The sequence below is a fragment of the Gossypium raimondii genome, chromosome 11 (assembly GCF_025698545.1).
Source record: "Gossypium raimondii isolate GPD5lz chromosome 11, ASM2569854v1, whole genome shotgun sequence".
In the NCBI taxonomy this organism is placed as follows: domain Eukaryota; kingdom Viridiplantae; phylum Streptophyta; class Magnoliopsida; order Malvales; family Malvaceae; genus Gossypium; species Gossypium raimondii.
The window spans coordinates 1,160,932-1,228,364 of record NC_068575.1 but is presented as its reverse complement, the minus strand read 5'-3'; the positions used below and the strand labels follow the sequence as shown (position 1 = coordinate 1,228,364).

Here is a 67,433-nt window from a genome sequence, read left to right as displayed (position 1 = left end):
AGAGAAAACCTTGCTGTTACTGCAAGCATAAGTGCTGTAGCATGTTTACAAGCTGGATGCACTTCAACCAAAAATATCATAGCAGTTGGCCAATTTTCAACACTCCTCCTTGAACTCCATGCTGCAAATACCAGTCATTCATCAAGTTTTTGAACTTGGCAGTCCTTAGATGCTTTGTTTCAAGCTGGCTCTACTCAAGCAATTCATTTTCAACCTTGGCTTCATTCTCAACCAAATCTGACTTACACACTTGACTATCCCAGTCTTTGTGCCAAAAATTTATTCATCAAATGGAGTATTCTCCTCCTTCACAGCCTTAGTTGACAACACATCTTGCCTTGTTCCTTTGTTCACTACAATCTTATTTTTTATTGCACAAACAGTTCGTGAGTATAGTTTGCTTGCCTTCATTCTGCCATTTTGGCTTGCACCCATTCGAGCTTGCATTTAGACCGTCTGCCACTTTGGTTTGCACCCATTCAGGTTTGCATTTAGACTGTCCGCCACTTCAGCTTGCAATTCGACAGGCTCACACTTTGACAGGTTCGCACTTTGCTTACTGTCTTCAACAGGCTAGCAGCTATACAGGGCTCACACCTTTTGATGAGCTCATAGCTCGCACTTCTCGCTTAGCTTGCACCTTTGACATCTTTGCTGAGCTTGCAGCTTGCACATGGGAAAGCTCACATACTTTCCTTGAAACTCCTCCTTCAGCTTATTCAAGCTTACTTGGGAGTCTCAGAGGGTTGAGCTGATGCTGTCTTTTCTACAAGCAACCTTCAAAGATGACAGGCTTTAATAGCTTCTTGTCTTTCTTAACAAGTAGCAAAAGCAAAAATAAGCCCTCAAAGACTTGGGCTCATGATACCATTTGTTGGAACATTGGCAGCAGCAAAAGAAGAGAACAGAGAGAACAGAACAATAAAATTAGATACAAGAAAAATTTTACTTACTTACAAATATGCAGCAAAGGGAGCTTATGGCTGATAGCTTATTCAACTCACTCATTCAACCAGAAAAACAATATATTTATAGTCAAATACATCACCAAATACTACCTACTACCACTAAGTAGCCTAGTAACTTGATAAACATTGCTTGTACACATAAACAAGCCACCCAAACTAGTCATTCAACACCTAATATTGCATCAAGTTGTCATCAACTTGTTCATTTTTACTAGTTTGAATACAATGAAACTAAAGAGAAAACCTTGCTCTTACAGCAAGCATAAGTGCTGCAGCATGTTTACAAGCTGCATGCACTTCAACCAAAAATATCACAGCAGAATGGTTGGCCAATTTTCAACACAACCTATCTTCTTATCATCAATTAAACTTATTCCAAAAAACACCTGACTAGGTAAACAAATATCGGACCCATTTGCTTCTAAGGAATATCCCGTATCTCCTTTGTCGGTAATCAACATCCTGTAATATATAGGAGCAAGGCGACAATGCGTTTAAATCATGAAAGTGGAAAATGGTAGTAACTCATTAAAATTCTCTATGCCATCTTACTTCATCAGGATCAGGTACTTCGAGAGTTGTTCCATGTAGAGCTTTAATTGCTATCAGGGTTTCATTCTACCAAAACCAAGGTCTCTTGAAGATTAGCATCAAATGCAGAATATCATTGCAGAAGTGTTAATTTAGGGGCATGAAATAAACGAACCTGAAAACAAGGTATACCCTTGATGTCCTCTTCAATCAGAAAAAGCAACCTGAAACCGTGTGAAGTAATGTAAACGTATAATTTTTTTGCAAACAATTAGCAGTTAAACTTCAATTAATTGGATCACAGTGCAAGGCAGACAAGAAAATCGTACTTTTGATTGTTGTCATTCTCACTCAAATCCCTCAACCTTTCCTGCATTTCTTTGCAATATTTTAGAAGCATTAGCATTCCCAAACAGGTTCAAGATAGTAACAGTTGCTACTTTAATAAGAGAATAAGCCATGCACAACTGTATTCGATCATCTAATCTCCTCTCTTCCATGGAAAGGTTCTCAAGCATTAAAGAATAGAAATTAAGCTCATAGGTATGAGAAATAAGCAGCACAAATCAATCAATTGGGAGTGATTGAAAATTCTCTTGAAAGTCATTACCAAAAAATAAAGAAACAGAAAACACCCTAATGAACCATATCAAGAAAATTTGTTGGCTGGATGTCAATGAAATAAAAATTGACATTACTTTCACGTACCTGTATTACAGAGACATCGCCATCTGTTTCTTCTGTCTTTGAAGCACCAACACCCCTAGTAAATTTGATTAATCCTCAAATAAGTCTCACATTTTTCAAAGGTTAACCAGAATGACAAACCAAATTAAGACATCAAATTCTTGAAAAATGATTAACATCATCAGTAATTACTTCCACTGTATTCTGTTTTTGAACTTCTTTTTGATAAGACCAATGTCCTCTAAGACATTTGTTATATCATATATCCTCCTCTTCTGCACCTGTTACAACATTTACAGGAAATAAAAGACAAATAAAGAACCCTTTAAGTAACATGAAAAAATACTGAACAAACACCCAATGATACATAAGCTCACTAGTATGTCATTACTTCCAATGTTTCTGCAGCCTTATTGTTAAAGCTTTGGCCTACATTGCAACAAAAGACCAGCAGTAGGATTCAGCTTGACTCCAGCAGCAACACTGTTCTGAAGTGAAGAATTGAAGCTGGTCCGATTGCAGCAACACATTTTGATTGTTTTGTTCCTATGTAACCTTGTCTTGTTCTTTTGTAATTTGATAGCAAAGTCAGTAAGTTATGTTGAATGATTTTTATTGATGTAATAGCTGGTATGCCAGCTTGCTTTTGTATACAGGTTAAGCTAGTTTTTCATGTATGTGTTAAGTGGGAGCAGTTAACTATTAGGTAACTGTCCAGTTACTTGTGTAACTCATATATTTTTGAAATTTGAATGAAAATTATTCAAGTTGTCAGTTATTCTTGCTTAGTTCCTTGTTTAGCTTTCTTGCTTCAATTTGTTTACTATTTTTTTGCTTAGAAAGCCAACAAATGGTATCAAGAGTCCGTTGTCTTTGAGGGCCTTGGTTGTGCACTGTCACTAAGTAAGCTGTGCTCGAAACAAAGAAGCACAAGCTTTTTTTTTTTGTTTGTTTTTTGGTTGCTGTAAAGATGAGTTTTACACCACCTCCTCCACCTATCTTTGCTGGTAAAAATTATAACATTTGGGTAGTGAAAATGAGAACATATCTGCAAGCATATGATCTGTGGAATGTTGTTTTTGACACTGAGCCACCGCCATTGAGAGCCTACCAGATCATAGCCTAGATTAGGCAACATAGTGAAGATTGTGCCAAGAAGTACAAGGCTATATGTGTGTAGGGGCATTTCTAAATAATTCTCTTAGCGATAAAGTGACACATAAAATGCCACGTAAGGAAATTTTTAGATGATGTGAATTTCGTGACATATGAATATTATGTGGCTTGTTTTGATTGGGTTAAGTGAAAAATAGGGTAGATTAAGGTGTAGGTTACGATATTGTCGGCTTGAAAACAAATTTAAAAAATTAATTTTAGTTTGATTTGATTCAAAATTTGAATCATTTATGTAAATACATACAATTCACCAGTTATTATAATATACATAAGTTTCATAAAATTTTATTATAATGTATTGCCATTATATCATTTCAAAACAGAGGGTCTGACTCGTTTCTCTAATTATCTTAGCCCATAAATTGAAAATGGGCTTTTAAATGAAACAAAAAAAAATCGATTAATCAATTAAATTGAAGTAAATAGAATTGATTTAATCGGGATATATGGTTCAGTCGGTGTTTTGATTTACTTGATGAAGGTGTATATACATTCTATCATTTGATTTCAGGATAAAAAGGGACCATTGCGAGGAGGACACCACCCCCACCAAGTTTTCTTAAGTTTGATATCGATGGTGCAGCGCGGGGGCATTAGAAGTATAGGTGAGCTCTTAAAAGACGATAAAGGGAGGAACATATAATCCAACATAATTCATAATTTATAATTTTCCTTTCATTTGAAAAATTGAACTCAATAATATTTTCTTTTGTTTTGTGGTCTTTGAAGATTTATCTTTTTCAAGTTTATAGTTGTATCTTCCAATAATATTGATCCTTAATGTCAGCTTTTTCTCTAAATGTGGAATATGTTTTCAGTTGATGACATTTTCATCAACCTGAGATTTGAAGGGGCTGGCGAATCTACTTGGATTGGGGATATCCGAGAATTTAAATAGAAGTGTTGATGACATTTTCATAACATGTGAGGTTTGTTGAACCGATTGTTGCTGAGTTGTTCGCCATTAAGGAAGCAGTGCTGATGCGTTGAGCTAGCAAATGCTTTAATTTCCTCAAATTAATTATTGAGTTGGATTCACTATTAGGTATTATCGTTACTAAATGTAAATGTTGTATTACAGTTACTAAAATTTTATTGTAACGACAAAAATTGTTGCGGAGTCGTTGTATATACTTTGATTGTCTAAAGTATATTGTAAAATTTTTTGTCATTTTCAAATATAATATTTTTTTATACCTCAATAACAATATTTCAATTACAAAATTTATTACGTAACAATAATACGTTGGTCGTAAAAATAGAATTAATAATAATGCACATTTAGATACTAAAATCTTTGATTGCAAAATTGCTTACGTAACAATCTATTAAACGCGCGCACATATTAACACTAATGGGGATGTGAAGTTGTTGCCATTACAGATGATGATGCCTAATGTTTGACCCTTTGTTAAGCTTGCACTGGAAAAGCATAACAATGGGTTTGTGGTTAGCCATCATTTACGCACATGATATAAAGTTGGTTGGTCTAAAATAGATAAATTTTTATATATTTTACATCCGCATTTATAGTTTCCGGGTTTGTTGTTGCTTTTGAAAGAGTCCTAATTCAGGGATGACAATTGAAGATAGGCTCATGATATTGCCCTTGAAAATTTGTTAATTTACTTTACTTGGAGCTTATGTAACGCTTGGTCCATCCTGGTGCTTATATATAAATGATTTATTTCATGGGTGACATGATACACAAAACATGTTAGCCAACAAAATATATATAAATATAAATAAATATTTATATAAAAAATAAAATATAACTAGAATAATTTATATTTAAATTGCCAAATACGTAAACCAATCAAATACGTAAACGTTGAGGCTTGTTAAACATAGTTTCCTTAAAATAAATTCAGCCGCTCCTATGGTACTGGGAAAAGCATTGGTCAAATGTCTCCCAAGATACAACAACACAATGATCATAGCAGTAGTGCCTCTGCAACGATTAACGAACAAACGTTAAATTTTTCTATTGCCGGAATGTTGGAAAATATGGAGAGGAAAAGAAGAATTTTGAGAGTAAAATAAATTCGATTTAAGAGAATATCGGTGTGAAAAAATTCTTCAGAATTCATAGCCTTTTATAGGCATTTAGTATGGCGGAATTTTGGAAATATCTACAAAATCTATCATTAAAGGAGCCAACAAATCAATTTGATTAAAAATTAAATTAAATTGATTAGAATCAAATAAAATAAGATAAATGTCTGCTAAGAAAAAATAATATTATATTAAGTTATTTTGAGCCCAGTCAGTCTAAACATTTCACATTGCTCATGTCATGCTAGTGCACCCCAACCCCAACAGATTTAGACCTACACTCCCTGCGTGCGAGACAAATATTTCCAAATAGCTTACTTTGAGCATTAATTTCTCATTCATCACTCAACCATTTTGAGCATATGATATACCATTGTAAAGGTCTCATGGAGTAAAACATGAAACAATAATTTTATGAGTAAACTCTCCACCTTTACCTATTGAGAATATGCTTCAAAATTTCCATAAAATACAATTTTTCCAACATGACATTGATTTCAAGGAGCACATATGTTTATAGTGAGGAACTATTATTGAGTGTCATTGTTATACACAGTTGATTTTCAATTCCATAGATAACATGAATTGGGAGAGAGTTTACTTCATTGTACAAATGTGATGACACACCAAATGTTTGAGGGGTTGAACATAAATCATTTATTTGTACTGCAAAGTAGACAGTGAATTTATCTTTAGATAAGGTCACGTAAACATAAGACAAGTTCCAAATTACGTAAGTATCTTAGACAAAGTCAAACGCTAGTAAAAAAATGCACTTACATTACATAATCGAGGTCTGACTTTTGATGCACTAGGTGTCTCCGTTGCCAACAAACATTATCGAAGATACAATTTTCTTTTAATAAGTTCTAACAAATAGTAAAATACTCATTGAAGTAAAAAGAGATAATGTATATTTGATAAAAAAAAATTAGAAATCAAATTCTATTAACATTATACATGCTTCAAAAAAAAAAATACTGATTTGAGCTTCACTCTCTGTTCTGTTTTCCTCCGCTTCAATCTCTATTTGCAGCTAAACATAATAAATAAACAAGAAACTAACATATTGATGTAGTTCTGATCAAGGTTTTTAAATCTAGATCGGTGGTCGAATCAATCATATCAATTGATTTTTTATCTAATTTGTTTGTCCAATTTAATTTAATTTAATTTAGGGTTTTATATATATGAAACTTTTATATTAAAGTAACAGAAGTTTAGAATTTTTATAGATTTTTTTATATTATATATATATATTAATTTATTTAAAATGTTGTCAAACTTAACTAATCATAGTTAGACACGTTTCATGTATTAGTAGAAATTGTTAGCACCGATCTTAATGGTCTTATTTGTTCACCTTTGAACAGTACGTGGTCTCAATTAATTTGTTTTCATTAGAGAGGGAGTAATTTGCCCACTTGGAAAAAAGTGCATGGACTTTAAGGGGCATTTACACAAAAAGAAGTTTGCATTGGTTGGTAGAGGCTAATGATAGCCATGAAATTTGTTTACATCTATGGGTTCTATTCATTTCCTTCAGTTTTGGCTATTCTCAAATTGGGGTTTTTAATTTAAAAAATATATGAACTTTTCTATAAAGTAAATATTTTTATAATTTTATCATCTCACTTCTAATTTTAATGATAATAATAATATTCATAGTAATATAGAAATGAAAATATAATTATAGTCATAAAATATAGACACCATTGTAACTGTCACCAAGAACTTAAATTAGCAAAGCTGAAGCACATGATGACTGTGATTCCAATGCTCAATCGAAAAGTGCTATGCTCATTAACAAGAAACAGATACTGAGACTTTTATTTAATTATTTCTTAATGAGACTCCACATGTGTCTATACATTCACACCTGCGTTTCATCTTCTTCCACTCTTTTCCTCTTGCAATAGCCAAACACTTTTTTGCCTTCATTTCTGTTTGAACCATCAATGGCCGAAGCAATTGCTTTCAACATCGCCGCAGAGCTCATTATTAAGTTGAGCTCTCCTGCTCTCTCTCAGGTTGCACTGTGGTGGAATCTCAAACCTGACCTTGACGACCTCAAAAGCATCGTCTCCACAATCAAAGCTGTGCTTCTTGACGCAGAAGAGAAATCGGTGACCGACAATCTCATCAAAGTTTGGCTTGAAGAACTGAAAGATGTACTTTATGATGCCGACGACTTGCTCGATGATTTCTCTACTGAAGCTTTGCGGAAAGATCTACTGGGTGGGAACAAGCTGACGAAAGAGGTACGCCTTTTCTTTTCAAGCTCAAACCAGTTTGCTTACGGGCTCAAAATGGCTCGGAAAATTAAGGCCATTAAAGCGAGATTAGCTTCAATTGAAAGGGAGGCCAACACTTTTTACTTCATTCCGCGTGATCGCCCCGCGGAAACCTCTTTCATGACTAAAAAGAGGCAGGAAACACATTCTTTTGAGCGTGAAGATGAAATAATAGGGAGGGATGATGATAAAGCAGCTCTTCTAAAACTCGTTTTAGAGTTTCAAAGTGAAGAGAATGTTTATATCATTCCAATTGTGGGGTTTGGAGGCTTAGGGAAGACTGCTTTGGTCCTACTTGTCTATAACGATGAAATGGTAAAAAGTCATTTTGAGTTGACGATGTTTGTGTGTGTTTCAAATGTTTTTGATGTGAAACTTATTGTAGCAAACATTATCAAATCTGTGACTCATCAAGCACCTGATCAAAATCTTGAAATGGATCAATTGCAAAAACAACTTCGAGATAAAATTGATGGGAAAAAATATTTGCTTATTTTGGATGACATTTGGAATGAAGACCCAGAACAGTGGTCTAGGCTAAAGAAGTTATTGATGGGTGGGGCTAAAGGGAGTAGGATAATAGAAACTACTCGATCTCTAAAAGTAGCGAAGATTACCAATAAATGTCAATCCCATGTCTTGAAACTAAAAGGCTTGTCTGATGATGATGCTTGGTCATTGTTCAAAAAGATAGCATTTGAGCAGAGATATGTAGACTCAACAAATTCAACCTTTGTGGAAGAAGGGAAACAAATTTCGAAAAGGTGTGGTGGGGTTCCCTTAGTCATAAAGACAATAGCTAGTACGTTGTCTTTGAAAGAAACAGAAAATGAGTGGCATTCTTTCAAAGAATATGAACTTGCTAAAATATCACAAATCGAAGGAGATATTCTACATACACTTAAGTTGAGTTATGATCATCTCCCGTCCCATTTGAAGCATTGCTTTACTTATTGCCGATTGTATCCAAAAGATTATGAAATTAATGTACAAATGCTTATTCAATTTTGGATAGCACAAGGTTTCGTAAAGCAATCAAATCCAAAGCAATCACTTGAAGAGGTTGGGTTTGGGTTTTTAAGGAATTAGCTGAAAAATGTTTCTTTCAAGAAGTAACAGGAAGAAACTCTCTGCAAGAAATGACATGTAAAATGCATGATTTAATGCATGATCTAGCTGAATCAGTAGGAGGGACAGAGAGCAGTATTGTAGATTCAAATTTAAGTGTAGGTGAGATTGGTGAAAAATGTCGCCATATATCAATTAGTGACGATTCATTAATTCCTTTATTTAAAGGAAAGAAGTTGCGAACTTTGTTACGATTTTCAAACAAGAACCGTCAAAATAAGAGGGACGGAATTTTCGATTTTATAATTTCAAATTATAGATGCTTGCGTGTCTTAAAATTGGATGATTTTGGTTTTAGTACAATTCCACTCTCCATTCATAAGTTGAAACATTTGAGGTACCTTGATCTTTCTGACAATGAAGATCTTAAGATTCTCCCAAAGAGTATTTGCAAGATACAAAATTTGCAAGTGCTGAAACTTGACTGGTGTGATGGGCTTGAAAAATTGCCAAATAAGATTGAAAAATTGGTGAAGCTTACCCATCTTGCGTGTCGTGGTTGTAATGGCTTAACTCATATGCCACGTGGAATAGGAAAGCTGAGTTCTCTTGAAACGTTAAGCATGTTTGTAGTGGATAAAAATGGTTCCCATGGCAGTGCAGATCTAAGTGAATTGAATGGGCTTAACAACTTAAGTGGAGAGCTAACAATAAGAAATTTGGGATTCGTACAAAATGCAAAAGAGAAGTTTAAGGCTGCTAATTTGAAAGAGAAGCAACATTTGAGATTGTTGGTTTTAGTATGGAATGGTGATTACGATGATGACAAGTCACTTGAAGACCTCCAGCCTCATCCTAATCTCAAGGAGCTCCGTATTGTAGGATGGAGGGGTGATTCCAAGTATCCTAGTTGGCTTTCTTTGCTCACAAATCTTGTCGCGATTAGAATATTGTGGGGTAATTTCAAGCATCTCCCTTCTTTTGCTCAATTGCCTTGTCTTAAACATCTGTATATTTATGGTTGTATTGAGCTGGAGTACATGGATGATAACAGCCCAAAAGGAAGTCAAGGAAACACAGAACCATTCTCCCCGTCGCTTAAGGTTCTCTTTCTCTTGCACTGCCCCAATATGAAGAGTTGGTGGAGGACAATAAGAAGCAATTGGTGACGATTCCAACGAGGACGGCACAACAGTTACAGGAACATCAACCATGGCATTTCCTTGTCTTTCCTATTTATGGATTGAAGATTGCCCTTTGACTTCAATGCCGTTGTATCCTTCACTTGATCATAAGCTAAAGTTGGTGAATACCAGTTCAAGGCCGTTAAAGCAGACCATGAAGATGAACATGAATGCTAAGACCCCTTCAAGTTCAACCTCTTCTCTTCCTCTCTCCAAATTGAAATCTTTCCATGTAGACAACATTGAGGGATTGGATACTCACACGCTAGATGGGTGCTTGCAACATCTAATAAATCTGCAAGATCTTTCTCTCATTAATTTACCCAATTTAACATCGCTTCCGGATGAGATGCGTTGCCTAACCAATTTGCAACGGTTAAATATATATAGAGTTCCTCAGTTGGAGGAAAGGTGTGAGAAGGACATTGGTGCCGATTGGTATAAGATTGCTCACATCCCTTCTGGTTGGTCTTTTCATTAATTTCCTTATTGAAATACTACTACTAGTCCAAATTCTTTAATTATCATTTTTCATAATATTTTTGCTAATTTGTGCAGTAACCCATTGGCCTGTATGTTTATTCTGAAAGGCATTTGACAACTTTAAGAAATTAGATGCAGAAAAAGAGGAGGTAATTACTTAATTGCTTTACATTTATAAATCATAATAATCTCACAATTTCAAATGACCTAATATAACCCCATAATTAAGCTTCTTCTCTTTCAGCATGAGTTCAATGGAAGAGCCAAAAAACAGGACATGCATTCTTCATCAGCTGATCTGTCCATGGCATTGTAACCTACGCTCTCTATCACTGGCAAAAATTCCCCAGTGTCGGCATCTTCCGGAGTGGGTTCAACATCTAACAAATCTGCAATTTCTTTATCTCTCTGATTTGCCCAATTTAAGATCGCTTCCAAGATGCCTTGCCTAACCAATTTGGAAATGTTAGATATAGGAAGAGTTCCTCAGTTGGAAGAAAGATGTCGGAAGGACATTGGCGCTGATTGGCATAAGATTGCTCACATCGCCAACATTAAAATATCTGGTTGTTATCAGGTTGGTCTGTCCTTGTTTTTTATTTATTCTTATGACCCTTTTTTTTTTCAAGAAATTTCTATTTCTTTTTCCATCTTTCATAATATTTTGCTAATTTGTGCAGTAAGCCACCGGAGAGTAGTTTGGGGAGAGTAGTTTGTTGAAGATTGACACGAATTTTGTAGATTTATCCTGAATTTCATTGTTGACGAGTCCCTCTGATGATCTAATCCTAATTTTTGTTAGATTTTGGCTCTCTTCTTCGGCAGAGCATATCATATATTACACGAAGCAGAGTTTATTTCATTGTACAAAGAGAGGTTACCCTTTTTGAGTGTTGATTTTCAATTGCATAGTTAAAGTGAATAGGGAAAGAGTTTATTTCATTGTACAAAAGTGAGGTCACAGTCACACCAAATGTTTTGAGGGGTTTGGCATAAATCATTTATTTGTACTGTAAAGTATACAATGGATTTATCTCTGAGCATGGTTCTGTAGATGTAGGACAAATTTTGAACTGCGCAAGTATCTTGATTGTGTTTTTTAATTTTACTTATGTATGTGTCAACTTAAAAAAAAAAGAAAGTACATTTTTCTCTTTCGATATTCCAAATAATGTTACAACACAAGAAAACACAACTAATTATCAAGCAATTTTATGTACATTTTGTGGACTATCATTTAATGAAAGAGCTTCACGCAGGAACCATTGAGCGATTTCAAGATTGAGTTCTACTAACTTGAAGACATTGCAAGATTGAAACTATAAATGCAAATATAGAATATGTTTAGTATATCGCTGTTCATATATAAATAATGAATCATTTTATCAACCTCAACCTTATCACCAAATATTCTGAACCAACTTCATTTTTTTTTCTGTTTGGACCTTCAATAACAAATTTAGCTGAAATTCCAAACAGATAAAGGGTGCCCTACTTCATAGGAAGAGAAGAGATTGAGCTTGATGGTGCTGTACTAGCGATGTTCAAAATTTAATAGGGTATTCAAATTGTCTTTGTTGTGTCTTTTGATTTAACTCTCAAAAATTTCCCAACAGAATTGTCAATATATCATAATAGATTTTTGGAAGGGACTAGACCTATTCAGTGGATAAACAAAATATGAAGTCATCATCAGTCTTTTTTTGGTTAGGTATAAACAATCACCTTTAAAATGATCTCTTATAAAAATAACTTTGAAATTCTTTTAAAAGATAATTTTAGACTTGTGTACATATTATAAACTGGAGAAAAGTAGTTTAAATTGGGTAGTCGACTATGTACTACAAAGATATAATAAGTACCTATGATGTTTAAAATTGGTAACTTATTAATTATGTATTGTTTTAATTGAGTTATAGTGTAAATTTGCCACTATACTATCAGTGGATATCGAAATTTGTCACTATATTTTTGTTTTGATTGATGTTAGTCATTATACATTAAGAATATGGATAAATTTACCACTCAACTTTTATGTGCTTGAAATTAACCGCTAAACTTTGAATTTTAATTAATTTTGCCACCAACATTGATTTTTTAAAATTAAAATTTACCATTAGATATTAACTTTATTGATTTAAAACAAATTTTAATGGAAATTTTTACTTTAATAGTAACATTAAGTTACTTTATAAAATTTATAAATTAACTTAGAACTTTTATTTAATGGAAAGAAACCTTGAAAATTTTAAAAAATTATAAAAAAGTATACATTAATTTTTAATGAATAACAATTTTGTTAATATTTAATATTATGTTAATTAATTATTTTAAATTATTTAACATTGAGGTACCTTGATTTTTAGGTGGAGTGACAAAATATTTATGTTTAAGTTTTTTTTATTTAAAATATTTAAATTTTCAATTGATATCAAACCCTAGACACCAATTGAAAATAAGAGGCAAAAGCTATGATTTGGTGAGAATGGTCATCCAAAATTGAAAAGTCTGCACAACCTTTCCTTTCTTTATTCGTTGCATCATGTACTACATTTATGAAGGAAGACCCTCACTTAATTAAGTCTTGTGTATCTGTTGAATAAAAAATTGCATCATATATGTGAACGGGAAACTGTCATTCTAAACTATCTTCTACTTATTCTATTCAGACTTTAGGCTTAGGACTTTGGAGTACCTTCGATGCTCATATTTCTTCTTTTTTCTTCGTATCTTGAAAAGTCTGACCAACTTTTCTTCTATATTCATTGCATCCTCAAGAAACATATATTGAAAACTGCCCAAAATTTATGAGCAAAGACCCTCCCATCAATATTCCATTACTGATTTACAAAGGAGTGACCAAAATATTAAATGTTAATAATATTAGCAGTTAAAATAAAATTTAATAGATTTAAATAATCAAAATAAAAATATACTAATAATTAAGTGGCTACTTTACCTTAATAAAATACTTCACCGCAACAACTTATAAACAAACCCCCATAGATATCGAGTGTGATAAAAATGCACAATACAATTTCAAAATGGTTGATCTTATCAACAAAATGCTATCATTATCGAATAATAAATATTAACACACTTATCAATATAAGAATAATAATAATAATAAGAGTATAGTAACGTAGTAATGGACTTTAACAATAGCCATAATATAAGAACTTTGACGAAATTTTACAAAATCATCATCCCGCGTTGGCTGATTTGAGAAATTTGTGTCAAACATTAAATACAGTCGCACTATTCCCCCAAATTGGACTTAATTTTCTCCACAAATTCATTATTCTCAAAATCACCAAAAAAGTTTAGGTGGATCCAATTAGATTGGTGTCAGAAATCTTCAATTTTTACTTCTCTGCCTTCCTTCATTTTTACTGCCTTATAGCTCCTTCTCTGCCATTAACTTTGATTTGAAAAAATTAATGAAAAATAAAAAGAAAAGAGGAAGAGAAGAAGGCAAGGCAAATGAGAGGAGAGGGAAAGTTTTCCAAAAAAAGTTGTAGGGAGAGGGAGGGGGAGAGTTTTTCAGAAAAAAAATATTTCTATTTAATGCCAATTAATCTCTCTATTTTTCATAAAAAGTGTTTGGGAAAATAAAATGTTTTCTTTTAACTTTTCTTTTCTCTTGAATTAAAATTACAAATTAAAGTTAGTCGGATTGTATTAATTTTGGCAGGAACTAATATTAGAAACACAACAAATTTATTGTTCTTATATTTAATTATGTTATTTGTTTTATATATAGAATGGAAAAAATATGGCAAGAATTAATTATTGACTAATCTATGTCATTAAATATTGCAAGTTATTAACGATAATTAATTTTTCTTTCACATTTGGCATGTTTTATTCTGATAAATTTGTTCTTATTATATTTCAATAATGTATTAAATTCAATCATATCAAAACGTTAATTAATTTCTAATGTGTAAACTGTAAACATATAAAACATGTTTGAGATAATCTTTTATGCTTATGTCAGTATTTAATAATGAAGAAAGAAACAAGGTGAAAGAGAAATTCGAGAGACCTTTTTATGAGAGAAAAATACGGTTTAGGTCCTTGGATTCATAATATCTAAACAGATATACTGTATGTGCAGCTTTTGAAGCTCATTTATCCGACAGATTTCAATTATTTTTTAGGAATCCGCATTGACAAATTTTGCCCATGTTGTTGTATTTGTACAGTACCCCAACTTCCCACCAATTATCATCATCGAACTTTGGCTCCTTTGAGATATTTGTGTCAAACATTAAATACTGTTGAAGCTGGCTTGCATGCTACCATGGAGCAACAGAAACTGCCCGAACCATGCAGACTGTTTTGTTTTGTTACTTTTGAATTAATATTTTGTAACTGAGTTGAAAACAAGTCAAGTTGTACTTGATGTTTAGGCGGTGATAAGATGATAAATCAGCTTACCTATGTGTGCAAGTAAGGTTTTGTAAGTTACACTGTAATTAGTGGAGTTAGGTAGTGTTTTAGGTGTTGATTTGCTTGTGCTGACCAGTTCATGTCTGGTATTTGTATTGGCTTTATGCCATTGCTCATTCTAATGAAAATACATCCAAGAATTCATCATTCTACATACTCTCTCAATTTTTAGTTTCATTTTAGTTCTTCAAAGCTTAAATCTGTCATTGTTTGTTCTGCAAGTCTCGAGCCTTATTTCTCAAGAAACTGTTCTGTTCCTTTGTCTTTGTTTCATTGTTCCAAGTCCAACAAATACGATGGGACCATTTCCCACCAATAAACATTATTTTCATTTAATTATACTACTTGGTGAGTGAATGGTAACATCTATAAATATATTTAGAGTCTCTGCATTTCGATTCATTTTCATTTTCTCCTCTTGCAGCAATCAAACACTTTTTGCCTTGATTTCAGTTTGAACCAACAATGGCCGAAGCAATTGCTTTCGACATCGCTGCAGAGCTCATTATTAAGTTGAGCTCTCGTGTTCTCTTTCAAACTGGACTGTGGTGGAATCTCAAAGACGACCTCGACGACCTCAAATGCACGTCTCCTCAATCAAAGCTGTGGTTCTTGACGCTGAAGAGCGATCCGTGACCAGCCATCTCGTCAAAGATTGGCTTGAAAAGCTGAAAGATGTACTTTATGATGCTGACGACTTGCTCGATGATTTCTCTACCGAAGCTTTGCGGAAAGATCTAATGGGTGGGAACAAGCTGACGAAAGAGGTACGCCTTTTCTTTTCAAGCTCAAATCAGTTTGCTTACGGTCTCAAAATGGGTAAGAAAATTAAGGCCATTAAGGCGAGATTAGCTTCAATTGAAAGTGAGGCCAACACTTTCGGCTTCATGGTGCGTGACCGCCCAGTGGAAACCTCTTTCATGATTAAAAAGAGACAGCAAACAAACTCTTTTGTGATTAAAGATAAAATAATAAGGAGGGATGATGATAAAGCGGCTCTTCTAAAACTCATGTTAGAGTTTGAAAGTGAAGAGAATGTTTACATCATTCCGATTGTGGGGTTTGGAGGGTTAGGGAAGACTGCGTTGGCGCAGTTTGTTTATAATGATAAAATGGTCTATGATTATTTTGAATTGAGGATGTGGGTGTGTGTTTCAGATGTTTTTGATGTCAAAAAAATTTAGAAAACATTATCAAATCTATAACTGGCCAAGCACCAGATCAAAATCTCGAAATGGACCAATTGCAAAAACAACTTCGAGATAAAATTGGTGGAAAAAAATATTTGCTTGTTTCGGATGACATTTGGAATGAAGAGAGGGAATAATGGGTTAGTTTAAAAGAGTTATTGGTAGGTGCGGATAAACAAGATCACTACTCGCTCTTTTAAGGTAGCCTAGATCACTAGTAAATATCAGCCTCATGTTCTAAAAGGCTTGTCTGATGACGGTGCTTGGTCTTTGTTCAAAGAAATAGCATTTGAGCAAAGATATGCAGACTCAACGAATTCAGCCTTTGTGGAAATAGGAAAACAGATTTTAGAAAGGTGTAGTGGTGTTCCCTTAGTCATAAGGACGATAGCAAGTACATTATCTTACAAAGAAACTGAAAAGGAGTGGCATTCTTTTAGAGATAATGAACTTGTTAGAATATCTCAAAACGAAGGTAAAATTCTACCTACACTTTAGTTTAGCTACGATCATCTCCCATCCCATTTGAAGCATTCCTTTGCTTATTGCCGACTTTATCCAAAAGATCTTGTGATTGATGTGCAAACACTTGTTGAGTTTTGGATTGCACAAGGTTTCGTAAAGCAATTGAATCAAAGTCAATCTCTTGAAGAGATCGGGTTTGGATATTTTAAAGATTTAGTAGAACGAAGCTTTAGCTTTAGCTCTTTTGCCTTTCTGTTTTGTTTTTTATTTTTTTTCTCAGTCAATTGATTACAAGAAAAGGCGTTGGGATCACCCAACCTATACCAGTTCAGGCAAGGAATCAAAAGCAGCCAAACTATACCAAAACAGAGCACAAACAACTAGGAAAACAGCAAACTCCAAACTAGTTTACCAATATGGTCTAAACAAGGTATTCCCCAACAAACCTGCTTTAGCCAAGGCTTCTGCCATTCCATTCTTACCTCGATTTGTAACTTCAATTCGAACCTTAGCCATTCGCCTTAAACTTCCTTCAATATTGGCGAACAAATTCCTAAACGACCACGGTTGAAGATTTCTATATTTCAATTAATCTGAAACAGTAATTGAATCTGTTGGTGCAACAATAGACTCAAGCAGACTCAGCAAGTATCTTGTCGAGCAAGCCTCGAAACTTGCTGAGCAAACAAACAATTTCGAGTTAAAGAAAGAAGAAAATAAGCTGGGGAAATTTGAGAGAATATTGATAAACAAAAACTGATTTGATTCATGCATAAAACAATGGCTTGAAGCCAGTACATAACTCAAGCATAAGGCTTGTCAAAATCAACAAGAAATTACCTACCTCCACTAATTACATAGAAATTTGAAATCTTAGCTTGTAAACTTATACAAAAGTGTGTTTACAGCTCATACATAAGCTAATTACATCAATCAGAAAGCTAACTTAGTTAGAAATGAACTAACACTCATTTCATCAACTAAATATAACAAAATGAACAAAATGAGCTTGCATCGCAGCCTCTTGCATCTGCTCCACTTTGCTTGGTCTTCATGGCCTGTATGGAATCGAGTGTTGGCTTCATGCTGACCAACTTCAACACTCCTCCTTGGTTAGCATGGTGCAAACACCTAATTTTCTTCTTAAATGCTCAAACCTTGTGACATTAAGGGCTTTAGTCAAAATGTCCGCAAGTCGGTCCTCTCAATTGCAAAGAATTAGCTTCACTTCCTCGAGCTTGCTCCATTTCTCGAATAACATATAGCTTAATGCTAAAATGCTTTGTTCTTCCATGGAACACGTGATTTTTGGCAATTGCAACAAGAGATTGATTGTCACGAAGATCTCTGTTGCTTCCCTTTGATCCATATTCAAATCACCAGATTTTCCTAAGCCAAATGGTTTGGTTGATAAGACTTGTCGCCCACATACTCGCTTCAGCAGAGATTGTGCCACCGGACTTTGCTTCTTCGAGCTCCAGCAGAACATAGTGAACCAAGGTTGAAAGCATACCCGAGGTGCTTTTCATGTCATCTATCGATCCAAATTTCACCACTATCAAGGTACCCAACTAGATTTAGATTTCCTTTCTCATTGTACCTTAAGCCATAGTCCAAAGTGCCTTTGACATATCTCGAGCACTCTCTTGGCAACTGAAAATGCTTCTCATTGCAACAATGCAAGAACCTTGAGAGCAATCCTACAAGATACATTATGTCCGGTCTAGTGGCGCCAAGTATAGCAAACAACCAACTAGACTCTCAGAGGTAGTTTCACATACCTTCTCAAAATTTCCTTGGCTCGATAGTTTTTCTCCAACAAAGAATGTGTTTTAGTTGGTTTGTTGTTTTGCATGGAGAACTTGGTCGAATCTTTGTGGCAAAGCTCTTCCGACTTAAAAATATCCCATTCGTGCTTGAGTCACCTCCATTCCAAGAAAATAGGACATCTCCCAAGATCGACATTTCAAACACCTCTTGCATCTTGGTCTTGAAATTAACCAAGATCGCCGATCTCCTCCCGTCACCAAGAAGTCATCAACATATAGGGACACAATGAGTTGTGTTTGTGTCCCTTGCTTCTTGACATACGATGTTGGCTCACTCTTGCTTCGATTGAATCCCAGATCACCAAGTAGCCATCGATTCTCACTGCATTGTGCCCTTGGAGCCTGCTTTAAGCCATATAGGGCCTTCTTCAATTTGTAGACCATATGCTCTCTCCCACTATTTCAAACCCTTGTGGTTGTTCAACATAGATGTCTTCATCTAAAAAACCATTCAGAAAGGCTGATTTCACATCGAGTTGATGAATTTTCCATTCGAGCTGGGCTGCTAAGGCAATCAGCAGTCTGATGGTGTCGAGCCTGGCCACTGGTGCAAAGGTCTCCAGGTAGTCCAAGCCATACCTCTGACTGAACCCCTTGACAACCAACCTTGCTTTCAGTTTGTTCAAGGTACCATCAGCATTTTGCTTGGCTTTGTACACCCATTTCACCCCAATCACCTTCCTTTTGACTGGCTTTTCAACCAATTCCCAGGTCTGGTTCTTCTCAATCATGCTGATCTCTCACCATTGCTCGCTTCCACTCTTGCTTTGCTTCACCTCTTCAAAGTTACTTGGTTCACTATGGCTATATGAGCCCTTTCATAAATCTCACCATTGATCTTGTTCCTCCGATCGGTTCATCATCAATGTCCATTTCAGAACACTTTGTTCGCTCGCTTGGTTTGTTGTAAGTTCTTCGAAACTTCCACGTGTTCATGCCTTTCCAGCCCAACATGACCTTTCATCAAATACCACATCCTCGCCATCGATACTTTGTTTGTTGAAGGATCCAAGATCCTATAGCCTTTCTTAACAAAGGTCAGAGCCCACCGTAAGACCGTGTCGAGCCCTTTCGCATAATTTGTCCCTTTTAACAGCAGGTACATGTGTGTAACATATGCATCCAAAGACCTTCAGATGAGCCGTTGATGGCTTGAAGCCAAACCAGCCTCGAATGGAGTCTTCGATCCAAAGCCTTGGTTGGAAGTCTATTCGAATGTATGTTGCAAGAAAGAATCGCTTCGCCCATAGTGCTTTAGGCGATTCTTCCAATCATTAAGCACCGCCATATCCATTAAGCTCCTATTCTTCCTTTCACTTACACCATTCTGTTGAGGTGTATAAGTGTTGGTAAGCTGGTGTTTGATGCCTGCCTTATCACAGAAGGCTTGGAACTGAGCTGAGGTGTACTCAGTCCCATTATCAGACCTTATGGTCTTCAGCTTGCAGCCTGTTTCTGTCTCAGCAGCAATTTTAAACTTCCAAAACACAGTGGCCACTTCTGATTTCTGTTTTAAGAAGTAAAGCCAGCAATATCTAGAGAAATCATCAACAAACAGTATGAAGTACCTGTTTCCACTTAGTGACTCAGTCCTCATAGGGCCACACACATCAGTGTGCACCAGTTGGAGTTTTTCAGAGGCTCTCCAGGCTTGATTCATGGGAAATGGCAATCTGGCCTGTTTTCCTAGCTGACACACTTCACACACATCATCATGGTTCACTGAGTTGATGAAGTTTTCAGCCAGGTCTTCTCTGACCATTCGGGCCATCGATCTGAAGTTGGCATGTCCCAGCCTTTGATGCCACAACTTAGATTCATCTGATGTGGCTGTGTAGGCAATGTCTGACTTCTTTGTCCAGTCAACCACAAAGCTCTTATCAGCCATAGGGACTGCCATCAGTTTGGATCCACTTGGATCACTGATTTGGCACTGCTTGTCCTTGAACACCACAGAGTAACCTTTCTCCAAAGAATTGAGCTATGCCGAGTAGGTTTCACAATTTCGTGCACCGGAGCACATTTGAGATCATTTTGGCACTGTGGAGTGCATATCAAGACATCACCTTTGCCTTCACTTGAATAAAGTGCCCATTACCAATTTTGACTTTGGTTCTACAGTTTCGTCTAAAGACTTGAAGATTGCAAGATCGGTGTCATGTGATTGGTGCATCCACTGTCTAGGAGCCAACCAGATGAGAGCCTTTCCTGAGCAGCTGAGCATGACACAGCAAAGACTTGCTCCTCTTGGTCACTGTCCTCCTTAGCTACTCGAGCCTCAGCTTTCATCTGTTGAGACTGGTTCAGTCTTGTTTTGGTCTTGCTCTTGCAAACTCTCTCAACATGACCCTTCTTCTTACAATGCTGACACACAGCATCTGGATTGAACCAAGATTTTCTTCTCGGATGACCAAATTCTTCTGCAGTGCTTGCAAGTTTGACCTTCTCTTCTCGCAGCATCATTCTTTGGCTTGTCTCTCCAGGCCTTCTTGCCTTTGTAGGCAGTATTTGTCCTTGCTTGAAAGGCACCTTCTTGATGCTCTTCCAGTCTACTTGCTCTCCTCTGCTCTTGAGCATATAGAGCATTGATCAACTCAGTCAGGGAAATGGTGGACAGATCCCTTGAGTCCTCGAGAGATGAGATTTTTGCCTCATACCTCTCAGGCAGAGTTGCTATTACTTTCTCCACTATCCTAGCTTCATTAAACTGCTCTCCAAGGAGCCTGATGCTATTAACCACAGCCATAATCCTGTCAGAATATTGCTTGACAGTTTCTTCTTCTTTCATCTTTAAATTCTCGAAATCTCTCCTCAAATTCAAGAATCGCTTGCTTCCTTGTCCTCTCTCCCTTGAAACTCTTCTTGCAACTTATCCCAGTTCTGTTTTGGTGATTCACAGCCATAATCCTTGTGAAAATCACATCCGACATCGAGTTCAATGCAAGACATGGCCTTGTGCCTCTTGGTCCTCTCATCAAGATGTCACCTGATCCGAGCCATCGTTGGATTGCCTCTAAGTGGTTCGGTTCAACATCCGAGTTGACCACCTCCCACGATCATAAGCCCGCAGTAAGTCTTCATTTTGACCACCCATATGTGATAGCCTTCTCCATTGAATACTTGAGGTGCAGCTGGTGAAAAGCTTGATGAAGCCATGGATTTGTATAACAGGTCCCTTAAGAAATAAGCTCTAGATACCAATTGTTGGTGCAACAATAGACTCAAGCAGACTCAGCAAGTATCTTGTCGAGCAAGCCTCGAAACTTGCTGAGCAAACAAACAATTTCGAGTTAAAGAAAGAAGAAAATAAGCTGGGGAAATTTGAGAGAATATTGATAAACAAAAACTGATTTGATTCATGCATAAAACAATGGCTTGAAGCCAGTACATAACTCAAGCATAAGGCTTGTCAAAATCAACAAGAAATTACCTACCTCCACTAATTACATAGAAATTTGAAATCTTAGCTTGTAAACTTATACAAAAGTGTGTTTACAGCTCATACATAAGCTAATTACATCAATCAGAAAGCTAACTTAGTTAGAAATGAACTAACACTCATTTCATCAACTAAATATAACAAAATGAACAAAATGAGCTTGCATCAGCAGCTCTTGCATCTGTTCCAGCTTTGCTTGGTCTTCATGGCCTGTATGGAATCGAGTGTTGGCTTCATGCTGACCAACTTCAACAGAATCGCATTCTATGATTAAAGGGACTTACTCCTTCTGAATCAATTCTATAACCATCTCTGCAGCCTCTTTAATTGCCATTAGAACCACCATTTCCAAGCCCCCCGCTACATATCTACCAGAAAATAAAGCCAAAACCACCTCCTTATCATCCCTCAACACTCCTCCACAAGCCGCTATCTCATTCATAACAACCCCTGCCACATTGAATTTTATCCTACCCATGGGAGGAGGATCCCAAACTAATTCTCGAGTCCTCATCGATCTTCCACCCACACAACATTTCACCGACTAGCTCCACCAATCACTTTCCGAGAAGTTACATTCATTATGGACAGCTCTTGCTCACATTAACGCTTTCATTTTAGAATGAAACAATAAAGCGTCAAGAGTTGTAACCAACCTTTCAAACACTTTATCATTCCGAATATCCACACAATCTAACAAGACGCCGCAATCGCCACTAACCATAAGCTTTTTTGCAGACCTATCAGGGGCATGTTCCAGCACAAAGTAAATAACTCATCAAAATTCACCACATTCTTCCGATCAGAACTCCAATTAAAAATACGAGACCAAAAACTATTAATCAAAAGGACAGAAAAAAAAAAAGACTAATATTTTCTGCAACTCTATCACACCATGAACAGCCACTAGATAACGGATCCAGCTGTATCCTCCGCATACTCAAAAAATCTTAGTTTATACACGATTAATCGCCAACATCCACATAAAATTACGCACTCTTGGTGAAACCTTCAATTTCCAAATTCTATCGAACGGAAAATCAATAACACCCATTATCGTGAATCCACAATATCCAATCCTCCACATCCGCGTTCAATTCTAAAGTCCCCACCAACGTCTTCAATCTATCTACCATGCGACTCTCTCTATCTAACAACGTTCTCGAAAACCTTTCTAATAATTTAATTCTAAAAAATCATTAAAGGTACCCAATGGACATTGACGTGGAGAGGTCTATGAAGCTTGCAGAGCACCCCAAGTGTGAATTATTGAATGTAATTCAATTATCATCAACCCAACTTTGTCTCCATTGAGACATGGTGGGACCATTTCCCACCAATCAGCATTACTTTTTATTTGATTTTATTATCTATAAAATTACTATTAGACTCTAAATGTATTAACACCTGCCTTTTCATTTAGTCCGAATCACTATTTCACTCTTCCTCTTGCCCTAATCAAACACTTTTTTCCCTTCATTGCAGTAATCGAATGTTTTCTTTATGTTCCATTAACTTCAGAAATTTTATTTTCGCTGTTCTTTAAATTGTTTTATTCAAGATGAAATTTTTGCTACACAGACGATGAAGCTGTTTGATGAGGTTTCTACAATCCGTTTCAATAATAAGATATGAGTTCTCAACCCATTTCGATTTCTGTCCTCAACCTAAAATTGAGTACTCGACGCAAACAAGTCATTAAGGTTGTCTTGCCCTAACAAAGGTCGGATAATATCTCTCCATATCCAAGATTTATTTCACAGACCCATATTAATCGATAGAAGATCCCCAAATCATCACCCATTGTAGGATGATAAGAAACATGTTTAATTCGAGGGAATATACTTTCTTATGTTTACTTAAAGGGACATCATAAAGGCATAGATATTTTACTCCCACTTGATAGGAAAGAGCTCATATAATCTAAATGGACGTACGCAGTGACTGGAGACAAACTCAAAGACATTTTATTTTCTACTTAGTACCCAAAAAATCTTTTATTTTTCTACCTAAAACCCTAAAAGAAATCCTAATAAAATTTTAAAATATTGAAAACATGAGAAAATGATTAGTAAAAATATATGAAAAAAACTATCCAAAATTCATGAGAAAAGAAGATAACAATAATGTAAATAATCTTATCTAATTTTGAAAGCAGCTCCTAATACACTTTAAAAAGTAATGATTGGATAAGGATACGAATCTTTAGTTATTTCATAAAGATGATGACCATCATTTCGTAATTTTAGTACAAAATTCCTTTTATTGCTCAATTAAATCAACAACCACGTAATTAAAAAGTCAATCGTGTCATTTTTACTACTCCAAACCTGTTATTCAAACTATTATTCCAACATGGAACAAAAGAATGAGTCAAAATTTCCAATAATAAACAAATAAAAATCATCACCCACATACAATAAACAAATAAATGTATAATAAAATAATTAAAATGCTACTACCATTAATAACAAATATTAACACGCTCACCTACATCAACAATATCAATACTTATTAATAAGAGTATAGTATAACTTCTTTTCTAAACTATCTATGGAGAGAGAAAATTTGTGATAAAAATTGAATAAGTTTTAGTTCGGTTGGTATCAACATTATTGCTTATATAAGAGAATGTGAATTTGAACACGTTGAAGCGCATTTATCTTTTTATTTAATGACCGAGGAGAAACTATAAATAATTTTAAGTATTTGTATAAAAACTTGTAATTAAATATAATATGATAAATTCAATTGAAAATGCTGCCCAACTTGTTATTCTTTATTCATGGCATCATTGTGCTGCTATTCATTATCATTCAGAAAAACACAATTGAAGCTGCAGGAAATTTATAAAGAAAGACCGTCCCTTAACAAAGTTTTTAATATAAAATTAGTAATTTTATTTAATTATTACTTAGTGGGTGGTTACATCTTTAAAATTCTATTTAGACTCTACAGGTAATGTATGTATATATATATATCAACATTTACATTTTAATTTATACATAAATAATTATATTTATAGAATATAAAAATAGATTAATGTCTCATGTTCAGAAAGGCATATCTGATGATGATGCTTGATCTTTGTTCAACGAGATAGCATTTGAGCAAAGATTTGCAGACTCAACAAATTCAGCCTTTATGGAAATAGAAAAGCATATTTTGGAAAGGTGTGGTGGAGTTCCCTTAGTGATTAGGATGATGGTGGGTATGTTATCTTTCAATGAAACTAAAAATGACTGGCTTTTTTTAAAATATAATGAACTTGCTAGAATATCTAAGAATGAAGGTGAGATTTTACCTACACCCAACTTGAGTCATTATCATGTGTACTTCTTTAAATGGTGTATAACAACGACACTCAATAATAGTTCCTACTATGAGCATGTGTACTTCTTTAAATTCACACATCATCCATGAAATAAATAATCTATATACAAGCTCCAGAATCGGTCAAACTCCTCATAAGCTTGTGTAAAGAGATATAATAAATTTCCAAATGCAATATCTCTGACAACTGTCACGCTTGAACAAGAACTATTCCAAAAACAGCAAGGAACCTGGAAATTATAAATGCCAACATAGAATATATTAAAATTGATCTCACTAGACTGAGCAGTGCCCAAATGCAGAAACACTTAAAATACACTATATTTTTTATCACATCAATTGAAAATTCGAATGAAATTTATGAAATATATTACCATTTTTGTTTTGATGGAATATTTTGGCTGATTAACAAATCGTAGCAGAAAGTATGGTCTCGGCTTCCTGTAGTGTAAATAACCAAAATTAAGAGAAAACATAAATGTGTATTTTAAAGAACATATAGTACAACCATTTTGAAGGGTAGCATGCAAGCTTCATAGGCCTCTCCACATCAAAGATATTTTAGAATTAAATTATTAGAAGCCCTTCTATGAAATGAGAGATATGACAAGAAGCACTAACCATGCGATCCTATTACATCATTGCATTGTGAAATTAGTAAGATTTTAAAGTATAAAGCAATTAGATAAATTACCACCTCTTTTTTATGCATATAAATTATTGAAGTTGACAAATGCCTTTCCCAAACTACTCTCCAATGGCATACTGCACAAATTAGCAAAATATTATGAAAGATGGTAAGTAAAAAGTAGGATTAAAACAAAGGAATTTCAATTTATATAAGATGTCAAATAAATAATATTTTAACAAGGAAATCAGCAGTAATGATATTAGAATGAAAAATGGCATGAGAGCCCAGAGTTGGAGACTAAATATACCACTAAAATTTTTCTTGAAAAAAAATAAGGTCATAAAAATAAATAAATGAAAAGGATGGACCAACCTGACTACAACCCAATGTTTGGGATGTGAGCAATCTTATGCCAATCTGCACCAATGTCCTCCCTACATCTTTCCTTCAACTGGGGAGTTTCTCCCATACTTAAATATTTCAAATTGGTTAGGCAACGCATCTCGGCCGGAAGCGATGTTAAATTGGGCAAATCAAAGAGATAAAGCTCTTGCAGATTTGTTAGATGTTGAAGCCCAAGGGGGAGAGACTCCAGCAGTGGAATACTCTGAATCCTCAAAAATGAGAGATTCTTAAGGGCTTCCCATTGCATGCCCTCTAAATCAACCTCCTTGCAATCTTCTATTTTTAAACTTTTGAGGCCGGTGAGATGTTGCAGGCACTCATCTAGCATGTGAGTGTCCAATCCCTCAATGTTGACTACACGGAAAGATTTCAATTTGGAGAGAGGAAGAGAAGAGGTTGAGCTTGATGGGGTCTTAGTATTCATGTTCATCTTCGTAGTCTGCTTTAACAGCCTTGAACTGGTATTCACCAACTCTAGCTCATCATCGAGTGAAGGATACAACGGAATTGAAGTCAAAGGGCAATCGTGAACTTTTAAAGAGGAAAGACACGGAAATGACATAGTTGATGTTCCCATAACTGTTGTGTCATCCTCGTTGGAATCATCATCGATTGGTTTTGTCGTCCTCCACCAACTCTTCATATTCGGACAGTCCCAGAGCGAAAGACGCTTAAGTGATGGGAAGAATGATTGTGGTTCTCCTTGACTTCCTTTTGGGCTATTATCATCCATGTACTCCAACTCAGTACAATAACAAATCTCCAGCTGTTTAAGATAAGGCAATTGCGCAAAGGACGGGAGCTGTTTGAAATTACCCGATATTTCAATATGGACGAGATTTGTAAGCAAAGAAAACCAACTTGGAAACTTGGCATCACCCCTCCATCCTCGAATACAGAGCTCCTTGAGATTAGGATGGGGCTGGAGGTCTTCAAGTGACCTCTCTTCATCACGGTTATCATCTCCCCAGGCCAAAAAAGAGCCCCATTGTAAAACCAACGATCTTAAATGTTGTTTCTCTTTCAAATTAGCAGCCTTAAAATTCTCTTTTGCATTTTTTACGAAGCCCAAATTTGTTATTTCTAGCTCTCCCCTTAAATTGTTAAGCCCACTCAATTCACTTAGATCTGCACCGCCATGGGACCTATCTTTATCTACTACAAACATGCTTAGCGTTTCAAGGGACATCAGCTTTCCTATTCCACGTGGCATATGAGTTAACCGACAACAACCATGACACGCAAGATGGGTAAGATACACCAATCTTTCAATCTTCTTCGGCAATTCTTCAAGCCAATCGCACCAGTCAAGTTTCAAAGCTTGCAAATTTTGTATCTTGCAAATACTCTTTGGGAGACTCTTAAGACCGCGATTTTTAGAAAGATCAAGGTACCTCAAATGTTTCAACTTATAAATGGAGTGTGGGATTGTCGTAAAATATAAAAAATTCATTTCCAATACACGCAAGCATCTACAATTTCCAATGATCGTATTCCAAGTTTCATCGCTCAAATGGTATCTCGCTTTTGGAAAATGTAACAAGGTTCGCAACTTCTTTCCCTTAAACAAAGGAATTAATGAAACATTAATTGATACGTGGCGACATTTTTCTCCAACCTCACTTGTACTTAAAATAGAATCTACAATAGTACTCTCTGTCCCAGCTACTAATTCAGCTAGATCATGCATTATATCATGCATTTTACATGTCATTTCTTCTGTCAAGTCTCCTTCTACTTCTTGAAAGAAACTTCTTTCAACTAAATCTTTAAAATATCTAAACCCAATCTCTTCAAGAGATTGCTTTGGATTTGATTGCTTTACGAAACCTTGTGCAATCCAAAATTGAACAAGCGTTCGTACATCAATTTCATAATCTTTCGGATACAATCGGCAAAAAGCAAAGCAATGCTTCAAATGGGATGGGAGATGATCATAACTCAACTTAAGTGTAGGTATAATTTCTCCGTCAATTTCTGTTATTTTAGCAAGTTCATTATCTTTGAAAGAAAGCCACTCATTTTCAGTTTCTTTCAGAGATAACGTACTAGCTATCGTCCTTATGACTAAGGGAACCCCACCACACCTTTTCGAAATTTGTTTCCCAACTTCCACAAAGGCTGAATTTGTTGAGTCTACATATCTTTGCTCAAATGCTATCTTTTTGAACAAAGACCAAGTATCATCATCAGACAAGCCTTTCAGTTTCAAAATATGGGATTGACACTTATTAGTAATCTTAGCTACCTTTAGAGATCGAGTAGTTACTATTATCCTACTCCCTTTAGCCCCACCCATCAATAACTTCTTTAGCCTAGACCACTCTACTGGATCCTCATGCCAAATGTCATCTAAAACAAGCAAATATTTCTTCCCATCAATTTTATCTCGAAGTTGTTTTTGCAATTGATCCATTTCAAGATTTTCATCAGTTGCTTGATTAGTCACAGATTTGATAATGTTTGCTACAATAACTTTCACATCAAAAACATTTGAAACACACACAAACATCGTCAACTCAAAATGACTTTTGACCATTTCATCGTTATAGACAAGTAGGGCCAAAGCAGTCTTACCTAACCCTCCAAACCCCATAATTGGAATGATATAAACATTCTCTTCACTTTGAAACTCTAACACGAGTTTTAGAAGAGCCACTTTATCATCATCCCTCCCTATTATTTCATCTTCACGCTCAAAAGAGTGCGTTTGCTGCCTCTTTTTAGTCATGAAAGAGGTTTCCATGGGACGATCACGCTCTACAAAGTCGAACATCTTGGCCTCACTTCCAATTGAAGCTAATCTGGCCTTAATAGCCTCAATTTTCCGACCGATTTTGAGACCGTAAGCAAACTGGTTAGAGCTTGAAAAGAAAAGGCGTACCTCTTTCGTCAGCTTGTTCTCACCCATTAGATCTTTCCGCAAAGCTTCGGTAGAGAAATCATCAATCAAGTCGTCCGCATCATAAAGTACATCTTTCAGCTCCTCAAGCCAAACTTTGACAAGATTGTTGGTCGCCGATTTCTCTTCTGCGTCAAGAAGCACAGCTTTGATTGTGGAGACGGTGCGTTCGAGGTCGTGAAGGTCATCTTTGAGATTCCACCAGAGTCCAATTTGAGAGAGAGCAAGAGAGCTCAACTTAATAATGAGCTCTGTGGCAATGTCGAAAGCAATTGCTTCGGCCATTGTTGTTTCAAACTGGAATCAAGGCTAAAAGTGTTTGATTACTGCAAGAGGAGGACTAAAAAGAAAATGATTTGAACAAGATGAAACACAGATGTGGATCCATACATGCAGAGACTAAGTAATTTTATAGATACTACCGTCCACCCACCAAGTAGTATAATTAAATGAAAATAATGTTGATTAGTGGGAAATGGTCCCACCATGTTTAATATTTGACGCAAATTTCTCAATGGTGCCAAAGCTGGAATGATGATAAATCCAAGGAGTTCAGATATTATGAAAAATTAATGAAAAATCTACGAAAGAAAAGAGGAGGAGGAGCCAAACCTATGGAATCCAAGGTGTTTAGATATATTATGACTTTATGTCTTTTGCTAACAATTATATCTGTTTAGATATTATGAATCCAAGGACCCAAACTCTAATTTTCTCTCATAAAAGGGTCTCTCGAATTTTCTCTTTCATCTTATTTTTTTCTTCATTATTAATTACTGACTTAAACATAAAAGAATATCTCAAAATACAAGCTCTAGTGTCCTCCTATCTCACTTTGCAAGAACCTAACACTCTCTTAATGTCAACAACACTTTTCAATAGAAAAAGAATGTAACTTTTTTTACTTTGTAAACCTCAAAATTGAAAGCCACCCCGCTCATATTGTAAAATGGATTAGGCAAACAAAAGAAAATAACAAATTCAAATAGGTTAATAGGTTAACACACCATTTGGGGTCTAAATTTTGTAATTATTTTTATATTAGGGTTTAATTTTTTTTTCAAGTTAGTCTTTGAACTTCGCACTTGTTCCCACATTAAGGTCTAGCCTAGGCAAATGTTCCCGTACCTTAGACTTTTTTTTTGTCTAAGTTAGTTCCTAAACTTGGTAATTGTTTCCATATCGGAATTTGAACCTTTTTTAAAAGAAATATTAGAGACTAGCTTGAACAAAAAAAAGGCCCCAATTTGAGAACAATTGTCAAGTTAAGAAACTAACTTGTAACAAAAAAAATTCAGGCTCTAAAATGGGAACAATTGTCAAATTCAAGCTCAGATAGTGCATTAACCCTAAAAAATTACTTAAAATAAGATTAACATTTAATGTATTATCAATGAAACTTTTTAATTTCACAAATAGGTTTTAAATTCTATCACATGTTTCATTAAAAAAATATTATTTTACTTCACCTTAAAGAGTTATGTGCCAAAACCTTGTATGTTGGCTTGATAATCAAGAGTGTTCGTTGCCCTAAGTGTGACTTAGGTTAGAGTTGTGCCAGTTGCGTTGTTGTAGAAAAAAAGAGGAATGTGCCATCCATTTAACTCTATCTTGAGATATCATAATCATATCAATTTGATTTTTTAGGGATAAATCTCAAAGTTATATATGGACTTTGATTTGGTGCAATTATACACATATAAAATTTTATTTTTGATTCAATCATACACGTTCAAAGAAATTAATACATCAATTTATTTTTGTAGTGGATAAGTATAATTATTTGTTTATGTAATATATAAACATAAAATGATGTTTTATCAATAATTGTGTTAATAATTTGTGAGAATTGAATAAAGTTAAAATTCCTTGTATAAAATTATACATTACGGTAAAGTTCATGTGTAATTTTAAAATTTAACCCATTTTCTATTAACTTAGCCATTTGTTTGAGCATTAAATGTTCGCTCAAATATAATAGGAACATACTTAAAACACATGTGTACCTATTTGTTAAAAAAGAAAAGAAATAGTCCTCTTAAATTTTATAATATTGTGTTTTAATATGTTAGAACAAGTTATCAATGCGATTTAGCACGCAAGTATGTACAATTTAATTCATGTCGATTTGAATTGAAATTTAAAGCCTAAATTTACATTAAAAAATGAAACTATTTTTTAATAAAATACTAAAATTTCATTAAAACATTTTAAAATTTAAATAATAATTTGAAAATGTTGTGGGGTTGTGTCTCTTTGGGTTAGTTTTCAATATATGTGTGTTGATGATGCAATGAATAAAGAAATCAAAAGTTATGCAGAAATTTCAATTTTGGATGGCGCTGCAATTATATTATTAAGAGTAGTAGCAATTTATTTATTATTAACATATATTTGTTTACTGTAAGTGGGGTTCATCATTTTTATTTATATATTGCTAACAATCTCATTTAATAATAGTACCATTTCATGTATCTTTCAAATATATATTTAGTCCACTAAGTTTTAGCTCAATTGGTATAAGTATTATTGTTAATATAGGACGACATGGATTCGACTGTTGAAACGCATTATCCTCCTATTTATGAGTTGGAGAAGGGCTATAGGTAATTCTAGTCATTGTATAAAAAAAATGATATGATTAGAACCTGTAATAAGATTATTCAATATATATATACATATATTTATTAGGAAACGGTTGAAGCTTTTTATTTGTTTATTATTAGGGTTAAATATAAAATTTATACATGAACTTGATTTAATGTACAATTTGATATATGAATTTTGATTTGGTGCAATTATCTACATGCACGAAACTTTGATTTTGATTCAATTATACACATTAAAGAAATGAATACATATATTTATTTTCACATTGGATTAATATAATTTTTGTATATGCAAAATATCAAAGTAAAATGGCGCTATTTCAATAATATTATTAATGATTTGAAAAATTGAATTAATGAAATTAAAATTACACAAAATCGAAGTTCATTTATAATATTGCATTAACATATAATTGATTAAAATTGAGAATTAAAATTAATGAACATAAAATTGGAATTTTAATTTTGTATTTTAAAAAATTGAACTTATAATTTTATCAATAATTACCTTTAAAAATTATCATTACAAGTATTAATTTAAATAAAAAACTTAAAAATTAACTTGTCTCCACACAATTATATATATTTATATTTTAATTTTTTAATTTCTTGAATTTTGAGGATTTTGTCCCATTATTGTATAATTTTAAATTAATTCCCAAAATATATAATGTTTGTGATTATTTTTGAAATATGTGAGTTTTAAGGTCGGATGTTGAGATTATTGTAAAATCTAAAACACAATCATTTTTGAACCCTTTTGAGATTAGGGAGGAAAAGAAAAGAGATCGATTGACAAATATGACTTCCAACGACAACATCAATGGTGGTGAAGTATGTTTTATTATTTTACTTTTTAGAGATAAATATTAAAATTATTCATGAATACTATGAACTTTAATTTGGTGTAATTATATAAATAAAATTTTAATTATAATTTAAATGTATACAAGAAATTTTATTTTAATTAAATTGTATACATTTATAGAAATAACATTAATCATCTTTTATAATTATTTATGTATAAATGAAAACGCAAATGTTGGTATATACATATACATTATCCGTAGAGTCTAAATAGTATTTTAAAGATGTCACCATCACTGAGTAATAATTAAATAAAAAGTTACTAATTTTATATTAAATACTTAGTTAAGGGACAGTCTTCCTTTATAAATTTTCTGCAGTTTCCAATGTTTTTTTTCTGGATGATGATGAATAGCAGCACAATGATGCTATGAATAAAGAACAACAAGGTGGGCAGAATTTTGATTTGATTTATTATATTATATTTAATTACAATTTTTATACAAATACTTATAATTATCCATAGTTCCTTTCTAACTCTTAAATAGAAAGATAAATAGTGTATTTTAATACGCTCAAATCTACATCTTACTGCATAAACAATAATATCAATATCAATCAAATTAGGACTCAATCGATTTTAATCACAATTTTTTCTCTCTCCATAAATAAGTTTTTTTTTTGCTCAATTGAGTTATTACACTTTTAAGCATTTGCAAAGAATGTAACAATCTACAAGATGCAACACTCCCCCACAAAAATATCCCTCACCCAAGTACAAAAATACCAATATCTCAAACCGATAACATCATAATTTCAAACCACTAGACCCCCAAAAACCCCGTCTGTTATTCTGCCCTCTAAAAGAAAAAATATGCAAACAACCAACACATAAACCACATATAACCAAGAGTCCTTAAGGCCCAAACAGCAAACCAACTCTTCAGAAGAAACACAACAACATTACTCAAATTAAAATCACCACCATGCCTCAAACATAACATGCCTTTTTATTCTTGCAATCGCCAAAGCATAAGCCATCTCGTTTCTGTGCTTTTCGGCTTTCGAGAAGGAAACATTACCTACTTGAACCATCCTATTTTCAATTTCCTTGAAGATAGGATGCAGCAACCACAGTCTCAATCATTTGTTCTCAAACCAACAAAACACCTCATTTGATCCAATCTCAATGAGTAGATCCAATCTCATTTGATCCAATCTCAATGATTAGAGAGCTTTTACCATTCCACCCTGATATGATCTCGTTTCGTGATTGATTCGAGTCGTATGTGTTGCCCGATCATGAATTGAGTAAGATAGATTCGTTTCGGTTTAAAGTAAACAAAATAGAGATAATGGCTTCAAACAAATGCTGTAGACAAAATAGATAAGAAGCAATAGCAAATTAATTGGCTAAGACCGAGAGTGAACCAACAATAATGGATTGTTGACCCGAATCTCAAAATGGTTCTTAGGTGTTTATCGGTTTAAGGAAACAGCAAGGAACCTTGACCTACTATCAACTATGATAGGAACCAAAGGTATATTGAACGCCACACCAAAGGTGATAAGTTCGGCAAACAAAGAAAAGATAGACGCCACAAGCTATGCTTGATAAGTCAAATCAATTCCGTAAGAACAAAAAGAATTGGATAACTCACAATTCAAAGATTTCATGTATATTCAGCAAAAGTCTATTATCTAAGGCTGATTACATCTATTTATAATGCTAGAACAAAGGTAATTGAATGGTCAAAAACTTCCAACTTAATGTGCCATAAAAACTCATGTCTTTTCTTATGCTTGAACTAAATAACTCCTTCCATAAAATCACTTCAATTCAGCTGATTTGAATGTCTTTAATGGCTTAAAAACGACTCTTGAGTTGTCCTTGGCCAGCTAAATAGACACCATCTTTTAACCAGCTCCTTAATGACATTTAAAAGGCTTGATTAAATTCTCTTGAAAGCTCCAAAAAAATGGCTGGAAGAAGAAGGGTTGTTGCTGAATTTTAAAGGGCATAAAATGCTCTTTAAAAACTCCTTTAATGATTTTTAAGCTTCCTTTATAACAACCCCTTTAATTGTAACTGAAAATAACTTGAACAGCCACTTAATTCAATGTATAATAGCCTTGAATTGTAACCACTATGAGCTGAAAAGTCACATGCAATAAACACAATAAAATGAGTTTATTAAACACATGAAAACACTTATTAATCATAACACACATTAAACTTACTTAAATAAATGAACTAAAACATATATGCAATAATTATTCCAGCAACTTGTTTAATTAAAGAAGCATAAAAAAAACTTAATTTATGCATCAATAAATAATCCTAGGAACTAGATCAATTAAGAAGCATCTTATTTAATAAAATTCAATAACTAACTCATTTATTAAAACTTAAGATGAGTTGAATTAATTGATCAGCAACTCATTTATTAAACTAAGATAAGTTTAATTAAAAGAAACAAATTCAGTTTGCAATAAATTGCAAGTGATGCCTATTGAACGGTTCAAAGTACGATTACCGAATTTGGCTACTTGCTCTCTCCAAGCTCGTTCCACATAGCTTGCTATTGCATTTCGAAATCTCTTAACTCGTGATCGATTTACTGGCCCTCATGGCAGCTCAATGGATTAGGTAGTAATTTCTCGGGCTAAGGTCGCATCACACCCCATTGCTAAAAACGCATCCAAAGCAATGATAATCGCTCCCACCTCGGCTGTAATGGAGTCTTTTGCTGCAATTGGACCCGAAAATAATGCCTTTGCCACCCCATAACACCCTTCCATGCCCGACTTCATCCTCGTTCGCCACACCACTTACATTAAATTTGACCCAACCATGTCTCGGAGGACACAAAAACTGCCACCCGTCGCAGATTTTTTTAAATCACACCAGCTTCTAAATGGACTGTTGGGATCGACCTGACTAAGCAACAAGTAAAAATTTAACAGAATAAATTGAGAAATTGAACACATTAATTTAACGTGAAAAAACCCTCCAAAGAGGATAAAAAACCACGGGCAAAGATAATTTTACTATAATGGCAAAAGAGCGAAGAGTACAAAAGATGATAAAAACTAAACCTCAAAAACCCGAAAACAAAGAACCCACAAAACGTAAACACAAAATTCTCTAAATGTGTTATGAGTTCTAATCTCTAATAGGTGTATTTTCTAATGTTGTAAAAGAGCCTATTTATAGGCTAAATTCATAGGTCAAATAATAATAAAATAATCTAGACTGATCAGAGTTTGATTAAAACAAATAAATAGAGCTTAACTAAAAGATTATTTCTCAAATTTGATTGAAATAGGAGTCATACTCAACAAATCTCTACCTTGACTCATATTTTCACAATACCATCTTTGCCAAAGCCTGCCACGGGCCTATCTTGGACTATGCAGGGAATTAATTGAATCGAATCTGTACGTAAAAATTGGAAGACTTTTGGCCTTCGACTTGTACACTGCCAAATAAAAACTGACCCAAGTCTGATTTTCACGAACACAGTGCCTTAACTTTTCAAAACCTGTATCCAAAAGAGAACCTCTCTTCAACAAAACGATCATAACTTTTTCCCTCCTATAACCAAGTTGTCTCCACTCCAAACGAGTTGACTTCGACTCCGTAACGGACAAGGGGTGTCTGATTTCACTGATCACTGTAGAACCTTCTAGAATATAAAGACTTCGGGTTTTTTCACCTTTTAATAAAATGAGAGCTCCTTAAGATACTTTAATTTCGCTCGACTCGATGTTGATTCTACATCTTTTCAAGTTTAAATTACTCAAGGAGATGAAATTCTTTCGTAAATCAGGTGCATACCTGACATTCAAAAGTGTCCTAATCATCCCATTGTGTATCCTAATTTTAACAGTACCAATACCAATTACCTTACTAGATGAATCATTTCTCATGCGTACAACTCCACCTTCAACCGAACCGTATGTGGAGAACCATTCTTTATTAGGACACATGTGGAATGAACATCCTAAATCTAGGACCCACTCGAATGTGAACTTGGAGTTATCGCTTGTTGACACTAACAAGAAATAATCACTGCTTTCATCAGCCAAATTAACACTAGCTACTTCTTTCTCATTACTCTCAACAGCTCTTTTATTTCACAATTTATAACAATCTGCTTTGACATGACCTAACTTTTTACAATAGCAACACATTTTGTCTCGTTTCTTTGATGCTACCAAAACGGAAGCTTGCCTATCTGCCTTGCTATCCAAACCAAACTCATTGTCGAGTTTATCACTACTCAACAAATGACCTTTCACATCTTCAAACGAGAGTTTGTCTCTAACATAAATTAGGGTCTCCTGAAAGACTTGTATGAATGGGGTAAATAGCACAATAATAGCATAGCCTGATCTTCATCGCCAATATGAACTTCAACGTTCTTTAAATCATTTAAAAGAGTAATGAATTGACTGATGTGATCTCCATCAATACCTCCTGCTATACCGTATTCGCGAGACACAACTAGATTGCAGACAAGGCATTTTCATCAAGCTCTTCCCATTCTATTTGATTTAGATTCTCAGGCTTTTTCCCTGTAACAACCGTTTTCAAGCCGGTTTGAACTAGAATTGCCATCATTCGAACTTGCCACAGATTGAAATTTATCTCACCATCGAACTTCTCAATTTCAAACATTGTTGCTGTCATCTCTGAATGGGCTGATCTATGAAAATTAAAACCACTTGTTGAGATTGACCCGATTAAGCAACAAGTAAAAAAATAGTAGAATAAATTGAGAAATTGAGCACACAAAATTAACGTGGAAAAACCCCTCCAAAGAGGATAAAAAACCACGGGCAAAGATAATTTTACTATAATGGAAAAAGAACGAAGAGTACAAAAGATGGAGATAAAAGCTAAATCCCGAAAACCCGAAAACAAAGAACCCTCAAAACGTAAACACAAAATTCTCTAAATGTGTTATGAGTTCTAATCTCTAATAGGTGTATTTTCTAAAGTTGTAAAAGAGCCTATTTATAAGCTAAATTCATAGGTCAAATAATAATAATATAATCTAGACTAATTAGAGTTTGATTGAATCAAATAAAAAAAAGTTTAACTAAAAGATTATTTCTCAAATTTGACTAAAATAAGAGTCATACTCAACATGGACAAATCCACCATGATCTCTCATCTACTCTTAATATATATAGTTAAAAAAAAGAAGAAAACTTACTGTTTTATACTATACTCTTATTATTAATTATTGGTATCGTTGATGTATCTGAACGTGTTAATATTTGTTGTTAGTGGTAGTAACATTTTAATTATTTTATTATACATTTATTTGTTTATTGTAAGTGGGCTGATGATTTTTATTTGTTTATTTTTGAAATTTTGTCTCATTCTTTTGTTCCATGTCATGTTGGAAAAAGAGTTTGAATAAACATGTTTGGAGTATCTAAAAATAGCATGTGTTAGGGTTATATGATCCAAATTTTAAGAGATTATTTGCAAGTCAAGTAAAATATATATTTTAGAAAATTTAGTATTTATTAATATAATATATTTAGCATTTATTAGCATAATATATTTGACATGGATTAGAATTAGGTTTTTTAACCTATGAATAGATGTAGTTGAAACTCCTATTGTATCATTTGAATTCGACATTACTTAGTGAATTTTTCTTCTTCTCTCTCATTATTTTTTGAAATGTTTTCACGTAAAATTTGTATGTTCTATTTTTCTTTCTTTTCTTTGCAATCTTTCTACGTTATAATTATCGATGTTTAGTTTTTACTGCACGTACGTGTTGTTGATTTAATCTAGTTGAACACTAAATAAAGAGGAATTTTTGTACCAAAATTATGAAGTGATTATCATCATCTTTATGAATGACATGGTGAAGAAGTAGAGAAATTTGAGATGATTAAAATTCTTTTTCTTATCCAATCATTATCTTTTAGGTGTATTCGGAGCTGTTTTCAAAATTAGATAAGATTATTTACATTATTGTTATCTTCTTTCTCTCAAGCCCTTTTTATAGGATTTCTTTTCCATATACTTTTTACTAATAAATCTTTTTAATATTTTAAGATTTTGTTAGGATTTTTTATGGTTTGAAGTAGAAGATTTTTTTTTTGGTACTAAGTAGAAAATAAAATGTTTGTGAGTTTGTGTCCACTCACTGAGCACATCCATTTACATTATATGAGCTATATCCTAAGAAGTGGGAGTAAAATAGGTATGCCTTTATGATGTCCCTTCCAGTAAACATAAGAAAATACATTCGCTCGAATTAAACATGTTTCCTAGTATCCTACAATGGGTGATGATTTGGGGTTTACTAAAGCAGATATAATAAACCCTAAGAACAAACAATTAATGCAATAACCATATAAAATGGCGTTGGTTTGGATACCCTTTGATGTTTTGTCTTCGTTTTGGTGTTTGTTTTGGGGGTTGTGTCTCTTTGGGTTAGTTTTCAATATATGTGTGTTGATGATGCAATGAATAAAGAAATCAAAAGTTGTGCAGAATTTTCAATTTTGGATGGCGCTGCAATTATATTATTAAGAGTAGTAGCTTTTTATGTTTCTTTTAGATGTACATATATTTATTAGGAAAGGGTTGAAGTTTTTATTTGTTTATTATTAGGGTTAAATATCAAATTTATACCTTAGTTTTGGTTTAATTGTTCAATTTGATACATAAATTTTGATTTTGTGCAATTATCTACATGAAACTTGAATTTTGGTTCATATATATATAAATCTTTGATTTTTATACAATTGTACACATTAAAGAAATGAATACATATATTTACTTTCACATTGGATTAATATAATTTTTGTGTATGAAAAATATCAAAGTAAAATTATGGTACTAATTCAATAATATTGTTTGTAATTTGAAAAAATTGAATTAATAAAATTAAAATTTGCACAAAATTAAAATTCATGTATAATATTACATATTGGACCAAAGTTTATGTCATCTCTTATTATCATAGGTGATACATGGATTTAATGGAGCTCATATGCTCATATATAAAATTGCAATTAAAATTAATGAACATAAAAATGGGATTTTAATTTTTTGTTTTTTTAAATTAAATTTATAATTATATCAATAGTTACCATTAAAATTTATTATTAAAAATATCAAATTAAATAAATAACTTAAAATTGAACTTTTTAAAACTTTTTGAATTTTTAAATAAATAACACACATTTATATTTTTAAAACTTTTTGAATTTTTGAGGATTTTTGTCCCCATTATTGTAAAATTTTAAATTAATTCCCAAAATATGTATTATGTATTTATGATTGTGAACTTGAAACATGGATGCGGTTCAGATCGCCTACCCGCAACCCGATTGGGCCCTACCAGTGGGATGCATGCATGTCTCGTGGTGGGAATTAGCCATAAGAGCTTGCAAGGATGGTTCACAGTCCCAGTTTGCATATACCATAGAGTTCGCGTGTGGAGGCTATAAAATGCAACGAGCATTCCAGAATAGTACACATGTCCAACATGCATGAATTTTACTAGAAACCTCAATTCCATTAACATTAACATGTATAAATACTCGATTGACCCCTTCAATGAGACACAAGGGAAAGTACCTAGATAATATGCAATGCTTATGATTATTTTTGAAATATGTGTCCGATGTTGAGATTAATGTAAAATTTTAAACACAATAATTTTCGTGCCCTTTTGAGATTATGGAGGGAAAAGAAAAGAGATCAACAAATATGATACCTCAACACCAATGATGTTGAAGTTTGTTTTATTATTTTTGCTTTTTAGGGATAAATGTCAAAATTATTCATGAATATTGATGTAACCTGTTATTTGATACATGAACTTTGATTGGGTGTAATTATATAAATGAAACTTTAATTATTATTCAAATGTATATATAAAACTATAATTTAACGCAATCGCACAAATTATAGAGGAAAATATTCATTGTATCTTTCATACAAGTTAAACTATGAAATTGAAGTTCCTTTGTTGCTCCTACTAATACAATTTCTTTGTTTATCATCTTTCCTAATATATGACAAATTTTGCAGTAACCCATCAAGAAAGTATATGCAGAAAATCAATCATAATAATCTCACAATTTTGTATTGTACTTTGATGAAATCCTCTTGAAATTGCAGCTTATACCAAATACTAAAATAGTTATCCATATCACTCTTTTCTTTTCTTCTATTTTTCTGATAAAAGGAGATTGCATGAAGTATATTATTTATCACCCAAAATATTCCAACAAAACAAAAAATGGTAATATATGTCGTAAGTTTACATCTAATTTCCAATTGATCTGATATAAAGGGAAGGGTGTATTTCAAGAGTGATGATATATGTACAAACTGAGTAGTAGCTTATACGGTACCTATGCTATTAACAGATTCTTGGAGGCATAATAATTAATCGAGCGTGCAATGTCCTCGCCAAGTTATAAGTAAATTCAATAGAGGTTGGAGGCTAAAGGTTGATACATAAAAGAAGGGGAGGGGCATAGTTCTGCTTCAAACAAAGCCCCAAATTTAATTAGCATTTTGAGTTGTTAAAATAAGTAAATTCACCATACTTTTTTGTTAGATTTTGGCTCTCTTCTTCAGCAGAATGTAGCGTACAGTACAAGAAGCAGGGACCGTCCTTTCTACCATGATTTGTTTTTCTGCCCACATATTCCAACAAAACGAATATGGTAATAAATGTCATCAATTTCCTTCTAATTTCCAATTGATCTGATATAAATGGTGTAATTCAAGAGTACTTGTATAATATATATGCCCAACTGAGTACTAGCTTAGATGGAATCTATGCTGTTGACGGACTCTTGTAGGCATGTTCGAGAGAGCTTAAACACATTTGTATTTTTCAGTGCTCCATAGAATATTCTAATGAGTGTCAAGTTCATTAAAAATGATGTAAAAAGTAGTATAAAAATAAGCAAAAAGGAAATTAAATTAAATAAACTAATATGATGGATTTCAAGCTTTAAGCTCGATTTTGTTCCAATTTCAAACCAATGCACGATAACAAGTCTTCTCCTTCAACCGATAAGTCAGCTATAGTGATAGAGGATGCCTCAGACCACCAATCCTTCCACATGTAAATTAATTACGAGAACGGCCAACAATTAATCCTTATCGAACGAAAAACCACAAAACACACATCCACGATTTAGCTCTCCGGTAGCCTTGTGAGCTAAAAGGGTCCATCTCGAACCAACAGCGTCAATTACGCGAGCTGTTTAGATCCGATTGCTAACTTTTTAGTTGGACATGCCAATATGTTCTTTGGAAGATCAAATACGACAAATGATCAATCCGGTACTTCCAATTGTACGTCTATCAACACCAAATTAACGAGCTCTTTTTAACATGGTGTCAACACAACTTTGTGAGATACCAGCGTCTATCTCCTAAATCAAAGAAACAACAAATACCGAAATAAAAGTTTTTATGTATAAATTTGGATCTCACATCTCTCTACCGGATTATTTATTTAGCTACTAATGAAAATATATGAAATAAAAGTATAAATAAAATTTTAAAAATATGGAAATAGGATTGCGGATGGAAGAGAGAAGTAATAAACAAGTATGAATAAAAGAGTGGGGCAAATTTTCCAATAATAAAGAAATAAAAATCATCACCCTTTAAAAAAGAGTGGGCCAATCTCACTTTTACCCTTTATAAAATAGATACCGTAATGTTGCAATTGATAATTCTGCCCAACTTGTTGTTCTCTATTCATAGCATCATGTGGTGCTATTCAAGAAAAATACATTGAAAGCTGCAGGAAATTTATAAAGAAAGGCCGTCCGTTAACTAAGTTTTTAATATAAAATTAGTAACTTTTTATTTAATTATTACTTAGTGGGTGGGCGGTGACATCTTTAAAATACAATATTGACTCTACGGCTAATGTATGTACGTATGTATTAACGCTTGAATTTCATCTTGTTCGAATCATTTCACTCTTCCTCCTCCAATAATCAAACACTTCTTGCTTGCCATCAATGGCTGAAGCAATTGCTTTCGATATTGCTGGAGAGCTCATTACTAAGTTGATCTCTAGAGCTCCCTCTCAGATTGGAGTATGGTGGAATTCCAAAGATGACCTCGATGACTTCAAACGCACCCTCTCTACAATCAAAGCTGTGCTTCTTGACGCCGAACAACGATATGTGGAACGCACCCCCTAATTTTTTTTTAAGCTCATAAGAGTTCTTTTTATTGAAGAAATATCATGAGAGAGCTTATAATTAAAATTATGTTATATAATAAATATATATAAGTAAAAGAAAGGAAAGAAATAAAATGGAAATCAAATTGAAACTATCCATAAATTTTGGTCTAATATGTAATGTTATATTTAAATTTTGAGTTTAAGCAATTTTATAAATGAAATGTTAATTTGAATCAATTTTCACAAACGATTAACATCGTTATTTATATACTTTCATTTTATATGTACGTATTATATACATAAATAATTATATTTATCTAATATAAAAATAGATTAATGCATTCATTTCGGTAAATGTATATAATTGAGTCAACATCAAAACTTTATGTATATATTTAAACCACAATTAAAGTTTTATTTGTATTATTATACCAAAATTAAAATTCATGTATCAAATCACACATTTCACCAATGCCTATAAATAATTTTGATATTTTTCTAAAAAAAAGTAAAAAATAAAAAAAATAGACTTCGACACCATTGGTGTCGTGGTTGGAAGTAATATTTGTCCATCTCTTTTTTTTTCCTCCCTAATCTTTTGGAACTTGCTAAAAAATGACGTCAGCATTATTCCTTGTGTTGGAATATTGTCTAAAACACTAAAATCCATAAATGTTTTAATAATTTTTGAGTTCGCATGTAATATGCAACAAGTAAAATAAAAAGTACAACTAAGATGATTACATAGTTTGAAATTCAATTGTCAGGCCTTAATCAGAGAGATCAATCCATTATAAATTTTACAATACAAATAAATTGTTCAAACCTAACTTGGTGCAACCTTACCATTCTACAATTATGTAAGCTCTTCCAACTCTCTTTACCTATTGTAAGTGAAAATCAACACTCAATAATAGTTCCTCAATTATGTATCAGATGTAGTTTGAGTTCAAGTCGCTCTAGTCACGTTATTGTTAAGGCTTTCACCTCCTATTGTAATTAAAAATAATAATATTAATAATAAGAGTATAGTTAATTGTTACCAAAAGTGAAGTTAAATTACCAAAGCTCGATGCATGGGTTCGTGTTTAAGCACTTCAATATTACATAGCTCTTCTCTCTATCTAATTTTAACAAAAACGATGAGCCTTTTGAGAAATTTGTGCCAAATTTTTTGACTTTTGTCTGCCATGTGGTGATTCCATGTGGCCATGTCCGACCAATTAACATTACTTTTATGAAGAATTATATTTTTATGATAAAAAGTTTTATCAAGATTTATTAATGTTTATTAACAACGTTTTATCATTAGTGATTTCTCTTAATAAAATTTAATTTTTGAATTATTTATAATCAATATTAAATTGAAAGAGTGTGTCAAGTTAATAGTTAAAATGTTAAATATTTTTTTATAATTAAGACCAAATTGATAGAATTCATAAATCTGAAAGGCTAAATTTATTATTATGCCAATAAAAAGATAATGTCAATATACAAAATGATATTTTAATGATTTCCCAATTGATGATGTTTAATTAACTCATAACCCCAACTCTTTCAAATGTTTGATATAAATAGAAATAGATGCCTTGTAGAAACAGAATGCATAAACAAATCGCTTAATGATTAATTTAGTTCTCAATGATTATATTTTTTTACCAAGTTAACCCTTATTCCTATGTTGAACTATGGCCTCAACCATTTAAAGAGATTCAAATTACTTTTTTTTAATGAATATGTTGACTAAAACATAAATTTTTAACAATGTTGATGTGACAATCTACATGGTAGACTATGTGTACTTCATGTTAACATGACATTATTTTTATTATATGTCATATCAATAAATAATTTAAAAATTATAAAATATTTTTAAAAAATAAAAATAAAAATAAAAAAATATAAATAGTGTAAAGCCCAAAATCTGCCCGGGCCCATACCAGCCAAATAAACCCAAATAAAAACAAAAACAGTCCATTAACAGCAAGTTTAAACCTAAAAAAATTACAAATCCCAACCCAAGCCCACAGCATTAACATTTTCAGCAGAAAGGCATAGCAAACCCTAGCCTCAAGCTAGCCGCCGCTTTTGCCCAATGCCTCCTCGCGCATGCCTTCTGCCACCACCGTCGACCTCGTCTCACACCTGCAGAAAAGAATGAATGCAAAACAACAGGGGAATACAAAGAAATAAAGAGCAAAAAAAACAAAAAAGATGGAAATGAACAGTTGTAATATGGCTATAAAAGTCAAAAAATGCTCGTTGTACATTTTTTACGCACACAAAAGAATCGAAAGCAGAAAACCGAAATTCAAAAGGTTGTTTTTTAATTGTTCTCTTAGTTTTTTATATATTTATTTTTTATTTTATATACCTATATATATTTAAAAAAAACATTTTAAAGTAATCGGCAAAGAAAATAGAAGGAAGAAAACTTACCTGAATCTGGCCCGCCGCCCCACCGTCGGCGGTCCTTCGCCGTCGCCGGATTCGGATTCAAAGGGAGAGATCGGGCCATTTCCTTTCGGACCCTCGAATCAAGAAGGCCCCGACCCTTGAATACGCTGAAGCGGGGGCTGACGAGGCCATCTACTCGTCGCTGGCCTTGGGTCACGGAGGATGCGGCCGCTGCGGCGGCGACCATGGCCGGCCGAGGGTGGGGTTGAGAGAAACCGAGAGAGAGACCAAAGGGGTTCTCTCTGTTTTTTTTTTTGAAAATGTGATTAAAGTGTTTTTTTTGTTTTGTTTTTTTGCAATTTATATATGGCATTAAACGGCGCCGTTTGAAGGCTTGGAGGGCTGCCCATCATTGCCCTAATAGGTATTTTACGCAATTAGTCCCTCAAGTTCTGTGGCACATTCGATGCACTCTTTTATTTTACTCAATTTCGGCCACAGAATTTTGCGCCTGATTCAATCTGGTCCTGTGCAGACCAACGCGCATAAGGGACGGGGAATATTCACAATCAGTCCCCCATATCCTCAGCGCAATTTATTTCGGTCCCCCTAGCCACCTGTTTCATGTATTTGCAGTTTAAGACCCGTTTTTTTAATTCTGTTTCAACCACATCCTTAATATGTTTAATTTTTTTTTTATATATGCTATTTTATCATTATTTGTTTTAAGCCTTTATATTTATTATTTATCTGAAATTGTTTTGCATTAAAATTTTTATATATTTTCTAAAAAACTGTTCCTTTTATTGTTTAAGATTTTCTTTTGTATATTGTTTTATTTTAAACTATTTTAGATTGACTAGTACTTATTTTATTTATTTATTTGGTTTAAATTTATATATTATCATCTTATATATTATTATCTATATTAAAATATTTTATATTAATAATTTCAAATTGTTCATACATTTTATAATATATATTTACGTACATACTTTTCATTCATTATAAATATATACTTTTTATATTTTATATTTCATATTTTATATACATAGATATACGTATAAATATTTTAATTCATATATATATATATATATGTACTTGTACATGCTTAAATATATTTTTCATATTTCATAATTTTATATACTTACTTATATGTATACATATTTTACTTCATATACATATATTTTTATATTATTACACATACACATGCATACATACATATATTCTATTCTTAGTTTTATTTATTTGTTTCATTGTTTTGGTGTTTTGCGTGATGTTTACCTTTTCTTATTACGTGTCTCCTATTTTCATCTTATTTTATTTTGTGTTGCTTCATTTATTGCTGCTGCAATTTAATTATCAATATCACATCATTATTATTGTTGTATCCCATTATTTATCTTTTAAATATTTCGTCCACACGGTTACTTTACATTATTTCACTATTATTGTATCTTACATTATGTTTTAGAAAAACATATTTGTTTGCTTCCATGTTTAATAAACTAAGCATATATCATGTTAAATATCACGTTAGTTCTTACTCAAAATTCATCAAAAGGAAAATTTATCTAAATAAGGAAATATTTTGTTTTTAGAAAATCGAGAAAATGTACCCTAACGTACTGGGTTTCGATTTCTTGTTCGACCAAATAGCCAAATATCCTTTCAATAATTTCAAAACAAGGTAATATTTTGTGTTTGGAAAATCGAAAAAACGTGCCCTAACTTGTTGGGTTTCGATTACTCGTTTGACCAAATAGTCGAATATCCTTTCGAAATTTCAAAACGAGGCAATGTTTTGCGTTTGGAAATTCAAGAAAACGTGCCCTAACGTGCTGAGTTTCGATTTCTCATTCGACTAAATAGCCAAATATCCTCTTAAATCTCAATCCACGTCGTTCAAATTTTTAAGGATCGTACTTTAAATCTCTTTAAAAGTTTTCAATATTTGACATCAAGACATCAACTAATCAACTAGGTACCAATTTTTGGGCGTTACGAGGGTGCTAATCCTTCCTCGTACATAACCGACTACCGAACTCGTTTTTCTGAATTTCGTGGACCATAATCGTTGTTTTAATAAAATTAAATTTTAAGGTGATTCGATCACACCTTATCAAAAAAGATTGATGGCGACTTCCCATTTTTTGTTTTTTTTTAAATTTAAATTGACCCCGTTTTATAAAAAAAATAGTGTCAACAAATAGTTCATGAAATTCTAAAAAATTAACATGAAACACATGTGGATTGCTAGGGTCACCATAAATAAAAATTTAGCATTTTAAGCTATTTTTCATTAAAAAATAATAGTTTAACTCTTTTAAAAGTTGAAGCAAAACTTTACTCAATAAAATGGAAGGAAATGTTAATGCAAAATTTATCATTGTTCCTAAACAAATAGGAGGCTAACATATAGCATAAAAAATAGTGACTAAGATTTTATTTGATAAATAAAAACTGATGTCGTATATAATTGATAGAAAATAAATATGTTAAATTAATAAATTTTGAAAGAAACTATCAAAGAGGATAATGATTGGACTTAAACTTTTAAATTGAAAAAGTTGGGATAATTGAATTTTTAATTTTTGAAAAGTTTGGGATCACCATTTCCCACCAATCAACATTATTTGTAAATTACTTGGTCTCTACGTGTATGTATTCAAATCTGTGTTTCATCTTGTTCCAATAATTTCAGTTCTCCTCTTGCAGTAATCAAACACTATTTTCCCTTGATTTCAGTTCTTCAAGCCAAACTTTGACGAGATTGTCGGTCACCGATTTCTCTTCTGCGTCAAGAAGCACAGCTTTGATTTGGCAGACAGTGCGTTTGAGGTCGTGGATGTCATGTTTTAGATTCCACCACAGCCCAACTTGAGAGAGAGCACGAGAGCTCAACTTAATAATGAGCTCTGCCGCAATGTCGAAAGCAATTGCTTCGGCCATTGTTGGTTCAAACTGAAATCGAGGCAAAAAGTGTTTGATTAGTGAAAGAGGACTAAAATGAGAATGATTCCAACAAGATGAAACACAGATGTGGATCCATCCACCCAGCAAGTAGTATAATTAAATAAAAAGTAATGTTGATTGGTGGGAAGTGGTCCCTCCATGTTTACTGATTGACACAAATTTCTGAATGGAGACAAAGTTGGGATGATGACACTTGGGGTGCTCTGCACAATGTGGAGCCGTACAAATAATTGAAATTAATGAAAAAGCTACGAAAGAAAAGAGAAAAAGGAGACAAATCCCATGGAATCCAAGGTGTTTTGATTGAGGCCCATGCATTCAATTCTTTCTAAAACTTCTTCCCACTTTGTGTAATTAGTGAGTCTGAATACTTGGCTCTAACTTAAATTTAATATTTTTATTTTTGAGTTTAACTTCGGTTGAATATATAAAATAAAAATTCAATAAAATTCATTCGCCATTAAAATTAAATATTATTAAATTTAAATCCGATTAAATCAATAATTTAAACATAATTTAATGATTATTGAATTAAATTTAAATTTTTCGAATCAAATTTAATTAACTTACGAATAATTATCATGTACACTTTTCTCACCCACTTACTTAGCTTTAATTTTGTCTTTTAAGGTAACTTGGTGTCTACAGTTATATATTACAACAATGGTTACCATCCATTACTACTTTAGTATACTCTTATTATTAATGTTTTTATATTAATGGGTGTGTTAATTGTATTTGCTATTAATTTTTTATATAATATTAAGAGTGGGGATGGAGGTAATATTGTTTGAATCTATGTCAAACAGTATTAACAAGAGTTTTAACTACTGTTCCTTGCAAGTCAAGACATATTTGTTATTAATAGTAGTAGCATTTTGTTTTTTTAAATATACATATATTTATTAAGAAAGGATCAAAGCTTTTGATTTGTTTATTATTAGGAAAAATTTAAATTTATACATGAATTTTAGTTCAATGAGTAATTTGATACATGAATTTTGATGTGGTATAATTTCCACATGAAACTTGTATTGTGGGTCATATATATATGCATGAAATTTCAATTACGATTCAATCAGTATACATGTAAAAAAATACATACATATATATTTTTACATTAGATTAATATAATTGTTTGTCTATACAATATATCAAAGTAAAATGTAAGAGGTTGATTTGGCATATCCCAAAACATTTTGTTATAGCTTGGATGGTCATTCTTGACAAGTTGCCTATCACCGGCGAAGCCTAATAGAGACTCCTAAAATGGTAAATTTTTAATTTAGTCCTTTTATAATTTATAAAATTTTAAATTAATAATGATAAAATTATAATTTAGTCCTCTAAAAAATTATAAAAGTTTAATTTAACTCTTAAAAAATTATAAAGATATACCACTATAACAATATATAATTTAATTTCGAGTAAAAATTGTTTTAGCTCGGCTATGGGAATGTATTTTATTGGAATTGAAGAAAATTATTACTTATACCATCATGAAGATTGCTTCCACTGCTCATATCTATTTAATTATTTTAATACACATAAATTTATTTATTGTGAGTTGGATGATTTTGTTTTGTTTATTTAAGATATTTTATTTTAAATATATTCTTAATTATTTATTTTACATATACATGTATTTTAACTTAATATATTTAATAGTGATTTTTTAATAAAAAATGACTCAAAGGTCACTACTTTATTTTAAGTTGCATTATAAATTATAATGTTATGGATATCGCTAAGATAATATATCTCACAAGACAAATTACAACACTTAGAAAGAGCCCAATTACAAAGAGAATCGACTAATTTGTTACAACCATGTTTCACCCATTTGACCTTGGTGGAAACAAAAGAATCAAGCATCTTGTGAGTTCTTTGATGCAGTGACCAAGGATCGTTATGTCCTCCTTGTGAAAACTAAAGCAATAGACAATGCTAGCACAATTTGTTTCATAAAAGACATTATCGGCTTCAAGAATTTGAGCAAGCCGAAAACCATTGATGAGGGCATCTAATTCCGCTTTAATAGTAATTTTTTATTCTCATTTTATCAATATATTTACATTTGAATTCAAATACATATTCTACAATTAACTTTAATCTCACTGTTATAATACTTAACCTCACTAAATTACTTGTTTAACATGATTATGATGAATTTATAGAAAGAACAATCACGAAGCAAATGCGGATGCACTTATGTTTAAAGTGTTAGTAATGGAAATTTTATTATTTTGAAAAATAAAAGTATAATAACTTTTTGGCATTCCAACTTTATAAAAGAATTATTTTAGCTCTTTGTTGATTTTCCTTATCTTTTAGTCTTTGAACTTACATTTTTTTTTGTCAAACCATCCAAAATGGGTGAAAAAGTTAGCGTTTGTTAACTTTGTTGACTTGACATATAGGTTAATTACCACGTGTATGTCACATTAACAATTAATTATTTTAAAAAATTAAAAGTATTTTCTTATAATTTTTTTAATTTTTAAAATATATTTTTGATTTTTTAAAATTTTAAAAAATTAATTAATTACTTATGTGTCATATACGTGACAATCTGCATGTATATCACATCAGTAAAATCAACAGACGTTAATTTTTCACTCATTTGGCGGTGATTTAACCAAAATTACAAGTTTAAAAACTAAAAAAACGAAAAATTCAATGAAAAGTTGAGATAAATTTTTCTGTAAAGTTGGAGACCAAAAGAATCATTATGGCAAAAAATAGTTGTTTTTCTTCTCTCTCTCTCTCTCTTTTGGCATCTTTTAGTGCTAAAATTCAAGATGGTGTGGAATAGTTTCTAATCTTTTTATTGCTATATATGTTTTCAATTTCATTAGAGCAAATCTCACTATTTATATAAAGAGAGCCTAAATTTAATTTGTTCAGCTTCTATTAAACATGTTAGTGCTCCTTTGTATGATTATTTACCTCCTGTGAGTAGGGTTGAGTAAAAATAAAATAAAATAATTGAAAATCGATCCAAATCAAGGTGTTTAGATAGTTTATGGAATACAAATTAAAAATCACAATTATCCGAAATGAACTAAATTCTATTCTTCATTTAATTTATAAATATTTTTATAATATAAAATAAATCTTTTATATTTAAAATGGTGAAAATAAATAAATAAATTTTAAAAATATTATAAAAATTATTTGATTATTTTTATTTACTTTTATCAAGAATTATATTTTTATGATAAAAGTTTTATCAAAATTATTAAAGTTTATTAACACAGTTTTATCATTATTGATTTCTCTTAATAAAATTTAATCTTTGAATTATTAATAATCAATATTAAATTGAAAAGAGTGTAAAGTTAATAGTTAATATGTTAAATTTTTATAATTAGGACTAAATTGTTAGAATTTATAAATATTGAAAGGCTAAATTTATTATTATGCCAATAAAAAGATCATGTCAATATACAAAATGATATTTTAATGATTTCTCAATTGATGATGTTTGATTAACTCATGACACCAACTTTTTCAATATACAAAATGATATTTTAATGATTTCTCAATTGATGGTGTTTGATTAACTCATGACACCAACTTTTCAAGTGTTTGATATAAATAGAAATAAATGCCTTGTAGAATCATAATGCATAAACAAATCGCTTAATGATTAATTCAGTTCTCAATGATTATATTTTTTTGCCAGTTTAACCCTTATTCCTTTGTTGAACTATGGCCTCCGCCATTTAAAAAGATTCAATTACTTCTTTTAAATGAATATGTTGACTAAAACCTAAATTCTTGAACGATGTTGATGTGGCAATCTGCATGGTAGACTATGTGTACTTCATGCTAATATGACATTATTTGTCTTATATGTCACATCAATAAATAATTTAAAATTATAAAATATTTTTAAAAAATAAAAAATATATAAGTAGTTAATGAAATTCTAAAAATTAACATAAAATACATGTGGATTGCTATGGGGTCACCATAATTAAAAATTTAGCATTTGAAATAATATTTTATTAAAAATAATAGTTTGATTATTTTTAAAAGGTTGAAGCTAAATTTTACTCAATAAAGTGGAAGGAAATGTTAATGCTAAATTTATCATTGTTCCTAAACAAATAGGAGGCTAACATTTAGCATCAAAAATAGCTACTAAGATTTTTTGATAAACTAAAACCGATGTCGCATATGATTGATAGAAAATAAACATGTTAAATTGATAAATTTTAAAAAAACTATCGAAGAGTATAATGATTGGACTAAAACTTTTTAAATTGAAAAAGTTGGGATAATTGAATTTTTAATTTTTGAAAAGTTTGGGACCACTTCCCATCAATCAACATTATTTGTAAATTACTTGGTCTCGACATGTATGTATTTGTTGAAGTTGGTCAGCATGAAGCCAACACTCGATTTCATACAGGCCATGAAGACCAAGCAAAGCTGGAACAGATGCAAGGGTCTGCGATGCAAGCTCATTTTGTTCATTTTGTTATATTTAGTTGATGAAATGAGTGTTAGTTCATTTCTAACTAAGTTAGCTTTCGATTGATGTAATTAGCTTATGTATGAGTGTAAACACACTTTTGTATAAGTTTACAAGCTAAGATTTCAAGTTTCTATGTAATTAGTGGAGGTAGGTAATTACTTGTTGATTTTGACAAGCCTTATGCTTGAGTTATGTAATTGGCTTCAAGCCATTGTTTTTATGTATGAATCAAATCGTTTTGTTCATCATTATTCTCTCAAATTTCCTAGCTTATTTTCTTCTTTCTTTAACTCGAAATTGTTTGTTTGCTCAAGAAGTTTGAGGCTTGCTCAACAAGATACTTGCTGAGTCGCTTGATTCTATTGTTGCACCAACAATTGGTATCTAGAGCTTATTTCTTAAGGGACTGTTATACAAATCCATGGCTTCATCAAGCTTTTCACCACCGCACCTCAAGTATTCAATGGAGAAGGCTATCACATATGGGTGGTCAAAATGAAGACTTACCTGCAGCTTATGATCCGTGGGAGGTGGTCAACTCGGATGTTGAACCGTAACCACTTAGAGGCAATCCAACAATGGCTCGGATCAGGCGACATCGATGAGAGGACCAAGAGGCACAAGGCCATGTCTTGCATTCGAACTCAATGTCGATGTGATTTTCACAAGGATTATGGCCGTGAATCACCAAAACAGCTGGATAAGTTGCAAGAAGAGTTTCAAGGACAGAGAGGACAAGGCAAAGAATGATTCTTGAATTTGAGGAGAGATTTGAGAATTTAAATATGAAAGAAGAAGAAACATCAAGCAATATTCGAGCAGGGATTATGGTCGTGGTTAATAGCATCGGGCTCCTTGGAGAGCGCTTTAATGAAGCTAGGATAGTGGAGAAAGTAATAGCAACTCGCCGAGAGGTATGAGGCAAAATCTCATCTCTCGAGGACTCAAGGGATCATCCACCATTTCCTGACCGAGTTGATCAATGCTCTATATGCTCAAGAGCGAGAGGAGAGCAAGTAGACTGGAAGAGCATCAAGAAGGTGCCTTTCAAGCAAGGACAAATCGCCTACAAAGGCAAGAAGGCCTGGAGAGACAAGCCAAAGAATGATGTCATGCGAGAAGAGAAGGTCAAACTTGCAAGCACCGCAGAGAATGGTCATCCGAAGAAAAATCTTGGTTCAATCCAGATCTTGTGTGTCAAGATTGTAAGAAGAAGGGTCATGTTGAGAGAGTTTGCAAGAGCAAGACCAAAACAAGATGAACCGGTCTCAACAGATGAAAGCCGAGGCTCGAGTAGCTAAGGAGGACAAGTGACCAAGAGGAGCAAGTCTTTCTTGTGTCATGCTCACCGCTCAGAAAGGCTCTCATCCGGTTGGCTCCTAGACGTGGATGCACCAATCACATGACACCGATCTTGCAATCTTCAAGTCTTTAGACGAAACCGAGAACCAAAGTCAAAATTGGTAATGGGCACTTTATTCAAGTCAAGGCAAAGGTGATGTCTTGATATGCACTCCCACAGTGCCAAAATGATCTCAAATGTGCTCCGGTGCTCGAAATTGATGAAACCTACTCAAAGATAGCTCAATTGTTGGAGAAAGGTTACTCTGTGGTGTTCAAGGACAAGCGATGCCAAATCGGTGATCCAAGTGGATCCAAACCGATGGCGATCCTATGGTGATAAGAGCTTTGTGGTTGATCGGACAAAGAAGTCGACATTGCCTACATGACCACATCGATGAATCTAAGTTGTGGCATCAAAGGCTGGGACATGCCAACTTCAGATCGATGGCCCGAATGGTCAGAGAAGACCTGGCTGAAAACTTCATCAACTCAGTGGACCATGATGATGTGTGTGAAGTGTGTCAGCTAGGAAAACAGGCCAGATTGCCATTTCCCATGAATCAAGCCCGAGAGCCTCAAAACTCCAACTGGTGCATACTTGATGTGTGGCCCTATGAGGATCGAGTCACTAAGTGGAAACAGTACTTCATCATCGTTTGTTGATGATTTCTCTAGATATTGCTGGCTTTACTTCTTAAAACAGAAATCAGAAGTGGCCACTGTGTTTTGGAAGTTTAAAACTGCTGCTGAGACAGAAACAGGCTGCAAGCTGAAGACCATAAGGTCTGATAATGGGACTGAGTACACCTCACCGGTTCAAGCCTTCGTGATAAGGCGCATCAAACACCGACTTACCAACACTTATACACCTCAATGTAATGGTGTAAGTGAAAGGAAGAATAGGAGCTTAATGGATATGGCGGTGCTTAATGATTCGAAGAATCGCCTAAAGCACTATGGGCGTAAGCGATTAACACCGCAACATACATTCAAAATAGACTTCCAACCAAGGCTTTGGATCAAGACTCCATTCGAGGCTGGTTTGGCTTCAAGCCATCAACGCTCATCCGAAGGTCTTTGGATGCATATGTTACACACATGTACCTACTTGTTAAAAGGGACAAATTGTCCGAAAGGGCTCGACTGGTCTTCGGTGGCTACAAGACTGTTAAGAAAGGCTATAGGATCTTGGATCCTTCAACAAACAAAGTGTCGAAGGAGGATGTGGTATTTGATGAAAGGTCATGTTGAACCGGAAAGGCATGAACCCGAGGAAGTTTCAAGAACTTACAACAAACCAAGTCGAGCGAACAAAGTGTTCTGAAATGGACATTGATGATGAACCATCGGAGGAACAAGATCAATGACCGAGATTTATGAAAGGGCTCATATAGCCATAGTGAACCAAGTAACTTTGAAGAGGTCAAGCTCGGCAAAGAGTGGAAGCGTGCAATGGCCGAGGAGATCAAGATGATTGAGAAGAACCGCACACAGAATTGGTTGAAAGGCCACCAAAAGGAAGGTGATTGGGGTGAAATGGGTGTACAAAGCCAAGCAAAATGCTGATGGTACCTTGAACAAACTGAAAGCAAGGTTGGTTGTCAAGGGTTCATCAGAGGTATGGCTTGGACTACTGGAGACCTTTGCACCAATGGCTGTGCTCGACACCATCGATCATTGATTGCCTTAGCGACCAAATAATGGAAAATTCATCAACTCGATGTGAAATCAGCTTTCTCGAATGGTTTTTAGATGAAGACATCTATGTTGAACAACCACAAGGGTTTGAAATAGCTGGGAGAGAGCATATGGTCTACAAATTGAAGAAGGCCCTATATGGCTTAAAACAGCTCCAAGGGCCTGCATGCAAGAATCGATGGCTACTTGACCGATCCGGGATTCAATCAAGCAAGAGTGAGCCAACACCGTATGTCAAGAAGCAGGGATGAAACACAACTCATTGTGTCCCTATATGTTGATGACTTCTTGGTGACAGGAGGAGATCGAGCAATCTTGGTTAATTTCAAGACCAAGATGCAAGAGGTGTTTGAAATGTCCGATCTTGGGAGATGTCCTATTTTCTTGGAATGGAGGTGACTCAAGCACGAATGGGATATTTTAAGTCAAGAGCTTTGCCACAAAGATTCGACCAAGTTCTCCATGCAAAACAAAGAAACCAACTAAAACACTGTTGTCATTGGAGAAAAACTATCGAGCCAAGGAAATTTTGAGAAGGTATGTGAAACTACCTACTGAGTCTAGTTGGTTGTTTGCTATACTTGATCGCCACTAGACCGGACATAATGTATGCTGTAGGATTGCTCTCAAGGTTCTTGCATTGTTGCAATGAGAAGCATTTTCAGGCTGCCAAGAGAGTGCTCAGATATGTCAAAGGCACTTTGGACTATGGCTTAAGGTACAATGAGAAAGGAAATCTAAATCTAGTTGGGTACACCGATAGTGACTGGCTTGGATCGATAGATGACATGAAAAGCACCTCGTGGTATGCTTTCAACCTTGGTTCACTATGTTCTCACTGGAGTTCAAGAAGCAAAGTCCGGTGGCACAATCTCTCATGAAGCAGTAGTATGCGGCAAAGAGAAGTGCTATCAACCAAGCCATTTGGCTTAGGAAAATCTGGCCGATTTGAATATGGATCAAAGGGAAGCAACAGAGATCTTCTGTGACAATCAATCTCTCGTTGCAATTGCCAAAAATCACATGTTCCATGGAAGAACAAAGCATTTTAGCATTAAGCTATATGTTGTTCGAGAAATGGAGCAAGCTCGAAGTGAAGCTAATTCACGCAATTGGAGGACGACTTGCACATTTTGACTAAAGCCCTTAATGTCACAAGGTTTGAGGATTTAAGAAGAAAATTAGGTGTTTGCACCATGCTAACCAAGGAGGAGTGTTGAAGTTGGTCACATGAAGCCAACACTCGATTTCATCTGAGCCATGAAGACCAAGCAAAGTCGAGCAGATGCAAGGGTCATTGATGCAAGCTCATTTTGTTCATTTTGTTATATTTAGTTGATGAAATGAGTGTTAGTTCATTTCTAACTAAGTTAGCTTCGATTGATGTAATTAGCTTATGTATGAGTCAGTAAACACACTTTTGTATAAGTTTACAAGCTAAGATTTCAAGTTTCTATGTAATTAGTGGAGGTAGGTAATTACTTGTTGATTTTGACAAGCCTTATGCTTGAGTTATGTACTGGCTTCAAGCCATTGTTTTTATGTATGAATCAAATCAGTTTTGTTCATCATTATTCTCTCAAATTTCCCTAGCTTATTTTCTTCTTTCTTTAACTCGAAATTGTTTGTTTGCTCAGCAAGTTTCGAGGCTTGCTCGACAAGATACTTGCTGAGTCTGCTTGATTCTATTGTTGCACCAACAGTATTCAAATCTGTGTTTCATCTTGTTCCAATAATTTCAGTTCTCCTCTTGCAGTAATCAAACGCTATTTTCCCTTGATTTCAGCTTGAACCATCAATGGCCGATGCAATTGCTTCCAATCTCGCCACAGAGCTCATTAAGTTGCGCTCTCGTGCTCTCTCTCAAATTGGACTCTGGTGGAATCTCGAACATGACATCTTCGACCTCGAACTCACTGTCTATACAATCAAAGATGTGCTTCTTGACGCAGTAGAGAAATCGGTGACCAGCGATCTCGTCAAAGTTTGGGTTGAACAGGTGACCGATGCACTTTATGATGCTGATGACTTGCTCGATGATTTCTCTACTGAAGCTTTGCGGAAAGATCTGATGAGTGGGAACAAGCTGACAAAAGAGGTACGCCTTTTCTTCTCAAGCTCAAACCAGTTTGCTTACAGCCTCAAAATGGGGCGGAAAATTAAGGCTATTAAGGCCAGATTAGCTTCGATTGGAAGCAAGGCCAAGATGTTCGGCTTGGTAAACCGTGATTGTCCTGTGGAAACTTCTTTCATGACCAAAAAGAGGCAGCAAATGCACTCTTTTGTGCGTGAAGATGAAATAATAGGGAGGGATAATGATAAAGCAGCTCTTCTAGAACTCGTGTTAGGGTTTCAAAGTGAAGAGAATCTTTATATCATTCCAATTGTGGGATTTGGAGGGTTAGGGAAAACTACATTGGCAGGACTTGTTTATAACGATGAAATGGTTAAACAATGTTTTGAGTTGATGATGTGGGTGTGTGTTTCAGATGTTTTTGACGTGAAAGCAATTGTAAAAACCATTATTGAGTGTGTGACTTACAAAGCACTAGATCAAAATCTCGGTATGGACCAATTGCAAAAACAACTTCGAGATGAAATTGATGGGAGAAAATATTTGCTTGTTTTGGATGACGTTTGGAATGAGGATGTGCAACAATGGTTAAGCTTAAAGAATTTACTGATGGGTGGGGCTAGAGGAAGTAAGATAATACTAACTACTCGCTCTATGAAGGTAGCAAAAATTACTAGTAATTGTCCACCCTATGTTTTGAAAGGTTTGTCTGACGATGATGCTTGGTCTTTGTTCAAAAAGATAGCATTTAAGGAAGGATATGCAGACTCAACAAATTCAGTCTTTGTGGAAATGGGGAAGCAAATATCGGAAAACTGTGCTGGAGTTCCTTTAGCCATAAATACAATAGGTGGTATGTTATCTTTTAAGGGAACTCTAATTGAGTGGCAGTCTTTCCTAGACAGACAACTTAGTAGAATATCCCTAAGAGAAAATGAAATTTTAGATTCACTTGGGCTAAGTTACAGTCATCTCCCATCCCATTTAAAGCTTTGCTTTGCTTATTGTGGATTGTATCCAAGAGGCCATGCGATTGATGTACAAACACTTGTTCAATTTTGGATTGCACAAGGTTTTGTAAAGCAATCAAATCCGAGTCAATCTCTTTATGAGATTGGATTTGGGTATTTTAAAGATTTAGTTGAAAGAAGCTTCTTTCAAGAAGTAGGGGAAAGATATTCGGGGGAAGGACTAACATGTAAAATGCATGATTTAATGCACGATCTAGCTATATTTGTAGCAAAGACAAATAGCATTGTTGTAGATTCAAATTTTAGTGCAGGGGAGGTTGGTGGCAAATGTCGTCACATATCTGTTAATCCTTCATTAATTCCTTTGATTAAAGGAAAGAGGTTGCGAACCTTGTTACATTTTCCAAACAAGAGAGAGGAAAGCCAACATATGAGTGATGAAACTTGGGATTCAATCATTTCAAATTGTATACACTTGCGTGTATTAAAATTAGATAATTTAGATATTAATAAAGTTCCACGGTCCATTCATAAATTGAAACATTTGAGATATCTTGATCTTTCTAACAATCCTAAGCTTAAGATCTTGCCTAAGGGTATTTGCAAGATACAAAATTTACAGGCGCTAAAACTTGATTGGTGTAGTCAACTTAAAGAATTGCCAAAGAAGATTGAAAATTTGGTGAATCTTACCCATATTACGTGTGAACAATGTCATAGTTTAACTCATATGCCACGTGGAATAGGGGTGTTGACTTCCCTTCAGACATTAAGTGGATTTGTAGTGGATAAAGATGGTTCTCATGGTGGTGCAGATCTAAGTGAATTGAGTGGGCTTAACAACCTAAGGGGACAACTAAGAATTAAAAATTTGGGATTTGTGAAAAATGCAAAAGAGATATTTAGGGCTGCTAATTTGAAAGAGAAGCAACATTTGCGATCGTTGGTTTTAGTATGGAGTGGTGATAGTGATGATGACGACAAGTCACTTGAAGACCTACAACCCCATCCAAATCTGGAGTCGTTGCTTGTGATAGGGTGGAGAGGAGATGCCAAGTTTCCAAGTTGGATTTCTTTGCTCACAAATCTTGTAAATATTTCCATATGGGGTCCTAGTAAATTCAAACATCTCCCTTCCTTTGCTCAATTGCCTTGTCTTCAACACCTATTCGTTTTGGATTTGGTTGAGCTCGAGTACATGGACAATAACAACCCCAATGGAAGACAAGGGGACCTGGAATCATTTTTCCCATTGCTCAAGCGTCTTCACATCCAAAATTGTCCAAATATGAAGGTTTGGTGGAGGAGAAGGCCGATAGATGATGATAACGAGGATGACACAACAGTTATAGGAACATCAACCATTGCATTTCCTTGTCTTTCCCATTTACATATTGAAGATTGCCCTTTGACTTCAATGCCGTTGTATCCATCACTTGATGAACTAATATTGGTCAATACCAGTTCAAGGCCATTAAAGCAGACCCTTAAGATGAACACCACCAGTATATCACCATCAACTTCAACCCCTTCTCTTCCTCTCTCCAAATTGAGCTCTTTCCACGTACAGAATATCGAGGAACTGGACACGAGCATGCTAGATGAGTGGCTTCAACATCTAACAAATCTGCAACAGCTTTATCTCATTGATTTGCCCAATTTAACATCGCTTCCGGACGAGATGGTTCGCCTAACTAATTTGCAACAGTTAAATATAGATGGAGTTCCTCGGTTGGAGCAAAGGTGTGAGAAGCACATTGGTGCCGATTGGTATAAGATTGCTCACATCCCTGAAGGTTGGACTTTTCATTAATTTCCTTATTGAAATACTGCTCCTACTAGTACTAATTCTTTAATTATCATTTTTCATAATATTTTTGCTAATTTGTGCAGTAACCAACGGCCTGGGTATTTATTCTGAAAGGCATTTGACAACTTGAAGAAATTAGATGCAGAAAAAAGAGGAGGTAATTACTTAATTGCTTTACATTTTGAAATCATAACATTCTCACAATTTCAAATGATCTAATATAACCCCCTAACTAAGCTTCTTCTTTTTCAGCATGAGTTCAATGGAAGAGCCAAAAAACAGGACATGCATTCTTCATCAGCTGATCTGTCCATGGCATTGTACTCCCATGAAATCGTCATCTGTAAGCACGTTTGTTCTTTCTTTTTCTTTTTTTTCTTTGTTGAGGAGTCCCTCTGATGATTTAATCCTATTTTTTGTTAGATTTTGGCTCTCTTCTTATGCAGAGCATAGCATATATTACAAGAAGCGGAGGCCATACTTTCAACTACGATTTGTTTATCTGCCAAAATATTCCAACAAAACAAAAATGGTAAGATATGTCATCAGGTTCCATATAATTTTTCCAATTGATTTGATATAAAGTATATATATGGAGTATTTCAAGAGTAGTAATATATATGCTAACAGATTACTAGCTTATATGGTACCTATGCTATTGACAGATTGAGTCGTGTTGGAGAGAGCTTAAACACGAAATGTCATTGTCAAGTAAGTAAATTGAATAGGGGATAGAGGTTAAGGGTTGATGAAAATGGAGGGGGAAGAGGGGAACTTTGATGCAGGGCACCCCTTTTAGCTGTTTGAATTTTGAAGGTTGAATCAGGAAAGAATCTTGCTTCAGAATATTCGGTGGTGAGGTTGAGGTTGATAAAATGTTTCCATTATTTATAGATGAACAACAATATATTAAACTTACATATTAACACTAACGGGGATGTGAATTTGTTACCATTACAGATGATGATGATGATGATGATGATGCCCAATGTTTGCCCTTTCGTAAAACTTGCACTGGAAAATCATAGAGAATGCCTTTGTGGTTAGCCACCATTCATGCACATAATATAAAGTTCTATTTAGTAACAGTAAGTGTTTCTTCTACATTAGGACACTGCTCAGTCTAAATGACATAAATTTTAACATAATATGTATTGGCATTTATAATTTGCAGGTTCATTGTTGCTATATAGAGAAAATTAATGGGCTAGAATCCACCTTAAAGACATTGATATCCTTAGCTCTCAAAGAAACACCCTGCCATTACCTACGTTCTTCCTTTCTTTCTTTCGAGAATTGCAATGTCTCATCGCATTGAGATTCCAGAAGAAATGCTTATGTAAAGCTTGGTTGATCCTGGAGCTTATATATATAGATGATTTGTTTCGTGGGTGATGTATGGATTTAAAGGAACACTTGGTGAGGAACTATTATTGAGTGCCACCTTCTGAGTGTTACTTTTCCTTTGCATAGCTAAAGTAAGTTGGAAGAGTGTTTACTTAATTGTGCAAACGTGAGGATGCACCAAGTTTGGAGGGTTGGGCGTAAATCATTTATTTGTACTGTGAAGTTGATAGTGAATTTATTTTTGGGCAAGACCCCGCAGATGTAGGACGAGTTCCGAACTGCGTAAACATCTTGATTATATTTTTTTATTCTTCTTTAGTTTTACTTTTGTGTGTCAGAAAAACAAACATTTTTATTTTTCGGAGTTTCAAATAATGTTCCAACACATGGAAACACAACTAATTATCAGGCAATTTCGTGTACATTATGTAAGACTATCATTTAATGAAAGCGCTTCAGTACCTAATTAACATGGCTGAAAATATGGATGCCTGCCCTGCAACAGTTGCAACCCCTTTTAGCTTGTTACAAAACAACTATACCTAGATCCAATGTCTTCTTTTATCTTCAATTAAATTTTGTATTTTAGGAATTTTACTTTCATTGAAGAAGAAAATTTTGGGTAAAATTAATATTATATGAATAAAGTTAGCTTAGCTCAACAACTCAAGCTTGCAAGGGGAGAAGAGATATCTATATATATTTGATTTTTGCCTTGTGAGCTATTTTCAATTGAATAAAGGTAAAGTCCACTAACCCCATTGATATTTTTATTGAGAAGAGGAAAAAAATTGACTATATAGGATTATCAATAAAAGTCAATTTTACTTTTATTTTGGATTGATAGATTCTAGATTGCGTTCTGGTGAAAACGAAGTTGTGAACTATATTTCTTGGTTATGGATAAAATTGCTTTGTAAGATACATGTTAGCATATATTTTGGGTTTAATTTTCAATTAATAGATACATGTCATACCTCGTAAGATCACATTCAAACTTTAATATATAATCATCCCTATTGGAGTAATAAAGTTTTAATAAGTATATTGTTAACCAAAAATAATAGGGAAAAAAGAAAGAAAGAATATAATAAATTTAGTTTAATATAGACCTGTTTATGGATTGGGCTACCCGTCAAGCTTGAATGCCTGTAAAAAAATTTGGAAGGGTTTGGGTAAAATATTAGACCCGAAAACTGGACTTGAAAAAAAATTAAGCTTGTTTAAAATATGGGTCGAGCTTGGGCTTAAACATTCAAGGCTTAAGCCCGACCCAATGTATTTTTTTAGTTTGTAATATTTTATATTCTATTATTTTTATATACTATGTAACTTATAACAAATAAAAATTAAATTTATAACACTACTATAAAGTAAACATTAAAACATTTTAATATAAATATATTTGTAAAAATATTAAGATGATTAGATATAAAATTTTAATAAAAATATATATGTAAAATTATTAAATATTAAATTAAAAATAATAATATGGACGAGTTTAAAATAGGCTTGGGTTAGCTATTTATCAAAATGGACAGACTTGGACAATTTCGAGTCAGGCTGAACTTAAGTAAGTATAAAATGAATTAATATCATGTTAAGCCCGATTAAACCTGACCCATGATTACCTTTAATTTAATCTTACAACTCTGCATTTTTAGATAATATTTGAATGAGTTTTATCAACTTGTATAATATTATTAGAGAAACAAAAATTCTTTAGAATGAAAGCTTTGATTTTATAAAAGTATTATAACATCTGCAATATATAAAATTACTGCTGCTATTTACTGCTGTTTTACTGCTATTTTGTTATTATATTATTATTATTATTATTTTATTATTATTATTTAGATAGTATATAACTCTTATTTTATTGTTAATTTTGCTACTATTTTAGAGTCATTTGTTTTCTAAATTACAACTATTTTAGTGTTATTTAGGTATAAAGACATATTCAATATGTTGAATATTAACACAAGTTTGTTGAAAAAATGTTTGTTTGTGTTTATAGGGACGCAGCTTTTGTCTTTAGTTTCTAGGTACTAAGTTTAATCTTATGTATTTTGTTAATAGGAAAATGAATCCCACGTCATTTAGAAACAAAAGGCAAGAGATTATAAATTCATATAAACCCCATATTCTATATTACTTAGAAAATAATGATAATGAGACTTTTGGATCATATAAAGACCATGTTTTAAATATTATTTGTATTTTATTTGGTTTTCTTTAAATTTCTCTTTTAAGAGCTGCAGTTAAATTTTAGTTGAATGAAACAGTAGAGATAGGTGTTCTACCATATATATATATATATATATATATATATATATATATATATATGTATATGTGGAATCAGATTCTATCAACAGTTCATGTTCAAGGGTCGATTAAATATTGAACCCAATATTCATCACGTAACCTTATTATTTCACATATATTTTCATTTATCCAATTTATCCGATGAACATTTTAGAATATTAACCGTTACACGGTGGAATCAGCACTTAGCAACCACCTCATGTTCAAAGGATCCCAGTGGAATCAGCACTTGGCAACCTCCTCATGTTCAAAGGATCCCAATGGAATCAACACTTAGAAACCACCTTATAATCAATGATACGGGGAATCAGCACATAGCAACCCCTTTCACAATCAAGGATACGGTGGAATCAGCACTTAGCAACCACCTTATAATCAATGATACGGGGAATCAGCACATAGTAACCCCTTTTTGATCAATGATTCGGGGAATCTGCACTTAGCAACCCCTTACATTCAAAGAATTCCGGTCAAATTCGAGTGTTCAATCGGGAATCTTACTTCACAACATTTTACCAACTTTTCCAATTTATTCACATTTTGTAATCTACATCAAATATTTATTCTATATTCAATCATATCTCAACAATATATTAAATAAAATTAAAACAATGAATTATTCACATACAAAATTACCATCATGCTTTCAAAGTCAATTCATCATCTTTCTTGGTTTATAATAACACATTTAACTTATTTAACACTCACATTATTCAATCTAGTCCTAAAATCACACTTTGGCAAAAATTACATTTTGCCCCTAAAGTTTCACAAAATTATGATTTTACCCCAAAGCTCGTAAATTAAACTTCATCCCTTATTCTTATGTATTATGAAATGCTGAACATTTTCCCCTTCTATGGCAACATCGAATTCACACTTTAACACTTACTTATGAACATTAGGTATTTTTACCGATTATGTCGTTTTACTAGTTTTCACTTAAAATCGCTTAGCAAAAGTTGTTTAACATAATTTCAAGCTTCATATTCTACCATAAAACATCAAAATAAACACATTTCACCTATGGTTACTTTTCCAAATATAAACCATAGATTAAATTATTGCTAGAATAAGCTAAATCAAGTTATCGGGACTCCAAAAACGTAAAGAACATTAAAAACGGCGCTTGGAATCACTTACTATGGAGCTTGGAAGCTTGAAAACCCTAAAAATGGCTTCCCCCCTTGTGAAATTCGGCCAAGGCTTGAAGATGATGATTTTTGGCCTATTTTGTCTTTTTAATACATTTTAATTATCGAATTACCAAAATACCCTAACTTAAAAATTTTCTATTTCACTTATCTCATGTCCATTTTTGTCCACAATGTAACCAATGGTCTAATAACCATTTAAGGACTTCCAATTTAAAATTTCATAACAATTGGACACTTCTAACATGTAGAACTAAACTTTTGCACTTTTTACAATTTAGTCCTTTTGGCTAAATTGAGTGCCCAAACGTCGAAATTTTTGAACGAAATTTTCACAAAATGATTCTGTGAAATTGTAGACAATAAAAATATGATAAAAAATAAATTTTTTCTCGTTAGATTTGTGGTCCCGAAACCACTGTTCCGACTAGGCCCAAAATCGGGCTGTTGCACACTAGACTCATCTAGCCAAAGTTTGTCGAGATTCCCCAAAAAGGGTTCATGAGGCTTAGAATCCGTACTTAGCCTTCTTAATGAGTATTCATCATTTCTCCGCACTACGGGACTAACGCTTCCATCCCTGTCCCCTCAAAAGTGATCTTTTCATCTTGTGCAAAGGCGGCCGCTTTGTATGTTTTAAGAAGGTTGCACAGTCGGTTCGTTAGCTTAATGTGTTAGTGGTTGCCGAGCCCAAGAGACAAAATGGTGTGGCATTTTCCATTGAAAAGTGATGATCTAGTGTAAGACAGTCCAACAAAAGTGACAGTCGGCTAGAGTCAGGTTCTTTTATATCGTAAGTTTAAAATCTAAGTGGAGCTAGTGGCTGTAGGCGTCGTTTTCCATTATATCTGACTTATTTTTTCATGAGAAGAATCATCTAAAAGCCTAAGATTGAACCCAAGAAGGATCGAGATAACCAGAGGCTGGAATCTCTCAATCCAAGAATCTCTTTTCTCGACTTTGTTAATTTTTACAATTTCTATTTCAATTTACACAATCTCAATTTGTCCATATTTTTAATTCTGTTTTTTTTATTTCTTTCAGGTATGCAGTTTTTCTTGGGCATGACTGTGCCCGAGAAATCGATGAATAAGAAGTTGTGCAAAACCAGTCTTTAAGGATTTTACCCTACTTCCCTTATACTATTATTTTCATTATTTTATAGGGATAGGATACTTTTGGTGCTTTCAATGACACATCAGTCACTGGTTTCTTGGAAATCAAAGGACCAATCTACTGTATCCAAGTCTTCAACAGAAGCAGAGTACAGGAGTATGGCAATCACAGCAACAGAGGTGGTTTGGCTAGATGGTTTGCTGACTGAGATTGGAATCAGGAGAAAGTAATCAGTCAAGCTTTTTTGTGATAGGCTACTTAAAAGATTTAGAATGGTCTTATAAAGACTGAGCATATATCTCCACAGAGCAGTTGGCAAACATCCTTACAAAGATTTTGGGGGTATAGCAACATTAGCATTTAGTATCCAAGTTGGGGGTTAAAGATGTATTTCAACCACCAACTTGAGGGGGAGTGTTGAAACAAATAGTTAGTTTGTTAATTTCAAATTAGTTAGAGTTAGTTAGTATAGGACAATTTTTTTCTTGGATGATGGTTTGACAACTATATATATATATATATATATATATATATATTTGTAAATCATTTTGTAAGATAAATGAATGAAAAATCAAATGAATTTTTTAAGTTTCTTGATTTTTTAACAATTGCTCACATCGGTAGAGGTTGGTGGTTTCATTCTAGTCTCATTCAAATTGGATAGTGTTAATTTCCTTATTGAAAAATTATTCCTTTTACATCTTCTCTAAATTGAATTCCTGCATGTACAAATTCTTTAATTATCATATTTCTTAATATTTTGCTAATTTGTGCAGTAACCCATTGGCTTGAATTTTTCTGAAAGGCATTTGACAATTTTAAGAGTTTACATACAGAAAAAGAGGTGGTAATTATTTAAGTGCTTTACACTTTTAAATCTTAATAATCGCACAATTTCATCTTAACAAATTGGTCCTATTTTTCTCTTAAATTTGTTAAGTTTTTGGCTCTATTCTTCGACAGAGCACAGCATACATTACATGAAGCAGATGCCACATTTTCTACTACGAGTT

The 67,433-nt window shown here is 33.4% G+C and overlaps 5 protein-coding genes and 1 long non-coding RNA gene across 7 annotated transcripts in view; 3 read left to right on the top strand and 3 right to left on the bottom strand.

The window, feature by feature from the left end:
• The window catches only part of LOC105761719 (uncharacterized), a 1,969-nt gene extending 216 nt beyond the window's left edge, over positions 1-1,753 (bottom strand). Inside the window, exons 1-3 of the long non-coding RNA XR_001123776.2 lie at positions 1,675-1,753; positions 1,521-1,586; positions 1-1,430 (exon numbers count right to left, since the gene is read on the bottom strand). The exon at positions 1-1,430 is cut by the window's left edge and continues 216 nt beyond it. This is a non-coding gene — a long non-coding RNA (uncharacterized LOC105761719). The remainder of the gene's footprint in view (positions 1,431-1,520; positions 1,587-1,674) is intronic.
• A 5,622-nt stretch (positions 1,754-7,375) lies between these two features.
• LOC105761702 (putative disease resistance protein RGA4) lies at positions 7,376-8,800 on the top strand. The gene has a single exon (XM_012579603.2). The coding sequence runs from the start codon at positions 7,376-7,378 to the stop codon at positions 8,798-8,800; it is 1,425 nt and encodes a 474-aa protein (XP_012435057.2).
• Positions 8,801-15,103: 6,303 nt separating this feature from the next.
• Positions 15,104-16,620, top strand: LOC128034869 (putative disease resistance RPP13-like protein 1). The gene is made up of 2 exons (XM_052623840.1): positions 15,104-15,249; positions 15,355-16,620. Exon 2 carries the CDS (start codon positions 15,483-15,485, stop codon positions 16,083-16,085), a length of 603 nt encoding a protein of 200 aa, XP_052479800.1. The 5' UTR covers positions 15,104-15,249; positions 15,355-15,482; the 3' UTR covers positions 16,086-16,620.
• Positions 16,621-25,103: 8,483 nt separating this feature from the next.
• LOC105761691 (disease resistance protein RGA2) lies at positions 25,104-29,496 on the bottom strand. Of its 2 annotated transcripts, none has more exons than XM_012579576.2 (4): positions 26,161-29,496; positions 25,852-25,922; positions 25,532-25,598; positions 25,104-25,387 (listed from the first exon to the last, which is right to left on the bottom strand). In XM_012579576.2, exon 1 carries the CDS (start codon positions 29,378-29,380, stop codon positions 26,165-26,167), a length of 3,216 nt encoding a protein of 1,071 aa, XP_012435030.1. In that variant the 5' UTR covers positions 29,381-29,496; the 3' UTR covers positions 25,104-25,387; positions 25,532-25,598; positions 25,852-25,922; positions 26,161-26,164. The 2 variants fall into 2 exon arrangements, with proteins under 2 accessions (XP_012435030.1, XP_012435029.1); XM_012579575.2 differs by having other exon boundaries at positions 25,855-25,922.
• Positions 29,497-44,524: 15,028 nt separating this feature from the next.
• Positions 44,525-45,459, bottom strand: LOC105761709 (uncharacterized). The gene is made up of 2 exons (XM_012579613.2): positions 45,162-45,459; positions 44,525-44,867 (listed from the first exon to the last, which is right to left on the bottom strand). Exons 1-2 carry the CDS (start codon positions 45,364-45,366, stop codon positions 44,764-44,766), a joined length of 309 nt encoding a protein of 102 aa, XP_012435067.1. The 5' UTR covers positions 45,367-45,459; the 3' UTR covers positions 44,525-44,763.
• Positions 45,460-56,577: 11,118 nt separating this feature from the next.
• On the top strand, positions 56,578-62,307 carry LOC128034957 (putative disease resistance protein RGA3). The gene is made up of 8 exons (XM_052624527.1): positions 56,578-56,716; positions 57,261-57,325; positions 57,410-60,464; positions 60,562-60,635; positions 60,731-60,821; positions 60,902-61,010; positions 61,144-61,566; positions 61,653-62,307. Exons 1-4 carry the CDS (start codon positions 56,578-56,580, stop codon positions 60,606-60,608), a joined length of 3,306 nt encoding a protein of 1,101 aa, XP_052480487.1. The 3' UTR covers positions 60,609-60,635; positions 60,731-60,821; positions 60,902-61,010; positions 61,144-61,566; positions 61,653-62,307.
• Positions 62,308-67,433: the final 5,126 nt, after the last annotated feature.

What these genes read in the sequence shown, in the direction of transcription:
- LOC105761691 (XM_012579576.2), bottom strand. Translation starts at nt 29,380, where the DNA reads ATGGCCGAAGCAATTGCTTTCGACATTGCCACAGAGCTCATTATTAAG.
- LOC128034869 (XM_052623840.1), top strand. Translation starts at nt 15,483, where the DNA reads ATGCACGTCTCCTCAATCAAAGCTGTGGTTCTTGACGCTGAAGAGCGA.
- LOC105761709 (XM_012579613.2), bottom strand. Translation starts at nt 45,366, where the DNA reads ATGGTCGCCGCCGCAGCGGCCGCATCCTCCGTGACCCAAGGCCAGCGA. An exon ending in GGGCGGCGGGCCAGATTCAG is followed by an intron (nt 44,868 to 45,161) that starts GTAAGTTTTCTT and finishes TCTTTTCTGCAG; the next exon opens with GTGTGAGACGAGGTCGACGG.
- LOC128034957 (XM_052624527.1), top strand. Translation starts at nt 56,578, where the DNA reads ATGGATCAAAGGGAAGCAACAGAGATCTTCTGTGACAATCAATCTCTC. An exon ending in AGAAATGGAGCAAGCTCGAA is followed by an intron (nt 56,717 to 57,260) that starts GTGAAGCTAATT and finishes TTGTTTGCTCAG; the next exon opens with CAAGTTTCGAGGCTTGCTCG. An exon ending in GATTGCTCACATCCCTGAAG is followed by an intron (nt 60,465 to 60,561) that starts GTTGGACTTTTC and finishes TAATTTGTGCAG; the next exon opens with TAACCAACGGCCTGGGTATT.
- LOC105761702 (XM_012579603.2), top strand. Translation starts at nt 7,376, where the DNA reads ATGGCCGAAGCAATTGCTTTCAACATCGCCGCAGAGCTCATTATTAAG.